The sequence below is a fragment of the Crassostrea angulata genome, chromosome 2 (assembly GCF_025612915.1).
Source record: "Crassostrea angulata isolate pt1a10 chromosome 2, ASM2561291v2, whole genome shotgun sequence".
NCBI classification, from domain to species: domain Eukaryota; kingdom Metazoa; phylum Mollusca; class Bivalvia; order Ostreida; family Ostreidae; genus Magallana; species Magallana angulata.
This window is the reverse complement of record NC_069112.1, coordinates 72,090-127,527: the sequence shown is the minus strand read 5'-3', so window position 1 is coordinate 127,527 and position 55,438 is coordinate 72,090. Positions and strand designations below refer to the sequence as shown.

General features: G+C 37.1%; 3 pseudogenes; all 3 read right to left on the bottom strand.

The window, feature by feature from the left end:
* Positions 1–1,312: 1,312 nt before the first annotated feature.
* LOC128171855 (talin-1-like) lies at positions 1,313–28,153 on the bottom strand (annotated as a pseudogene).
* A 4,293-nt stretch (positions 28,154–32,446) lies between these two features.
* LOC128171258 (talin-1-like) lies at positions 32,447–38,801 on the bottom strand (annotated as a pseudogene).
* A 5,453-nt stretch (positions 38,802–44,254) lies between these two features.
* Positions 44,255–55,438, bottom strand: part of LOC128171259 (uncharacterized) — a 13,743-nt pseudogene continuing 2,559 nt past the window's right edge.

Below are 55,438 nucleotides of genomic sequence, written 5' to 3'. Positions count from 1 at the left end.
AAAACTTTCTTACATTCAAAATATATGTAAATAATCTCAAACCTACATGTAATTTCATTCCTTATCACTACTTATATGTACATTCATATCTTCATTTTATAATTTTGACTCGTTGACTGTAATTTACTTGTTGTTTGTATTATTCTAATCTCCATAATGGAGGAAATAAAAGATGAATGAATGAATGAATCAGGACGGGGTCTGTGTTCATCTACAACAACGCATTAATTATCTGTTAATTAATTAATTACATACAGTATATAATGATAGAGCTACATCTAGGAATTAAAACTTTAACCTGATTACCATGACACTTGCTTTATCATTTGTCTAATTAATTAAATTAAGTCAATTAACATGTCACAAAATAACTGATTACAAATACATGTGTAACTCTATATATTTCATAATTAAATACAGCAACCTGCTATTTCTATTCACAAAATACAATGACATGTAACTGTACATTTAATAAATAAAATAATGTTACTAATGTATATTTAAGATAAACACTGACTCCCAATGACTGGTAGATACAGCTAACCCTGTAACAATGAGTTGTTTATATTGACAAACAATCACACAGATAAACAATCTGACTGTTATTGTAGTCTACAGAAGATCCGTGCACACACTTGTCTATTGTAAGGATTTGCTGTGAAGTCCAGACTTAAACATGCCTCCTCTTTTTATCTTACGATACTCTAACCTCTCTATCTTATCTTTGGGTTGCCTCCCCCTCCTATCATAAGGTACACTCTCCTTTTATAAGGCACACACTCCCCCTTTTATCTTTAAGCTCATTCCTCTTCTCTCTTACTGTACACCTACCTAGGGTTGCCTACCCCTTCTATCTTTGGTTCACTACCCCTTCTACCTTAAGGTACACTCCCCCTTCTGTCTTCAGGTACACTCCCCCTTCCATCTTAAGGTACACCCCCTCCCTTCAATCTTAAGGTGCACTTCCCCCTTCTATCTTAAGGTACACCTACCTTAGGGTTGCCTCACCCTTCCTTACAGGAGTACATGAACTGAAGTGCCGACTCGGCCACGGTCTTAGTCAGGTCCAGGATGTGGGTCTGTTGTTTGGAATTCTGGATCAGCAAGGCGGCACCTACAGCACCGTCCGAGAGTGGGCCGAAGTAGCTGGCCATCATTGTCACCCGTAGATACAGGTGGTGTCAAAATTTATTACCTACCTATGTGTACATTGTGCTAACAAAAGGCATGTAAAAATGGCCATTATCATTTTGGATTATCATTCAAATTTCACAGAGAAGAAAATGAGCCATGTCATCTCACATAATAAGTATTAAATATCACAACCGATGCTCTGTATACTGACCCTGTGACCCAGATTCTCCGGCTCTGCTTTAGCTGAGTCCTTGACCTTGGAACAAAGGTCATGGATTTCTCTTGCACTCCCAATCATCTGTTCTTGGAATCCCTATAATACCATTCACCAATAATAATTAATGATTATCTACGAATATTGAAAATTGAGCACATTTTGATTACTTTAAAATCTTAATAAAGGGGGGGGGGGAGAGAGGTGAACTATCAAATAAATATGTTAAACTGTTGAAACAAGGGAGGGGGTGATATCTTAAAAATCTAGACATGAAAGGGAAGATTTGAAAACTTAAATATCTAGATATTGGGAATGAGGGGCTGATAATTTACAAATCTGGACACATGGAGATAAATTGGTGGATGGGGAAAAGGTGGTTTTGGGTGGAATAAGTACTGACCCTGAGGGATTTCTCGGTCCGTTGCTGTAGACTCTGACTGATGGCAGCCAGTGAGGCCTGGTCCAGGTCGCGGATGGAACGGTTCAGTTTGTCGATCGACTCGTCACACTCACGCTGACCCGGCGCACAGTCCCTGAAATATACAGATGTATATCGTCAAACAGGTCCCGATGTATTACAGGATATATGTTCAGCTCAAGATTTTTACATTCCTTGAAAGTATACAGTCAAATACTATAATATGTGTCAAGAAATAACAGATGTAAAGTGGAATGGACCTCAAACAAATTAAAATCAAGCTTCACAGAAATACAGTAAAATACTATAATATACATGTCCAAAAATTTAAAATCACTTTTAGGAATGAACCAGGCTATTGAAGAGCTAACACTTTTGTAAATCTAGAAATGCTGACCAACGTTAGGAGCTGGCATTATAATAAAGACTTGCACTATTCACTTACTTGATGAAGGAAAGACTTACTACTGGTGGACAAACTTACTTGATGGAGGACACGAGTCATTTGATGGCCTCGGACACACTCTTGGAGTGGTTGGAGTACAGTTGGTAAGTGGGCGGGTCCTTCGGGTTGACAGCCAGCTGTTTGGCGGCCGTCACCATGTGACACGCTCCATCGATCATCGCCTTACCTGCCGACACAATGGGCTCTTGGGCCTTCCTTGCCTACATATATATACAGATAAGTCATCTGTGTGTCTTGTCCCAGAAAATTAGGAATAACTGCATAAAACTTTCTTGAATTATGAAACCCCACCATGAACATATTCAAGTATATTTCTAATATGGGGTTTTACAGGACAACATAATCCTGTTAGTTGTGTGCTTTAACTTGCTAACTGTCTGCTTTATGTAGCTAACTTAGTAGCTATCTGCTATATATTGCTAGCTGTCTTACTTCCTGTATTTATCAATAGCTTTTCATTTACTGTAATTACCTCTGGGCTGATCTTGGCTGGCATGCTGGCAAACTCGGGAGAGGAGGCAAATGTGGTGAGTTCATCCACTGCATCTGTCAGTGGTTTGGCGGCCTCCGCTCATCGCTGGCGGTTCTCCTCCGTGAAATCCTGGTCCAGCGCCTGAATAATGATGTCAGTATTATCATTTAAATCTTTGGGAAGCTTAAGGTACAAAACCCGTAAGAAATTTCATACAATCTAAACAGATTTTCACAATGAAGCTCCTCTTTGACAACAAGAAATGTGTTACCATGGCTACCAGTCATACAGACGAACTCTCTACAGAGAATCTTACACAACAGTATAATGATTCTAGTACTTGTTATATGGACAGGAAGTTTACAGAATTCTGGGAAGTATACAATTACGTCGTAATATCTTACATCATGCAGAGACCGCCTCTGAAAAGCTTGTGATACAAAAGAGAAAAAATACATAAATATGCATGTACCTAATATAATGAATATTTAAATCTCTGTGTATGAAAGAAAAATACAACTCATGAATATGGATGAACCAAAGTATCTCTAAAGCATAAACATAAAAGTGAGTAAGATTTTTCTAAGATCATAGAAAATTGTGTTCTTGTATGTTGAATATTTTTAATACAATGGTAATTTGAAATATAAATATGTTTAATTAAAGAGAATGAAGTTGATCATAAAAAATCTGACAACATGAATAATTATGGAGATATTTAAAGTCGTATACGAGTTGGAATGACCCAGACATTGTTACACACTGTACCTTCTTTCTTTCAAACAATAGAAGCTGTTTAAACAAAAAATGTTGCAAATACAATATTAGCCATGTAATAAATTAATGCTACAACAAATCTTTCTTACCTTTCTTAAAAATATGCTCAATCAATAAAGCATGAAATAGAAGACTTAAAAGATTGACAAAATGTAACTAATCATTAAGCACTAAAAAACAACGACCTTGAGCCAAAATTGTTCATGACCTTAACCCAGATTTTGTTTTGTCTTTAAACATAGAAGGCTGACAACACAACAATATGGCGGTAAATAGCTCTGTGTACGCAATTTAACCAAAAAAATATTTGGAAAAAGATAATAAACATTCCACACACAGATCTACACGGTAACTAAGGGACACAATGCACAGGGTTACGTGACCCCAAGGTCATGACCCCAGGGGTGAAAGGCCACCTACCATTGACCTACAGCTTTCCGCCATGTAATACTAAACAAAGGACAAAAAGGAAATCAATTTACTTTGATTACTGAAATAAATCAAAATAACCAACAAATGAGGACAGAACATCGTGCTATGCTTTGATTTCACCAATTCTAAAAGGGGGCTTTCCAATTGTATATTAATAAATCAATGCACAAACAAATCATATAGTTTCTTTGATGTTAAAAAAGCAAATGATTTATTTACAGCAATAAATTCTGGAGAGGAGGAGAAGGGGTAAATTATGCTGTATGGATTCTGAGTGAGTTGGTCTTGATAGAAGTACACTGCTTTAAATCCTGTTATATATCATGGAGCATCATTGATCTTCTAGAAGCCAGGCTACGTTAGCCACAGAATACAGAGTTATGGCTCTAAGGCAGTTAGTCTGTAATCCAACAGCTCCTATAGCAGGATATATAAGGAGATACTTCCTTGAGATATATGTAACTCAGACAGGTTCTGCTACAAGCAGTTAGTTTGTCTAAAAACTTAATTCTTTTTGCAAAAAATGATGTCTTATAACCCGATTTGTTAAGAATAAAATGAAATTATCTTTGAAAATTACCTCCCATTTCACTGAAAATTTAAATCTTAAACATTCACGTAAAAAAGTTTGCTTATATTATTTCCTGAACTTTGTGGTTATTGGGAATTATGAAATAAATTCTAATACAACATAAGCTCATTCAAAGAGGGGCAATGATGATGTTATCACCAGTCAGCTCAATAAGCTCATTCAAAGAGGGGCAATAATGATGTTATCACCAGTCAGCTCAATAAGCTCATTCAAAGAGGGGCAATAATGATGTTATCACCAGTTGGCTCAATAAGCTCATTCAGGGGGCAATATAGAGGTTTGAGAATTGATGCCATGTATTGCATTCTGACTGGTCCAACATTGGATCTGTATAAACTCCTACAGGGCTTGATTGATCAGGCTCTATACAGGTCCATTAGTAAGTCATTAGTCCTCCACTAATTAACCACTGATTAACGACCTACCTGTTGCTGGGAGCTGACCGGGTTAACCAGGTTCTGACACGCCATCTGTATGGCCTGGTTAGCCCGGGCAAACTGGGACTGGTCCACCAGCCCGGCCTTCAGGGCTCTGATGCTCCATCAGCAATGCCCACAAGGTAGGCCGCCTGTAATTTAAAGGAAAAACAAATGTTATTATTCATTCATCATACATATTAGGAAGATCTGGCACTCCATCAGCTGCGCTCCCTCTCTTCAGAGAGTTTAAAGACGGTCCTTCTCTACAGACAGTTCCTCGGTACCTCTATATGTATTTTACATTCTTTCGTTACAAAATAACCATGCCATTTTGGAAAAAAAATCTACAACTCATACAAATCAATCCCTGTGTACAGAGACTGTTCTTCTACATGAAGACTTTTGAGACGGTCCTTTACCTGTGAGGCGGCCTCAGTGAGTCCACAAACAGATGTTGAGAAGTTCCCCACAGAGTCACAGAAGTTCTCCAGGTCGGCCTTCTTGGCGTGGTTCGTGATCCCAGTCATAGAGTCTCCCAACAGCTGCAGGACAGAAAGAGGGGCCAGGTAGTTAATCCAGTAATTAACTAATTAACTGATCCAGATATTAACTTACCATTCAAAATATTATTAAATCTGAAGTGGTATGACAGGTATAATGTCAGTATAATTTATGAGTGATACAGTTGGCTTAATGATTCATCAAACACATCATCAATACATATACTGGTGAACTTATAGGAGATCAATATCATCAATACATATACTGGTGAACTTATAGGAGATCAATATCATCAATACATATACTGGTGAACTTATAGAAGATCAATATCATCAATACACATACTGGTGAACTTATACGAGATCAATATCATCAATACATATACTGGTGAACTTATAGAAAATCAATATCATCAATACATATACTAGTGAACTTATAGGCGATCAATACATATACTGTTCAACTTATAGGCGATCAATATCATCAGAATAAAGCAAATATTACATGCATCCAAATATGTAATTCACATTTAAAGCCTCAAATTGTCTGAGTTTTTTCATATTGAAAACAATACCAAGGAGAGAGGAGTTGTAAACATTTACATGTAGTACGCACAGACAGGCGAAGGAACCAAGCTCAGGGCCAGAGAATCTCAACTTGCTCATTCTCTGATTGACAGTCAGGCTTATTAGGGGACCATCATATAGTATTTGAGAAGACACTGTTGTAATGAGTTTTCAGGCTTAAACATGCAACAAACAACAAAACAACACACAACATAATGTTGACAGACAACAGACAGGGGGGGGGGGGGGGGGGTTAATGTTTACACACATACATGCGTTCTCTATATTGGGTTCTGGGATTGTACATTGGGGAAGAAATCTGTTCTTTATAAATGCTTATCTTAGCAAAATTACCGAAACTGAATTTTAAAAAATACATATGATCATATTAGTATCTGATTATCACAAAGGCAACCCATACTATAAAATGAAATTTGTCATGAATTTACAAAGCCTTGAAACCTCAGATCCTATGAAATGAAGTTTCTAAAGATATTTTAAAATTAAACCAACAACATATTTCATTTAATTTTTCCAGAGGAAGAACAAACAATCTAGAGCTTGTAAGATGATAGCTGCACTGTTAATTCTCTCTGTATATCATATGTATGCTGTCCAGCTATGTACTTAGTACAGATAAACAAGAGAAATATACAATAAGCTTAATACAAAGTTTTTCCAGGTACATGTACAGTAACTAGCTTGGTCATTTTCTACTTATCTAATTAATGAATAAATACAAGATTATTTTTCTATTTTCACATATGTGTATGCATAAAGCACTAGCTATATTTTGTTTTATCAAAACATGACATAGAAGTCATTTCCACAATTTTTTTTTTTTGGGGGGGGGGGGGGGTTATAATCAATTATCAAAACAACAAAGGCTGACACAAAAAAATGACAACAAACATGCAACTGATGATGAATTTGACAGAGACAAAGTGGAAAAAAAAAACCACAACCCCAGAAATAGTTCATAGAAAAACAGGTCTAAATCAAGATAACATTGAAAAAGCACCAGTTCCCCCCCCCCCCCCCCCCCTTCACATGGCTGATCCCTGACCCTGAAAAACCCTGAATTTTGTGGGAACACAGAACAAGCTCAACATTGTCAATATAACGACCTTACACTAATTACTGCCCCATCAACTGTGACATGTACATTGTCAATATAACGACCTTACACTAATTACTGGCCCATCAACTGTGACATGTACATTCAAAATGACTGTTTTTTCATTCACTCGAAGTTTCATTAAGTTCATTTGAGAAGGTTGGGTGTTTCATTTGAAATACAAGTGAAGTTCAGAGTTTAGGATAGTGTGTGATTATGTGTTCTGTGAGCAAATATAAAACGATGTGATCAACCCAAGATTTTTTGTGAGGGTGGGGGGTGTGAGTGAGCGTGGAGGTGGGGTGTTGAGCATGTCTGTTATAAGCTTTCTGGGTACAACAAAAATAGAAGAGATACAAGAAGACGGTGAGATTTACCCAGACTTGGCCCTGTGATAAAATCCTCACAAAATCAGCCAATCAGTCGATAGCATTCAAAACAGTATTATACAATCAGCCAATCAGTTTACAGCATTCAAAACAGTTAATTTACAATCAGCCAATCAGTCAATAGCAATCAAAAAAGTTTAGAAATGATTAGCCAATCAGATATTGGCATTCATAAATAATTCATAATATAGATGGCTGTAAATGTTAAAAGATTTACATTAAAAAATAACAAAATTAAATATTAATCTAGTAGGATTTGGGAAAATTCTAGTTATACATTATTCAGCCATTAACAAAGATATGAATTTTTATTGCAAAGGTTTGTAAGTAACATGAAGACGAATGAAAACAAACCTTTACTTCATTCTATATACAAGACAAAGAGATTTTCACAAAGAGTCATTCTCTACACTAAAAAGTCAAAAACTGATAAAGCATCACTTTCTACTCCGACAGTCAGCCATCATGCGACTTAGTTCTTGGATACATACTGAGAGTTCACTCTCCGCGCCACAGGCATTGTGATACAGGCGAGGAATGAGTTACCTACCTTAGATTTCTATATGACGGAGTCCAGACATTCGAAATACGACAGGTCGGTCACTGGCTCATTGGCACTCTCCAGCATAGATTTCATCATCTACAACAACACAGCATTACAGCATTAAAAAAATAAGGCGTACTGAGCATAGAGAAGCATTGTACAGCATAGATTCTTACACGGCTCAAATCTTTATAATAAAATACATATCTTTAACATTTTCATTTTCAGTTTGGAGGGAAAGGGCTTAAGAGGAAAGGAGTATAAATCTGAGGAATCCACTACAAATATTTATTTTGCTATGAGAATGAAGGAGTAATTCATCTGTAAAATCAGAAGGATGAAGAGATGGTTTTTAAGGATAAGTTATGTGATTTCTGAATCTTACTTACAACAGTGTCATAAAGCCATACTCTACAACTTCTTTCTCACTCTTATCGTAATAATAGTCTGAGGGCGTTATCACACTCCTTCTGTCCTTGGTTATATAAACTACATACACATTGGAGGGTGTTACTGACCTGTATCTGTCTGAGGGCGTTATCACACTCCTTCTGCCCTTGGTTATATATAAACTACATACACATTGGAGGGTGTTACTGACCTGTATCTGTCTGAGGGCGTTATCACACTCCTTGTGCCCTTGGTTATATAAACTACATACACATTGGAGGGTGTTACTGACCTGTATCTGTCTGAGGGCGTTATCACACTCCTTCTGCCCTTGGTTATATAAACTACATACACATTGGAGGGTGTTACTGACCTGTATCTGTCTGAGGACGTTATCACACTCCTTCTGCCCTTGGTTATATACAAACTACATACACATTGGAGGGTGTTACTGACCTGTATCTGTCTGAGGGTGTTATCACACTCCTTCTGCCCTTGGTTATATACAAACTACATACACATTGGAGGGTGTTACTGACCTGTATCTGTCTGAGGGCGTTATCACACTCCTTCTGCCCTTGGTTATGTAAACTACATACACATTGGAGGGTGTTACTGACCTGTATCTGTCTGAGGGCGTTATCACACTCCTACTGCCCTTGGTTATATAAACTACATACACATTGGAGGGTGTTACTGACCTGTATCTGTCTGAGGGCGTTATCACACTCCTTCTGTCCTTGGTTATATCAACTACATACACATTGGAGGGTGTTACTGACCTGTATCTGTCTGAGGGCGTTATCACACTCCTTCTGTCCTTGGTTATATAAACTACATACACATTGGAGGGTGTTACTGACCTGTATCTGTCTGAGGGCGTTATCACACTCCTTCTGCCCTTGGTTATATATAAACTACATACACATTGGAGGGTGTTACTGACCTGTATCTGTCTGAGGGCGTTATCACACTCCTTCTGCCCTTGGTTATGTAAACTACATACACATTGGAGGGTGTTACTGACCTGTATCTGTCTGAGGGCGTTATCACACTCCTACTGTCCTTGGTTATATAAACTACATACACATTGGAGGGTGTTACTGACCTGTATTTGTCTGAGGGCGTTATCACACTCCTTCTGTCCTTGGTTATATATAAACTACATACACATTGGAGGGTGTTACTGACCTGTATTTGTCTGAGGGCGTTATCACACTCCTTCTGTCCTTGGTTATATAAACTACATACACATTGGAGGGTGTTACTGACCTGTATCTGTCTGAGGGCGTTATCACACTCCTTCTGTCCTTGGTTATATAAACTACATACACATTGGAGGGTGTTACTGACCTGTATCTGTCTGAGGGCGTTATCACACTCCTTCTGCCCTTGGTTATATATATACTACATACACATTGGAGGGTGTTACTGACCTGTATCTGTCTGAGGGCATTATCACACTCCTTCTGTCCTTGGTTATATATACTACATACACATTGGAGGGTTTTACTGACCTGTATCTGTCTGAGGGCATTATCACACTCCTTCTGTCCTTGGTTATATATACTACATACACATTGGAGGGTGTTACTGACCTGTATCTGTCTGAGGGCGTTATCACACTCCTTCTGTCCTTGGTTATATAAACTACATACACATTGGAGGGTGTTACTGACCTGTATCTGTCTGAGGGCGTTATCACACTCCTTCTGTCCTTGGTTATATAAACTACATACACATTGGAGGGTGTTACTGACCTGTATCTGTCTGAGGGCGTTATCACACTCCTTCTGCCCTTGGTTATATAAACTACATACACATTGGAGGGTGTTACTGACCTGTATCTGTCTGAGGGCGTTATCACACTCCTTCTGTCCTTGGTTATATAAACTACATACACATTGGAGGGTGTTACTGACCTGTATCTGTCTGAGGGCGTTATCACACTCCTTGTGCCCTTGGTTATATAAACTACATACACATTGGAGGGTGTTACTGACCTGTATCTGTCTGAGGGCGTTATCACACTCCTTCTGCCCTTGGTTATATAAACTACATACACATTGGAGGGTGTTACTGACCTGTATCTGTCTGAGGGCGTTATCACACTCCTTCTGTCCTTGGTTATATGAACTACATACACATTGGAGGGTGTTACTGACCTGTATCTGTCTGAGGGCGTTATCACACTCCTTCTGCCCTTGGTTATATATATACTACATACACATTGGAGGGTGTTACTGACCTGTATCTGTCTGAGGGCGTTATCACACTCCTTCTGTCCTTGGTTATATAAACTACATACACATTGGAGGGTGTTACTGACCTGTATCTGTCTGAGGGCGTTATCACACTCCTTCTGCCCTTGGTTATATATATATACTACATACACATTGGAGGGTGTTACTGACCTGTATCTGTCTGAGGGCGTTATCACACTCCTTCTGTCCTTGGTTATATATAAACTACATACACATTGGAGGGTGTTACTGACCTGTATCTGTCTGAGGGCGTTAATACACTCTTTCTGTCCTTGGTTATATAAACTACATACATATTGGAGGGTGTTACTGACCTGTATCTGTCTGAGGGCGTTATCACACTCCTTCTGCCCTGGAGCCGACACAGTACAGACGTTGATCAGCTGATTAATGCTCTCTGTCACCGCTCTATCAGACAAAATGTAGTAAAAGTTTAAAATATCAAACAATGAAATTGAAACAAAACCCCTAAAATCCTTACTCAATTTAATTATTTCATGCTTTACAAAACTACACATAATTAATGACTCCGGGGCTATAAACTTAACAAAAGTTAAAGATAAAACTCAAACACATTAAGGATTAGACTATGAAGAGTAACTCAATGTAATGTAAGATTCTTGGTGTTGGGAGCGTTTGGATCGGCTGACACAGACTTGGCGGCCAGCAGCAGTTTACTGGAAACCATGGAGACGTTCTTCAGTCCGCCCACAATCTGGTTCTGTGTGTCTCAATCCTTGGACAGACCTGGAAACCGACCAATCAAAATCAATCACAGGTACCTACATTCTACAGTAATGTCACACCTTAAGCCTCGCGTCTGTTTTGATCAAACCTTAAATTTTTAGTATCTGATTTTGTTGGAATCTCGCTCTCACTGACCTGCCATGGTGAGTCCAGATTTGATGAACTCTGAGTAAGACGAGCTGTACTCGCGAGATGACTCAGCAAGTTGTTTGGGTGTGCCACGAGATGCGGTGACGATGTCACTGGCGGCCTGGTTGAGATTGACAGCGGCGTTGTTGTTCTTGATCTGGATCTCCTGGAACGTGCGGTCTGTGCTCGGGTACTACAATGTACAGGAACGAAAAATTAAATCAATTCCTAATAATGATGCATAGATGAAGTAAATTTGTTAAGATTACTTTTTATGAGATAAGGATTTCTATGCACATGTAAAGTAATTTAATTCTGAAAGAATGAGAACTATTTCTGTGAAAAAGGTGATTTTTTATGAGCCAAGTTAAAATTTGAGATGAAGCTTGTGTATTGCTGACATAAGGTTGCCTAATATTCGTCTATTTCTAAGATAGATGTAACTATCTCGGTGGATGCCATTTGACTCCTAATCCACTTATTCTGAGATCAAATCTGCTTCCGACTTAAATTTTGTCTATTTCTGCGATAGACTTTGTCTGCTGAACAGACAGATCTGCGTACCTTGGTGGACGCCAGCTCCTGGCTCGAGTCTGTGATCTGTCTGATGGCGTTATCCACGTCTCTCTGTCTGGGAAGGGCGTTCACACAGCTGTTGAGCGCACTCGACACAGCCTTGGCCACCTGGTTAAGTCTAGCCTGGTTCTCAGGGTTTTCTGGGTCGTTCATGGCTCGCTCCGTCTCCTCCAGTAGATGCGTCGACTTGTCCATGACGTCACGGGCGCTGTCGATCACTTGCCGTCTGACCTCGATGTCTTCTGAGGTTGAGGCGACACTGCGCGTGGCTTCTGTCAGCCAGCGGAGGGCGTTTGCGGTGTCCCTGGCTGCTACACCCACGTAATTCTCATTGCCCTGAAAAATCACCATATAGTGGAAATATATTATATAGATAAATATATAGATAAATAAAATCCAATTCCCTGAGAAATGACCACAGGGAAGAATGTGCGAAGAAAAGTCACAACAGAATGAAATCATGTCATATATATATATTATACTGTTCACTCCGTTTTTTCTCATATCAAGAAAATTACAAAAATGGGGGTAAATACAGTATATATATATTATACTGTTCACTCCATTTTTTCTTATATCACAAAAATTACAAAAGTGGGAGTAAATACGTTACTTTTTCATTTGCATCAGTCATCTTGTTTCAATTTTTGCGTATCATATTTTTTGTGATGTCTTATTTTTTTACAACGATCATCTATTACCAGAATATATGAAATGCTCTATATATTTTACAAAATTTCTGTCTCCATTATACAATTATCTGTGTTTACCTGTGAGGCAGCCGTCAGTAGCTGAGCCATCGCCGATCCCACGTTCTTAGAGGTGGAGCCAAGTTTCATGGCCGACGCCTCCACCTGAAATACGTAACAAAATCATGTATCAACTCCATTCCACCATATTACAATAGAAAGCCATGATACAATATCAAATCTCCCATTTACATAATAATCAAAAAATATCTGACAGTTTACACCCTTTACTTACTGTTTTAGTAATGATCTTATTCACTAAACACATGCTACTATCATTAAATATTCATGACCTTTAACCCTGGCCTGAACATAATACGAATGATCCACTTCACTTTACATATAATCCAATTAACAAATGCACTATGTATACACATGCTACTATCATTGAGTATTCATGACCTTTAACCCTTGACCTGACTATATCATCACCATGACATTTTCCTCTTGGCCTTACCGTTTCACCGGGTAGTGGCACAAGGTTACCGCTGTCAGTGGCTCTGCGGTACTCCTCCAGCTCGCGGTCGAGTTCGGTCAGCTGATCAAGCGCGGCGTCCACCTCCAGTGAGATACACATCTCCTCTGCCTTCCCTGAGGCGGTTCTCAGCTCCGCGAGCGCGGTGGTCATCATCTTCACTGCCTGGTTCATGTTCATGCTTGCGGCTTGATCTCCAACCGTTGGGGCTGCGGCGTTTGCGGCGGATACCAGCTGACTGGTAGGCTGTCAGAAGAAATGTGGCCAGTGAACCGAGATGTGAAACTAGTGTCTATTACAATAGCTATGCACATCATATTATTTTGATAAAATAAATAAAATATTTTGATAAAAAAAAACAAGCATTCTGAGAGTATTGCATAAGCAATACACGTCCCCTACCGGTTTGTATTATTCTATGAAAGCTTCCAAGCACATAGGCGTCGGAACCGGGGGGGCTAGGGGGGGGGGCTTAGCCCCCCCACTTTTTTTGCAAATTTATACCTTACCATTAGAAACATAGCATAATAGAGGGTTCAGCCCCCCCCCCCCCACTTTTTCTCGCAGGAAAGATTGTTTCTAAATTTACACTGAGGATTGAAAAAGTGGATTCAGAAGCATACTAGCCCCCCCCCCCCCCCCCCCCCCGGATTAGGAATCTCGTGATTTTGGAAAAAGAATTTTGGGTAAGTAATTTTTTTTTATTGGAAGTAAAGGTATACTTCCCCCCCCCCCCCCCCCCCCGATTAGGATTTCCATGGTTTTGGGAATTACTTTTTTCTCAATATTTCAGAGGATTAGTCTAGCCCCCTCCCCCCCCCCCCCCACACACACTTTCAATTTGCTTCCGATACCAGTGAAGCACACAACTATTTCAGAGCTATTAAAAACGAGATGTCATGCTTTAATCAGAGATAAAAGAACAGAGGAAATTAAAACTATATAGTTGACATAGAAATTAAATAGGAAATAGGTAAAATAATACTCTTTATTTCATCTCCTGTAATTTCGCCAAGTCTATTCTGTATTCGCTGGTAAAAATTTGTGAAAACAATGCACTGTTATGCACAATATCATTTCTTACCCTCTTCTGAACCCCGAATCAAACCAAACAGTTAAACAGCCCAACCCGACAACGAACCCGATTGTAATAATAATACAAAAAAACCCTGCCGATTAAATTTACAACACAATACTTGACACTATTTTATAGATTTTATTTGTTTGTTAGAAATGATTAAAGGAATGGTACAGGAAAAGGAATGGTACAAGTAACGCACGATATTATTACTGACTACATACTGACCTCGTTTATTCAGTTACACACCGAACCCGATAACGAACCCGAACATTAAAAAATTGGAATATAAAAAATTAATTTTCTCAAAAATATGTCAATCAGACGCTACAAAAGTGTAAACTTGATCTGTAGTTTGACATTTTGAAGCTGTTCAGCAAGTTTCATATTATTCCTCAAATGCATAAAGAAAACAAGAGGCCCATGGGCCACATCGCTCACCTGAGGAACAATAGCTATGATAAAATCAGCTCAAAGGAGTCATAATACAAACTATCTGGACAATTTACAATAATACATGTAGATCCTGTATAAATAAAATCCATTTTCCCCTGGATATTCTTATGTTTATAATCATTAGTCCCTTTTCTAACAGGATGATTTTATAGTCATATCATATGTTGAGTATTGCAGTTCTCAAAAAGATCCCTAACAATAGTTTATATATGGGATATAAACGTACATCAAACTCTGAACCTTCTCGTGAGGCCAAAGAATTGTCCTGGGGCCAAAAGCTTAACAACGCGGGGGTGTTAAGGAAGCATATGGAATCTGAGTTACATGTAATTCCGTGAAATCATAAATCTTAGTTATTATGTACATATTCAAATATATAAGCAACGAAACGTAAACCAAAAACAAATAAAAAATACTGAAGACAACTTTTGCCAGAAATTAGTTTGTATTACGTAGATTTACACATTGATGACGTCATGACTAAAAGTTGAATGTCGTGTGAATTTGATCGGAAAGCATTGTAAACATATTCAAAATATAACTAATCTAAGAACTCTAATAAAGTATTGTGGTGTGATTTATTGAGAATTGAACATAAGAATACTGGGGGGGGGGATGTTAGTTTTATCAATCATTCGCTTAAAGGTATGTAAATTTGCTTTTATTTCTCGTCCAGGCTTTCCTCTGTCGTTGTTTACGATATAAAAATCCGACTAGAACAACACTACCCCGTGTATATTGAACTTGAAATTTTATACGTATCGTTAGTTTGATCAATGCTTAAATTGAAAGGTGCTGCTAGAATCCCATGTTGTGTGTTGTTTTAATGCAATTTGCCGTTTTCCGTGCAAACTTTATAAAAGTTGGGAAGGTTTTACGAGAACCTGATGAATAACTTTTTAATAAAGAAAAACATAGGATTCTAGCAGCGGTTCTGATTAAATTGAGATGTTTTGCCTTCACTTGGTATGTTTATTTTATTTTAGAAACCACGGGGTAGTGTTGTTCTATCTCATTTTATGTTAAGGAATATACGTAAGCTATTTATAGTTGTCACGTGATAATGCACCAATGTGGCAGTGATGTACTACCCGATTTTATTGCACTGACATCTATTTTAAAGGATAATACTAAGTTTTTGATCTTATTCAAAATAATTATTTAATTTCACGATTTTGAATACAACAGTCAAAATAAGACGGCATATTGCCCATATGCTTCCTTAACACCCCCGCGAATTATAAAGAATTATCTGGCTGATTAGTTTCTGAGAAGATTTTTAAAGATTTACCCTATATATTCCTTTGTTAAACTTTGACCCCCCCCCCCCATTGTGGCCCCACCCTACCCCTGGGGATCATTATTTTCACAACTCTGAATCTACACTACCTGAGAATGCTTTCACACAAGTTTTAGCTTTCCTGGCTGATTAGTTTCTGAGAAGAAGATTTTTAAAGATTTACTCTGTTTATTCCTATGTAAAACTTCGACCCCCCATTGTGGCCCCAACCTACCCCCAGGGGTTATTATTTTCACAACTTTGAATCTACACTACCTGAGGATGCTTCCACACAAGTTTAAGCTTTGCCGGCGGATTAGTTTCTGAGAAGAAGATTTTTAAAGATTTACTGTATATATTCCTATGTAAAACTTCGATCCCCCATTGTGGCCCCACCCTACCCTCGGGGGTCATGATTTTCACAAATTTGAATCTACACTACCTGAGGATGCTTCCACACAAGTCTCAGCTTTCCTGGCCGATTAGTTTCTGAGAAGAAGATTTTTAAAGATTTACTTTTTATATTCATGTTAAACTTCGACCCCCCATTGTGGCCCCACCCTACCCCCGGGGGTCATGATTTTCACAACTTTGAATCTACACTACCTGAGGATGCTTCCACACAAGTTTCAGCTTTCCTGGACGATTAGTTTCTGAGAAGACGATTTTTAAAGATTTACTCTATATATTCATTTGTTAAACTTCGACCCCCCCCCCCCATTGTGGCTCCACCCTCAGGTGAGCTAAAAAGGTTAAGTTTACAATTCAATAAGTTGGTTTCTGGAAGAACAGACTTTGAAAATTTTCGTAATAAATTTTGACAATTTTTTTTACTTGTTTAATCCGTAGCTTTTAAGATCTGTGTACAAACATAGAATTGTGAGCAAATCTCTGTATCTTGCTTATAATTCGAAGCTTAACACTCAAATATGGTTAGTAAATAGAAATTGTAGGGTAACAATTAAACACAAGAAACATATGCACTTCATGTATAACAAATAAAGAACACAATTTATTTTTTCTAAATGAATCATATATATACATGTATATACCTACATATTTCCGTCAGCGATATCAAACTCTATTTAAACTGAATAAACTCGAGAAAATGCCGAGCATCTCAACAAAACCTATTGCATTAATCTACCATTACGCAAAAGATAATGCCGAATTACCGATAGAATGAATTGTACTTCAGTACCCCTACATCAGATATTGCTTAATTTGCGCAGGTAAACTGTTAACTGTTTGATTTACCGAAGTCTCTGTTTTATTTGATACGTAAAAATCACGAAATACAGACGATAGTTCCCAGGTTACAAAGCATAAATAATGAAAACGAAACGAAAATCAGAACAAGCTAACACCAACGTCATGTGTGAAAACTGTCAACGCATTGAAATATTTAGCCTTAATTTACTTCACAAAATCGGCCCCAATATATTTTGCATGTTTCAAAAATTTCCCTTCATACGCGAACGGTTGCATTGCAAGTAAATTCATCATAGTTAAACAAAGCACCTCGTTTTAGAAGTATGGAATACGAGTCTTGATAAAATGGGTATGCAAACCCGGGCCGTGGCAAAATAAAAGCCGGGGCAGATCGGCAATCGTCAATTCCAAATACGCATTATTTTGCAGCAATATTTACAGCGAATACAAATATACTGGTCCATCAAATATCCCGAAATTTAAATGAGATTGGCAGATTAATACCTGCCAATCTTTTGTTTTGCTCAGACCAAGTCTTGCCTACATATTTTACCGTAGGTAATTCTTACCGTATGCCGAGCCCGAAGCTATTAAACTGATTGAAACACGCATTTCCTTTATTATTATTTTCGTAATAACTCAGATTTGAATCAGAATTAGCACTTAATTTTTGCAATTTATATTTTCCTTCCCATAAGGATAATTTTTGCTAAACTACGTTGAATTGAACTAATTAGTTCTTGAGAAGAAGATTTTTAAAAATGCACCCCCCTTTTTCTACAGTTTCAAGGTTTTCTCCGCTTTGAATACAGATCGGACTTTTATTTCTGCAATTTATATTCGCCCTCACATAAGGATGCTTTGTGCCAAATTTGGTTGAAATTGGATAAGCGGTTTTAGAGAAGAAGTTCAAAATGTGAAAAGTTTACAGACGGACAGACGGACAGACGGACAGACAGACGGACAGACGGACGGACAGACGGACGACGGACAAAATGTGATCAGAATAGCTCACTTGAGCTTTCAGCTCAGGTGAGCTAAAAAGTGTGGAAAACTGAAGTGGGACAGACAGACGGACTGACGGACGGACAGACGGACTGACGGACGCAGAGGAAAGCTATAGTCCCCTCCGGTGAAACTGGTAGGGGACTAATAAATATAGCACAGAAACCTTAGTTTTAAGACATTTTCCTTTCTCCCCTAAACACTGCAGCGAGATTTTACAGATATTGTAGTATCAATGTTTGATTTTTTTTCTTGCCAAATGGTCTCCCTTACAATTTGTACTTTATACCTGTATAAATTCCTTGCTAGCATTGATCACTTGTAGCTGGGCTGTAGCGCTGTCCTGGTTTTCTCAGATCCCCGGAATCCTTGGATCAACAGAGGCAGCTGTTCATTCATGATCTGTAGAAGGAGAACAACATGTGATAGTCTCAGCCAATAAAATACAACAATACAAGGAGGACACACTATTATTTTCTTAGCCAATCATATATGATTTTACAAAAACTACAGTCCCAATCAGCCAATCATCGGCAGTATTTGGAAGACACAATACAATATTCTTAGACAATTAGACAATACTATAATACTCTGGAGAAACAGAGGGAATGCAGATACAATGCTTAGTCATAGAACACAACAGGAAGATTTGACCCCGCGACCTTTTGCCAATCAATTATAACCCAGCATTTATCAGTGTTTCAACATTCAGTGTGTCTTGTTTGTCATCTAACAACTTCTGTAATAAGAATTATGGTATGATAAGTGACCCCTGTTTACCTGGCATTGTTGAGACAATTACAGCAGGATTTAAACCAAGAACCTTTAGCTTACTGGCCAATCTACTATACCTCCAATAGCTAAGTGTTTCCACCATTATGTAAATTGAATTGAGACTTCTTTTATTGATAAGAATTATGGAATGATGTCCCCATCACTGCTTACCTGGCATTGTTGAGTCAGTTGATGTTCCGAGGTTTTGTTAGTGTTGGATTTGTTAGCGTTCTTTGAGGCGTTAATCAGCTGTGTGGTGGCTGAGGTGGTGCGACGCGCAGCGTTCTACAAATCATAGATATAATCTTTTAAAGCCCAATTACATATTAAAGTACGATTGTAAAATACTCGTTTTACAATCCAATTACATTTCAAAGCATGGTTGTAACCATAATACACCTAAATGACTCAAGTAAAGTCTCATTACAAAACATGGTTGTAATATCAGGCCATCATGTCGTATATCATTTACTGCAATTAAATTACAGGTTCTAGAGATAATTAAACGACACTTAATGAGTCTCTGACCTCTAGCCTCCTGATGAGTTTCTTTTTGAGGGCGTTGCTGGCGGCGATATTTGTGGCAGCCTGGAGATCCTCTGCAGCGCCTCGTAGTCTCTTCTGCTGCTCCGAGTCGTTCGGACTCGACGCACAGCCCTGTAATATTAGAATATAACACTTTACTGAAATTGATTGAACATGATATAGCTGTCAACTGTGATTTACAACTCTGTATCAAATATAACATTTGACTTTACAAATGTTAAACATGATATAGCTGTTCACTGTGATATACAACTCTGTATCAAATATAACATTTGACTTTACAAATGTTAAACATGATATAGCTGTCAACTGTGATATACAACTCTGTATCAAATATAACATTTGACTTTACAAATGTTAAACATGATATTGCATTCTACAGTTTCAGCTGCTTTATCTTTACCATCATATGTTCTGTGGCCTACAAATGTCTACATAACCAGAAACACAGTATACTAGTACTATTACACTTCCCATCTCATTGTACAATGCACACAACTTTTCCTTACCTTGGCAGCTTCCACCATGTTCGCGGTGGCATCAGCGAGTTGTCTGGCGGCGGCCAGGAGCCGCTCCTGCATGTCCGAGTGAGAGTGGCCCTCAGCTTCTCCCCTGATGGCCCCAACCAATGAAGAGGTCGCCTGAAAACAACAGATATCAAGGTAAAAAATTATATCATAAACAAGTAAATATATTGAAACAGTCAACAGTGTTAAATTTCTGAGCCATGTAGGTGCTAACCCAATCTAGCATTGACTTTTATAGAATTGAACTTATGAGAGAGGTGCGAGATATTTACGAGCTTACCTGAGCTAGCTGCCTGGCCTGTCTCACCATCTCGTGGACGTCGCCCACACTACTGAACAGTCTGTCTGTCACAGTCAGGATCGTGTCCACTGCGTCCTCGTGGGACTCCCCAGCCTGTCAATCAAAAACATACATTTACTACCTCACTGCACAGAAGAGTTCATGATCTCAGTATCATAACAATATCAAATCATTGTACTGTCATTATAACCAAAACTTCAATGTCATACCTTTCTTCATTTAATATTGTGTAACAGGAGAGAGAGATAGAGAGAGAGAGAGAGAGAGAGAGAGAGAGAGAGAGAATAAAAAGCTTAAGAAAAAGAAAACAGTGACAATCCCACTTACCGAGGTGGGTTCTGCCCCCTTCTTGATATGGTGTAGCAGGTCGGTAAGAGCCTGAGTAACCACGGTGGCTGCGGCGCCTAGGTCGGCCAGAAGCTTGTCGTCGCGACAGGACTGCTGGGCCGCCTCCACGATTCCCTCCACAGAGTGAGCCACACCCTTTGCGGCGTCTATCAGCTGTTCCTGACAGGCCGGGCTACTGATGGTCGGAGCCACCACCTACAACATACATAGTGATACAATATAAAACGGTGTTAGTACCAACAAGCAGATATCGATGTTATCCTATGAGGTTATCATTCCAACCAATAGGACTTATTGTAACAAATGGATTAATCCAACCAATAGTACTTATTGTAACAAATGGATTAATTCAACCAATAGGACTTATTGTAACAAATGGATTAATTCAACCAATAGGACCTATTGTAACAAATGGATTAATTCAACCAATAGGACTTATTGTAACAAATGTATTAATTAAACCAATAGTAGCCACCACCTACACCACAATGGAAGACAGTATTGGCACTTAACACACAGGATCAATAAAAATCCAAGGTCCCAACATATAGAATGATTTCCATCCTACTGGATCAATCCTACCCAATAGGATCAATCCTGCCCAATAGGATCAATCTCAGCCTAAAGGACCAATCTCAGCCTATAGGATCAATCTCAGCCTATAGGATCTATCCCACCCAATTTGATCAATCCAAACTCAAGAGATCGACCCCCTTATTTTTGGTAATTCTAACCTAAAAGATCGTTTCCAGAAGATTTTGTCAAGCAAAGGGATTAGTCTCAACCTAATGAATCAGTCCCAAAAAATCAGATCAAAAAATGCGTTAGTCCAACCAATAAGTATCAATCATAAAGAATTCAGATGAAAAAATTATATTATCTACTTTATATTACAATATTTATAGTTTGATTGCAGCACTTATTTTCAGCTTTGATATTCAATCTTTAAAACAAATTTCATAGAAATCAAATCCAAACTAACAGCAAACTAAGGTTATCCAAATTAAATTGTGTTACCAGTCAGCATAGCATCTTACCGAACCAAAGTCGTGGAGCTACAGAGATATACAGAGACAATCTGAAAGCTTTGTACAAGCTATTAGCTCTGTCAGTCAATTTACCTTTAACTTAGTTAGAACAAGCTGCGAGCTGTAACAAAGCCTGATAAATCATACCTTATTCCAAGCCATGATATATAACTCATACCTTGCAACAAGCTTCGAGTTGAAATGTGGCGAGGGTACAGACCGTTGCCCGGTCGATGAGTTTGTTCTGTGATGTACATGGATAAACTACAAACTCCGACTTATCTTACTACACACCTCAAGCTTAAACTGTATACAGGGAAATATTCACCCCCGGGTTTTTTTTACCCATTATTCCCCTCATTGTCAGCAAATCATCTCCTTCTTAACACAACTGTATCTTGGCAAACTGAAGACAGGACAAATTTGCAAGTGTAGAAGGGTAAAAGAAATACAAGACTACAATAACCCTGTGTACAGTAGATAAACAGACGTACCTTGGTACAGGTCACGAGCTGTCGCGAGGGCACAGCTGGTCGCCGAGCTGATGACCTTGTTCTGAAGCCCCTGGTCTTCGGTGGTGCTGGCCACACTCTTGGCCTACAGGACGAGCTAGGCCGTCGCATTGGCCACTGCCTTAGCAAGAGCTATATCAAATCTTATGATACATTTAAAATGATAATGTAGATTCCTTATTTTACGCAAGTCTTAAATTTCAAGATTCAGCTGCATCAAATCTTGAGTATATGAAATTGTACGCCAAAGTTTCATGTGATTTTACGTGATGTTTATACCTTGCGTTTAATTAGGAATCTACAGTTTTTAAAACACAAAAAATACGTCTTTCTGTGTACATTCATTGTTAATTCTATGAGATGTTACCTTAATGATATCAATTTCTAAGAAAGAAATCAGACAATTAGCCAAAGACAATTAATCAGAGCGCCTCACCTGGTACATCCTGTCCATGTCGTCAGCTGTCTCTCCGATGCCTGTTATCACTTCCTGTGATGCCTCACCGACCGTCTTAGCCGCCGCGATCAGGTTAGATTTACCCTGTCAACACACAATGTATATTTATAAACAAGAGATGTGTGTGAGACACTTATGCCCCCCTCCCTTGGAAACATCCACAAAGAAAATGAACGTAAACAGCAAATATTTGGAATTTTTCTAAGTCCAAGGGCCATAACTCTGTCAAAAATTGCTAAATCGTACCCAATATCGAACTTGACCTAGATATTATCATGATAAACATGTATACCAGATGTCATTTCAATATGTTCATCCTCTGTGAAGAAAATGAATGGAAACTGTTGGTGGACCGACCGACCGACAGACAGCAGCAGAGCAATGTTCCGTCCCTTCTTTGAAGGGGGGCATAATAAATGGAATTAAGTAAATATCTGGTTACATTTGTCCTGTAAACACATATATGTTTACATGTTAGTCAGATATTCCAAATATTCAAAAACATAAACAACATAAACAAGGACACCGCTATGCGGAGCATCCCCTCGCGACATAAGTTATTGTGTGGGGGATGCATTATTTGGGAATATATAGTTATATAAACGGAAGACCACATTCTACTAACCCTCCATTACTACAAAAACTACCTTTTCTTTACCTGTACTAGATCTAAATTCAAATAATATCAAGTTGTTGATTTGAGCTGCTGACTTTTACTTTGGTTTCACAGAAGAGAAGCAGAAGTAGTTATTGTCAAGTCGTACATAAAATTTGTAAAAAGTGTGTTATTTTAACGATATATTAAAGAGTAATCAACTAATTGACTTGAAAATCCACAGGATTTGTCCTTTTACCATGCCAAATAAGTGTACGAAGTTTGATAAATATCCGTGCAAGAGTTTTCTTTTCAACTTGTTTCCAAGCTGAACACACAAACACAGCAGCGATGCTATATCCCCTTCGGAAAAAGTTGCGCGAGGGGATAATAACAAACATTCAAACACACATTAAGCTATTAACTCTATTAACTCACCGTAACGTTGTTCTGTCACGCTACTTACGCTCTGGGTGATTGATAATTCTTACTCAAAAATTTCGATTGATAACTCGTATTCAAAGTTGATTATGACATTGATTTAATGACATAATAATTTGTAATAGTATTAATGGTTTGGAAAGGCACATGCATTTTTTATTTGTTATTTTACAGAAGTGTGCAATCTATGATAAATATTTTTAGTTTTAAATGAATTTTGTCATAATGTATGCCCCCCTCCTTTACAATGGTTACCTGTATGTATAGCAGATTGTATGTATAATTCTATGTTACCTGTACGTATATCAGGTTGTATGTATAATTCTAGGTTACCTGTATGTATAGCAGATTGTATGTATAATTCTATGTTACCTGTACATATAGCAGATTGTATGTATAATTCTATGTTACCTGTATGTATAGCAGGTTGTACGTATAATTCTAGGTTACCTGTACGTATAGAAGGTTGTATGTATAATTCTATGGTACCTGTACATATAGCAGATTGTATGTATAATTCTATGTTACCTATACATATAGCAGATTGTATGTATAATTCTATGTTACCTGTACATATAGCAGGTTGTATGTATAATTCTAGGTTACCTGTACGTATAGCAGGTTGTATGTATAATTCTATGTTACCTGTATGTATAGCAGGTTGTTTGTATAATTCTATGTTACCTGTACATATAGCAGGTTGTATGTATAATTCTAGGTTACCTGTATGTATAGCAGGTTGTATGTATAATTCTAGGTTACCTGTACATATAGCAGGTTGTATGTATAATTCTAGGTTACCTGTACATATAGCAGGTTGTATGTATAATTCTATGGTACCTGTACATATAGCAGGTTGTATATATAATTCTATGTTACCTGTACGTATAGCAGGTTGTATGTATAATTCTATGTTACCTGTACATATAGCAGATTGTATATATAATTCTAGGTTACCTGTACATATAGCAGGTTGTATGTATAATTCTAGGTTACCTGTACATATAGCAGGTTGTATATATAATTCTATGTTACCTGTACATATAGCAGATTGTATGTATAATTCTATGTTACCTGTACGTATAGCAGATTGTATGTATAATTCTAAGTTACTTGTACATATAGAAGGTTGTATGTATAATTCTAGGTTACCTGTACATATATCAGATTGTATGTATAATTCTAGGTTACCTGTACATATAGCAGATTGTATGTATAATTCTATGTTACCTGTACATATAGCAGATTGTATGTATAATTCTATGTTACCTGTACGTATAGAAGGTTGTATGTATAATTCTATGGTACCTGTACATATAGCAGATTGTATGTATAATTCTATGTTACCTATACATATAGCAGATTGTATGTATAATTCTATGTTACCTGTATGTATAGCAGATTGTATGTATAATTCTATGTTACCTGTATGTATAGCAGGTTGTATGTATAATTCTATGTTACCTATACATATAGCAGATTGTATGTATAATTCTATGTTACCTGTATGTATAGCAGATTGTATGTATAATTCTATGTTACCTGTACATATATCAGATTGTATGTATAATTCTATGTTACCTGTACATATAGCAGATTGTATGTATAATTCTATGTTACCTGTATGTATAGCAGGTTGTATGTATAATTCTAGGTTACCTGTACGTATAGAAGGTTGTATGTATAATTCTATGGTACCTGTACATATAGCAGATTGTATGTATAATTCTATGTTACCTATACATATAGCAGATTGTATGTATAATTCTATGTTACCTGTACATATAGCAGATTGTATGTATAATTCTAGGTTACCTGTACATATAGCAGATTGTATGTATAATTCTATGTTACCTGTACATATAGCAGGTTGTATGTATAATTCTAGGTTACCTGTACGTATAGCAGGTTGTATGTATAATTCTATGTTACCTGTACGTTTAGAAGGTTGTATGTATAATTCTATGTTACCTGTACGTATAACAGATTGTATGTATAATTCTATGTTACCTGTACTTATAGCAGGTTGTATGTATAATTCTAGGTTACCTGTACATATAGCAGGTTGTATGTATAATTCTATGTTACCTGTACATATAGCAGATTGTATGTATAATTCTATGTTACCTGTACGCATAGCAGGTTGTATGTATAATTCTAGGTTACCTGTACGTATAGCAGGTTGTATAAATAGAGAGGTTTAGCAGACCAACGTGTACGTGTACATGTACGTGTAGGTTACAAGTTAGAACTACGCGTACCAGCTCAATTACTTTTCTTGTTTAGCAGTTGTAACGTGTACTTGTACGTGTAAATGTTTTAATGTAATTATGGATATCCTCTCCTACTAAGCTGAGAATGTGGGTTATAAACGAAAAGTAGGAATTCTGCATGTGTTAATTTTATTAAACATCATTTATTATATATGCACATTTTTATTTATCGCAAATTAATAAAATAATGGAGCCACTGCATGTTTTGGAGGAAGAGATGCGTGAAATAAAACTCCAATAACATATTAAACACTAATGAAAATTTATGTTGGTAGATATCAGTATTCGCACTAAATATTCAGGCTTAAGAAAAGTTAACATTTTTATTAAAATTAATAGACAACAGGGAAACAGAGGCTACAAGTTCGACCTTACGGGTACTTTGCAATTTACACGTATGTTCATTCGGGTACATACGTGTAGAAATTCGTCATTACACAAACTGATGACGTAATGCACATATTTTCCGTTCTACACGTACACGTACGCGTACACGTTGGTTTGCTAAACCTCTCTAATAATTCTAAGTTACCTGTACTTTTAGCAGGTTGAGTTGTCCAGGGTCACGCTGGTCAACGTTTTGGTCAGAGAAAAAGAACTTCCTCCTCAGCAGTAGTGTGTCCACGTCCAACACCCCCTGTTCTCTCGGGGTCCGTGAATGGTCCAACCACTTCACTGAAAAATCGTCCAATCAAAACTCATTTACAAAACATCCAATCAAAACTCAATACATTTATTTTAATATAAATTTCATCAACTACTCCAATGATCAAAACTTTATGAAAATGTCCAATCAAAACGTGTCAATGAACGGAGCCAACGTTCGTCGTCCGTGTTGTGTTTCTTTCTCATCTCGTCGAGTTTCTTCTAGCCCTTGGCGATGGACCTCGGCGGAGAGTCAGCGTCTTCTCTTTCTTGTCGTCCGGCATCTCGCGGACCAGGGAGTATTCCTCATGGTTAGAGATACCTGGAGAATAATACAACAATACAGAAAATATGTTGATAAGTGTTGCTGTATGTTGCTAACACTTACCCATCTTGGTACAAATTGTGTTGCCCAACTGTGTGACTGTTGATCATTCACCTTACTTAAGTGTTTGTGTTGCTACATGTTGCATGTGTTGCTATTTGGTGCTGTATGTGCTAACATCTAATTAACCCCCACCAAATTAAATGATTCCACAGTACCTATATTGATATAGATGGTGACCATCAGTTGCCCCACTGTGTAGCTGTCATTCGTCTTACTTAATTAAGTGTTTGCGTTGCTACATGTTGCATGTGTTGCTATTTGGTGCTGTATGTGCTAACGTCTAATTGACCCCCACCAAATTAAATGATTCCACAGTACCTATCTTGATATAGATGGTGACCATCAGTTGCCCCACTGTGTAGCTGTCATCCAACTGTAACTTCTGTGTTTCTGTGTGTTGAGAGTTACAGTGTGTTGCTATATGCCGTGTGTTGCTGTATGTTGCTTTAAGTTGCTATATGTTGCTTAGACTTACCCGTCTTGGTACGGATTGAGATGATGACAATCAGCTGCCCCACTATGAGTTGCTGTATGTTGCTGTGTGTTACTTTAAGTTGCTATATGTTGCTTAGACTTACCCATCTTGGTACAGATGGTGACCATGTGACAATGTTTTTTACTGTAAATGTCTTTCCTGTTCCAGCTTGGCCTGATATCAAGATATTGTGATCATTTTCCGCAATGTTTACACATTTTTCCTTGTCGCTGTCTATTTTCGCGGGTTCTTACGATTTCTCTGGACTTACCGTATGCATTCGAAACATCTCTGACTTTATATGGAGAGCCGCCGCTAGGCGTCGCGTTGCTCGATGCAAACTTCCGTTGCTTCGATGAGGAATAGTATCGAGGACGTTTCGGGTCACTGGGTGGTTAAAACGGCATGTATACTTATATAAAGTATAGGGAGAAGTCATCTGATCATTTTGTGACATAGTTCTCGCCAGAAACCGGTAGACAAAGGGGATAAATTGTTGAAAATAAATTATGAATTGAGGCCCCCCCCCCTGAAATCCAAGATAGCGAGTGTCGTCCCTTTACATTTTTTAGCTCACCTGAGCTGAAAGCTCAAGTGAGCTTTTCTGATCACTTTTCTGATCACTTTTTGTCCGGCGTCCGTATATCTGTCTGTAAACGTTTCACATTTCGACTTCTTTCCCTGAACCACTTGGCCAATTTCAACCAAACTTGGCACAAAGCATCAATGGGTAAGGGGGAATCAAGATTTTAAAAAATCTTCTCAAATACCATTTGGCCAGAAAAGCTGAAACTTGTGTGGAAGCATCCTCAAATAGTGTAGATTCAAGTGTGTTCAAATCATGGTCCCCGGGGGTAAAGGGGGGCCACAATGGGGAGGGGGTCGAAGTTTTACATTGGAGTATATAGAGTTAATCTTTAAAAATCTTCTTCTCAAAAACCATTTGGCCAGAAAAGCTGATACTTGTGTGGATGCACCCTTAGATAGTGTAGATTTAAGTTTGTTCAAATCATGGTCCCTGGGGGTAGGGTGGGGCCACAATGGTGAGGGGTCAAACTTTTACATGGGAATATAAAGAGAAACTTTATTTTTAAATCTTCTACTCAGAACACGACTGGCCAGAAAAGCTGTAACTTGTGTGAAGTATCATCAGGTAGGGTAGATTCAAGTTTGGTCAAATTATGATCCCTGGGGGTATGGTAGGGGCACAATGGGGACCGGTTAAATCTTTACAAAGAAATATATTGAGAAAAATCTTTTTCTTAAAAAAAAAATTTTTCTTAGAAAGGGTGCAACATTAGTGAAAGCAACGTTAGAAGTGTAGATTCAAATTTATCAAAATCATATTTTTCAGGAGTAGGATGGAGCCACATGGGGGGGGGGGGGGGCAATTTTACAAAAGAAAATAGTTTTAATTCATTAAAATTCAAATGTTATAACATATGGTTTAACTTATATGCAAGCATTTTGACATATTTTTGATTCTTTAAAATTGTTTCTAAGACTTTGGCCTCTGGACAATTTTTGGGCTGACACAAGTTTGGTGTAGGTTTTACATCTTACTTGATTTAGAACTGTATGCTCAATATGTGAAATGACTATACTGTGACAGAAAGGGATCAATGATAAACAGAAAAAATTGAAATTTTGGATATACATATACATATATTTTTTTTTTATTCGGGAATAAATTGTTATAAATTTAAGTGTCTGACAACCGAGCCCCTGTGGTCAAAATCTGTGTTTACAATTACAGTATATGCATATAAATGCGTGGCTGTAGGGTAAAGATACATCAGATTCTGTAAAGTGTGTGGTTGCGGTGTTACGTTATATGTGCTGAAGTGCCTGTCTTTTAAAGTTTGTACATGTATATTTTTCTATAGCGAGGTTTATAACAAAATTTATAAGACAAACATGTGACAACAATGCAATTGACTTATTATATATGCTTATGAAAACAAGATGCCTATGGGCCACATCACTCACCTGAAAATTTGAACTTTATAGGACAACAAACAAGCAAGATATTTGAGTTTTAAAAAACGTCTAGAAGAAAAAAAAGAATAAAAAGAATTATCAACAGAATCAGTACAAGGTCTTCCGTTGAAAACCCCTGTCAAAATCTGTGTGTTTACAGTATATGTATATAAATGCGTGGCTGTAGGGTAAAGATACATCTGTAAAGTGCGTGACTGCGGTGTAATTTTATATGTGTTGAAGTACTTGCTGCAGGAAGGTTGTACATGTATTTTTTCTTGTATAGCGAGGTTTATAACAAAATTTATAACACAACCATATGACAACAATTGACTTATTATATGCTTATGAAAACAAGAGGCCTATGGGCCACATCGCTCACCTGAACAACAATTCCTTGTAACATTTTATTTCGTAGCATATGATATTTCTATTTTAAACTTTCAATCCTTTTTGGGCCTCAGTATTGTTCTGTGGATTTTGGTTAGCTTTAACAAATTAAAGTCTACACTATCTTAGGATGCTTGCTTAGTAATCTCACAAACTGTAGATTATTTATTTCTCATGAAGAAAATTTTAAACTTTTTACCTAAAATATATTTCTATGTTAAACTTTGAACCTCTTTTGGGGCCCCAGTATTAGTAATTATTATGCCTTCTGTCAGTTTGTCACTATATATTCAAAGCTCATCTATTTTCGCATAGTATTAAAGGATTTATATAGCGTAAGCATACTATGCCGAAATAGAGCACGGCAGATGTTTTCAACGAAAATCTTTGAAGCGCCGACAGCGGAATTCGAACTCACGACGCAAAAATCATTCTAGCATGAAGCCCAACGCGTTACCGCTACGCTATATTAGCCGTTATTATAAGTAATGGTATTTATATATATATAACGTAGATATATAAAACTAACATCAAACAATTGAAATTATTCATTTTTCCAAAAACACTTCATAATTGACGGTAATTTTAAAGTTAAAGTTTCTAATAAACTTTTGAACAAATTGATTGAACATTTTACAAAGAAATTCTACATGAGAATCACAAAAACGCTTTTTTAAATGGCGCTTGATAAAGAATGAACAAGAAAAAAATTTCAATGAGATTTCGTCTGCTTAACATTTCGAGTTTTCTCGGTAAGGCCAAACGTCTCTCATTTCTTGAAAATAAAATAAACTTTTGTTAACTTTTTATTGTACAACAACTTGTTGATTAAATAAACAGTCAAATCAATTGATTATTTAAAAAAAAAACTTTTTTGGTGATTATTTTTAGGGACTTTTCAACACTCGAACGTCACAGCTACTAGCAAAGCACATCATTATATTCAACAGTCGGCATAATAATAACAATAGTGTTGTGTTGTGCACTCCGGCTCGTGCACTATGTATCAAACCCTGACTACTATTTAGGCATAGTACATGCACAACGCAACACTATTATATAATTAGTATCAGTATTAGTCCGTTGGGCATGCCTTTATTGATTACATTATTTAAGGAAGCCTGCAAAGTAATCTCACAAATTGAAGCATTATAGTTCTTCAGAAGAAGATTTTTAAAGATATACGTTAAACATTGAACCCCGCCTCAGACCCCAATTTTTTCACTGTATAAACAAGCTTCTGAGTAAATATTGGCGTTTCTGGTGCAGTGGTTTTTGAGAGGACAATTTTTAACATTTTCCTATGTATTTCTATGCCAAACTTTGAACCCCGCATCGGGCCTCAATTTTAACTATCAATCTTCACTATATTAACAACTTTTGAGTAAATATTGACGTTTCTGGTGCAGTGGTTCTTGAGAAGAAAATTCTTAAACATTTTTCCTATGTATTTCTAAATCAAATTTTGAACCCCGCCTGAGGCCCCAGTTTTGGTCCGATTGTCATGATCATGATTTTTACATTTTAGAATCTTTTCTATAGAAATTATTTTTGGTGTAAATTTTGGCATTTCTGTTGTTGTGGTTCTCGAGAAGATTTTTAAACATTATCTTTTCTACGTGGTTCCAGATTAAACTTTGAACCGCGACTGAAGCCCCAGTTTAGGTCTGAGGGTCATGATTTTTATAATTTAGAATCTTCACTATATAAGCAAGCTTTTGTGTGAATTTTGGCATTTCTGGTTCAGTTGTTCTTGAGAAGAAGATTTTAAAGACACACACCCTATACTCACTGTTTCTCAATTATCTCCCTTTGGAAAAGGGCTGCACCCTTCATTTTCATAATTTAAAATTCCCTTACCATAAGAATGCTTTTTATTAAGTTTGGTTAAATTTGGTCCAGTGTTTTTAGAGAAAAAGTCAAAAATGTAAAAAGTTTACAGACAGACGGACGGACGCCAGACAACAGGTGATCAGTAAAGCTCCCTCGAACTTTTTGTTCGGGTGAGCTAAAAAACTACAGTATAATAACAGTGTTTATAATACTGCTCAAGGATGAACCAAGCTGCCATATTAATAAATGGTTTAATTGACCCTGGGTACTTGGAAATCATTATTTCTAATTTATTGTTGAGTAATAAAACATCATTGTGAATACAAAAGGACATTGGTACACTCAACTTGACATGGTTCACCTCAATAAATAATGTTCTAGTTCTTGTACATAAAGTTACAGTATTGTCTGAATACGTTGAACTGTTAACAATGGTGAAGTCTGTCTGATTAATCCGTGTCCTCATTTTGTACCATGTATTACAGTACGGCCTGACTATGAAAAAAGACAAGCAATATAGACATGTCTCTTTAAGTTTATTGACTTTTATCTACAGCTCGCTACATTTCCCGAAACATCATTTGTATACAAGTATTATGTTTTTTATGGTATGCGTAAACACAATAAAATGAACATAATACTATATATAAGTTATAAATGTATTTCATCACGTTCATTGTATGGGTAAACACAAAAAAAAACCAATCACGCTTAAACTTACGTACAATATTTCTCCAAATAAATGACATTAACTTGAGTTGTCCTATCTATCTGGTCAACAGAGATACAGAGTGTGAGAAATGTGCTTAAACACCATTAACAACACATAGGATTAACAACATGCTAAATACAAATTGAGGTCATCAGGACCTACTTTCACATTGATAAATACATGAGTACATGACTTCTGGTATGATTAATGGTACATCATTTCTAAAACACAAGTTTGTTTATTTTTCAAATAGATATGTTCAAAATAGTTTCACCATAAACTACCATGATTCTAATTGGGTCATTGTGACCTACCTTTTGAGGACAACAAGCAATATATGATGCACCAATTGTTATACATGCACAGCTCAAACTTAATGAATTAAACTAACATCAACTATTAATATATTGAAATTAAAACTACATAACATTGTATAAAAAAACATCTAAAACTTATCAAATTCTTATCAAAAGCTTATCAGATCACTTCTTTCCAAATGATCACGATATATTGTAAAAATACATTAATTGATATTCAATCCTACCAATAAAACTGTCAGGGATAAACACCATCAAATTCATTTCTCATTCTCAAGGGGAATAACTGTTTTTTCATCCTGACTGAAAAATACAAATTTTGAGTTATTCCCCTTTGAATATAATGTTTACTACAACATACAAGATTATTTGTGTAAAAATCACAATTAAAAAACCAACACTATGTGACACATTGGCTACAATTGTAATGGACATCCCCGTCCTAGCACCGAAAGATACCAGAAATTTCAGGAGCTTAGATAGGTAAAACATATTATATTCACCTACAGAACACAAAGTCCCTTGATGACCAGTAATTAATTGACTTCTGTAACTCCATTGGAATTATCGGTAATAAAAATAAAACCAAATAAACACTTGTTCATGCAGATAACCATATTCTTGACTTAACAGTACACACAGCACACAATATCCATCCAAATTTGTCCACAAAACAGTTTTAGAATAACGGATAAACTAATAAACTAGGAATCACCAGACATTGTAACAGACTTGTGACTCCACTTACATCCTGACTGTTGGAGGTTGCAGCGGCATTTGCGGAGTTACTGGCCAACATATCGTAGTCTCGTGTCAGCTGATTGGCCAGTCGCCCGAGGTCGCCCGGGTTCACCCCCGCCTTGCCCACCATCTCCTGCGTCGTCATGGCGATCTTCTTGGCCAGACTGACCATGTTGGACTGGTACTCCACGAAGGACATCCCCTCCCTCACCATTACCTGCTCGTCCGTCTGTAACCATAGAAACAAAGGGGGGTCAATATTGTAAACACAGACTCTTTTATTTGATAGACCTTATTATGTTACACCGATATGTATCCAAAATGTTCATAATGGCATAAGTTTGTTAAAATTTCATGATTTTAAAAAATTAAAGTCGATCAAATTCTTCCTCCAGTGCCACTATCAACACAATATTGGGGACTTTAAACAGAGCAAATTTTGGAGGAAAGAAGGTCCTTTAAGTAAAGATTGTACCCACCTTAGTGATTGATTTGGTGAGTTTCTCTATCATACTGTTGACTACGCCGGCCTGTGAGGCGGCCTCCTCCAGAGACTAACAGGTCTTGTACGACGTCCATTGTGTTGTCTGCTGCTGTGTCTATGTTATCATGGGTGTGCTTAGGGGCCTACAACATAAAACAAGATATTGTAGTCTACAGAAGATCCGTGCACACACTTGTCTATTGTAAGGATTTGCTATGAAGTTCAGACTTAAACATGCCTAACCTCTCTATCTTATCTTTGGGTTGCCTCCCCCTCCTATCTTAAGGTACACTCTCCTTTTATAATAAGGTACACACTCCCTCTTTTTTCTTTAAGCTCATTCCTCTTCTCTCTTACTGTACACCTACCTAGGGTTGCCCCCACCTTCTATCTTTAAGTTCACTACTCCTTCTACCTTAAGGTATACTCCATCTTCTGTCTTCAGGTACACCCTTCCCTTCCATCTTAAGGTACACTCCCCCTTCCATCTTAAGGGACACCCCTCCCTTCCATCTTAAGGTACACCACCCTTTCTGTTTTCAGGTACACCCCTCCCTTCCATCTTAAGGTACATTCTCCCTTCTATCTTAAGGTACACTCCCCCTTCCATCTTAAGGTACACCCCTCCCTTCCATCTTAAGGTACACTCCCCCTTCCATCTTAAGGTACATCCCCTCCCTTCAATCTTAAAGTACACTTCCCCCTTCTATCTTAAGGTACATTCTCCCTTCTATCTTAAGGTACACCTACCTTAGGGTTGCCTCCCCCTTCCTTACAGGAGTACATGAACTGAAGTGCCGACTCGGCCACGGTCTTAGTCAGGTCCAGGATGTGGGTCTGTTGTTTGGAACAAAGGTCATGGATTTCTCTTGCACTCCCAATCATCTGTTCTTTGAATCCCTATAATACCATTCAACAATAATAATTAATGATTATCTACGAATATTGAAAATTGAGCACATTTTGATTACTTTAAAATCTTAATAAAGGGGGGGGGGGGAGAGGTGAACTATCAAATAAATCTGTTAAACTGTTGAAACAAGGGAGGGGGTGATACCTTAAAAGTCTAGACATGAAAGGGAAGATATGAAAACTTAAATATATAGATATTGGGAATGAGGGGTTGATAATTTACAAATCTGGACACATGGAGATATATTAGTGGATGGGGAAAAGGTGGTTTTAGGTGGAATAAGTACTGACCCTGAGGGATTTCTCGGTCCGTTGCTGTAGACTCTGACTGATGGCAGCCAGTGAGGCGTGGTCCAGGTCGCGGATGGAGCGGTTCAGTTTGTCGATCGACTCGTCACACTCACGCTGACCCGGCGCACAGTCCCTGAAATATACAGATGTATATAGTCAAACAGGTCCTGATGTTTTACAGGATATATGTTCAGTTCAAGATTTTTACATTCCTTGAAAGTATACAGTCAAATACTATAATATGTGTCAAGAAATAATGGATGTAAAGTGGAATGGACCTCAAACAAATTTAAAATCCAGGTACACAGAAATACAGTAAAATACAATAATTTACCTGTCCGAAAATTTAAAATCACTTTTAGGAATGAACCAGGCTATTGAAGAGCTAACACTTTTGTAAATCTAGAAATGCTGACCAACGTAAGGAGCTGGCATTATAATAAAGACTTGCACTATACACTTACTTGATGAAGGAAAGACTTACTAATGGTGGACAAACTTACTTGATGGAGAACACGAGTCGTTTGATGGCCTCGGGCACACTCTTGGAGTGGTTGGAGTACAGTTGATAAGTGGGCGGGTCCTTCGGGTTGACAGCCAGCTGTTTGGCGGCCGTCACCATGTGACACGCTCCATCGATCATCGCCTTACCTGCCGACACAATGGGCTCTTGGGCCTTCCTTGCCTACATATATATACAGATAAGTCATCTGTGTGTCTTGTCCCAGAAAATTAGGAATAACTGCATAAAACTTTCTTGAATTATGAAACCCCACCATGAACATATTCAAGTACATTTCTAATATGGGGTTTTACAGGACAACAGAATCCTGTTAGTTGGGTGCTTTAACTTGCTAACTGTCTGCTTTATGTAGCTAACTTAGTAGCTATCTGCTATATATCGCCAGCTGTCTTACTACCAGTATTTATCGATAGCTTTTCATTTACTGTAATTACCTCAGGGCTGATCTTGGCTGGCATGCTGGCAAACTCAGGAGAGGAGGCAAATGTGGTGAGTTCATCCACTGCATCTGTCAGTGGTTTGGCGGCCTCCGCACATCGCTGGCGGTTCTCCTCTGTGAAATCCTGGTCCAGCGCCTTAATAATGATCTCAGTAATATAGCAGAATATCATTTAAATCGTTGGGAAGCTTAAGGTACAAAACCCATAAGAAATTTCATACAATTTAACCAAACACAAATTATAACAAATAGAAATGTACACTTAAGATCTTGACATTTGACCTTGACACTCACCTTGATGGCCTTGACCAGGTTGGCTGTGCTGTTGGCAACGTCCTTGGCACTCTGTACAAAGTGTCGCTTAGCGACAGGATTGGAGGTCTTGCTGGAGGCCAGGCGACAGGCGTTACACAGGGCCGACGTGTGCTTAGCAACCACTGTTGCTGCTGACAACACCTACAAGGGGAGAAAACTCTAAATCATCTCTAAACAAAACACATCTTGGTGACAAGGTTAGAAATAATTACAAGTTAATCAAAGCAAAGTCATTACAAGTTCACTCTGTGTATGAAGTAAAATTGTTAGTTAAAATATTAATTCTTAATACAAAACTGATTTTAGACCTTGGCAAAGGTATGAAAAGTAGATAATCTCCTCCATTCATCAAAGTACTTTTTCACTTAGTACACAAGATGTTGCTTGTATATATATGATACATAGCCTGATACCCTACAAACTTCTAACATAGAGATATACACACATATATCTGTTTTTCCCGATACACAGCGGTTCATGTTATTTCTCTGATATTTCCTTGCTGGCATTGACATATCTGTTAACCTTTCAAAGATGCTATGTGGGAGAATCTCCCCCTTACCTACTTGGCTAAGGGGGAGATTTTGCGTAAACGACGTTTTTTCACGTGAAATGCAAATACCCGGTATATATTAAAAATACTGTTAGATACCTTATTCATCATTGTAATTAATGCATTTGCAATCATTTTAAATTTTATTATTTCTATGACTACCAGTGTGCAATTACAACTTGTGTTGCTGTACATGTTCAGAAAACTATTATTTTGTTTGCATGGTACAATACAAGAAGCCAATATAGTGCCACTTTTTATATTAAGTCATCTTATTGTTCAGTATTGAACCATCACTGCATGCTGACATTTATGGTAAACACAGAAAATTTATTTTGCCTATTTTGAATTTGCAGTGAAACCCAGTTAAGAAAATACCAGAAAATAATATTCATTAAAATTATTTTTTGCCTTATATATATAGGATAGATTTTTAATTCACAAAACAACATGTATTTCTCCAGTATCATTTAAAAATGATCTCTGTTGTAATGTCTATAGCATCCCTGTAATTCATAGTACCGGTACAATAAACTTTAAAAACTCTTGTGAAATTCTTTTACACTTTTTCTTCGAGCTTCACTTCATCTATGAAGTACAATCTCAAGAGGAAAATGATTAAGTAGGTTTCTACGCTGTAGCTTGTATAAACTTGTTCCAAACTCACTTTGATTTTTACCGACCGTGCTGGCCAGACAGAATTAGTCACGACTCACTGCACGTGGCTTGGGTGCTTTACCTGTGCACCTGTTAAGTGACACCACTGGCTGTTATTGTTTTCTTTGGTGTTACAGAGTAAAATCAAGATGTTTTAAGTTTTCAGCCGGAAACATGATGTGCCTATTGCAGGATTTGATCCAGTGACCTGTAGCTGACTGGCCATAAACTAGGACCCAGATATGTATTAAGTGTTTCCACCTTCGTGCAAGTTAAGTTGTGATGAAATAACAATGAATCCATACCTGGCACAGTCGAGTCAATTACAGCAGGATTTAAACCAAGAACCCTTAGCTTACTGGCCAATCTACTATACCTCCCATAGCTAAGTGTTTCCACCATTATGTTAATTGAATTGGGACTTCTTTTATTGATAAGAATTAGGGAATGATGTCCCCATCACTGCTTACCTGGCACTGTTGAGTCAGTTGATGTTCCGAGGTTTTGTTAGTGTTGGATTTGTTAGCGTTCTTTGAGGCGTTAATCAGCTGTGTGGTGGCTGAGGCGGTGCGACGCGCGGCGTTCTACAAAACATAGATATAATCTCTTAAAGACCAATTACATGATAAAGTACGATTGTTATATATCCGTTTTGCAATCCAATTAAATATCAAAGTATGGTTGTAACCATAATACACCTAAATGACTCATGTAAAGTCTCATCACAAAACATGATTGTAATATCAAGCCATCATGTCGTATATCATTTACTGCAATTAAATTACAGGTTCTAGAGATAATTAAACGACACTTAATGAGTCTCTGACCTCTAGCCTCCTGATGAGTTTCTTTTTGAGGGCGTTGCTGGCGGCGATATTTGTGGCAGCCCGGAGATCCTCTGAAGCGCCTCTTAGTCTCTTCTGCTGCTCTGAGTCGTTCGGACTCGACGCACAGCCCTGTAATATTAGAATATAACACTTTACTGAAATTGATTGAACATGATATAGCTGTCACTGTGATACACAACTCTGTAACAAATATAACATTTGACTTTACAAATGTTAAACATGATATAGCTGTCCCCTGTAATATACAACTCTGTAACAAATACAGTGGAGCCTCACTTATCCGGACACTTTTGTCCCCAGGCCAAATCGTCCGGATAGGTGAAGCGTCCGGATATCTGAATTGTGATATTTACCTTTAATATTTATGGAAACATAACTCATTAATTAATTATACAATTAAAAATATTTTATTTTGATAGCCATAAGCATTACAAAAAAAGTTTAGATTTTTTTTAAATTAACAAAAGAAAATATTGTTAAAACATTATTTAAGGTATGTTTTTTCCACAGGAAACCAAGCACTACATTCTTCAAGGCAACACATGTACATGTACATGTACATAACAATCACTGTATTAAACCGATATTTTAATTACATTCGCATAAAAAAGCGAAGAGAAGAAAGTCGGTGTTCCACTTTATGCTGACAAATCTTTTTCTTCAAGCTAGCGGTGATCGCAACTCTCGCTCTCTTGGCCAGTGGTGTTGACATGTTTGAAGCTGCTCAACATTTGATGATTGAAAATGGGTGAAAATCTGTATATATTCCCTTATTGATAATTGTCCAAGCTATTTTTTCATTGACAGAACTTACCCAAGCTAATTTTACGTATCCATCTTTCTATAGAGTTAATTGCACCCAAGCGATATTTACAAGTAGCGTGAACACTCATCCACGCCATGTTTGGCATAAATTATTATTACACTGTTAATTGAACACACGATTTAAAATTAATGTCGATACCCTGAACATCCCAAGCGGTCTTAATAGCTATCGTAAACAGAACTCAAATTATCAAATATTTCATTTCAATTACGTTTTAAAATGAATAGGCGTACGAACGATCTAATCACACTACGATTAATAGAATTTTAATTCAATCAATAGATGACTTTTTAAAACACAAATTAAACAATTTTCATGACATTTTAATCAAACAATAACAGTTCATAAGTTAAATGGCGACAATTAAGCATGTCACATCCATGGTTATCGTAATTTCCTCGGGCGAGTACATAGCGTGACACAGGTGACCCCGATTACCGGACGAAGGCATTGTTTAAAACCGACAACCAGTGTCAGATGTTTTTACACCAATTTGCACTTGCGCATAAAAAACTTTTGTGCCCCCGAACACTTAAATGTGACCGTCCGGTTAAATGAGGTAAAATTTAAAGGAAAACTGTATTATGTGGTAAAATTTGACCGTCCGGATCCGGAACGCGGAATTCCGGATAAACGAGACAAATTATTGTGTAAAAATTACGTTCCCAATAAAAATCAACCGGAAAGTGAAGCGTCCGGATATCTGGCGTCCGGATATCTGAGGCCCCACTGTATAACATTTGACTTTACAAATGTTAAACATGATATAGCATTCTAGAATTTCAGCTGCTTTAACTTTATCATCATATGTTTACCGTCATATGCTCTGCGACCTACAAATGTCTACATAACCAGAAACACAGTATACTAGTATACTATTACACTTTCCATCTCATTGTTCAATGCACACAACTTTTCCTTACCTTGGCAGCGTCCACCATGTTCGCGGTAGCATCAGCGAGTTGTCTGGCGGCGGCCAGGAGCCGTTTCTGCATGTCCGAGTCAGAGTGGCCCTCGGCTTCTCCCCTGATGGCCCCAACCAATGAAGAGGTCGCTTGAAAACAACAGATATGAAGGTCAAAAATTATATCATAAACAAGTAAATATATTGAAACAGTCAACAGTCTTAAATTTCTGAGCCATGTAGGTGCTAACCCAATCTAGCATTGACTTTTATAGAATTGAACTTATGAGAGAGGTGTGAGATATTTGTGAGCTTACCTGAGCTAGCTGCCTGGCCTGTCTCACCATCTCATGGGCGTCGCCCACACTACTGAACAGTCTGTCCGTCACAGTCAGGATCATGTCCACTGCATCCTCGTGGGACTCTCCAGCCTGTCAATCAAAAACATACATTTACTACCTCACTGCACAGAAGAGTTCATGATCTCAGTATCATAACAATATCGAATCATTGTACCGTCATTATAACCAAAACTTCAATGTCATACCTTTCTTCATTTAATATTGTGTAACAGGAGAGAGAGAGAGAGAGAGAGAGAGAGAGAGAGAGAGAGAGAGAGAGAGAGAGAGAGAGAGAGAATAAAAAGCTTAAGAAAAAGAAAACAGTGACAATCCCACTTACAGCGGTGGGTCCTGCCCCCTTCTTGATGTGCTGTAGCAGGTCGTTAAGAGCCTGAGTAACCGCGGTGGCTGCGGCGGCTAGGTCGGCCAGAAGCTTGTCGTCGCGGCAGGACTGCTGGGCCGCCTCCACAATTCCCTCAACAGAGTGAGCCACATCCTTTGCGGCGTCTATCAGCTGTTCCTGACAGGCCGAGCCACCACTTACAACATATATAGTGATACAATAACAGTGTTAGTACCAACAAGCAGATATCGATGTTATCCTATGAGGTTATCATTCAAACCAATAGGACTTATTTTAACAAATGGATTAATCCAACCAATAATACTTATTGTAACAAATGGATTAATTCAACCAATAGGACTTATTGTAACAAATGGATTAATTCAACCAATAGGACTTATTGTAACAAATGGATTAATTCAACCAATAGTAGCCACCACCTACACCTCAATGGAAGACAGTATTTGCACTTAACACACAGGATCAAGGTCCCAACAAATAGTGTGGTTTCATCAATATTCGTTGAATACCAATTTTCGTGCATTTTGTTGTTGAGTTGATCCATGAAATAAAATGTTCATTGAAATGCAATTTCTATTAACATTTTGTATTGAAAGGGTCATTGGCCACAAATTTATGTATCCTTGAAACTGTGATTTTCACTTTATCCACGAAAATTGATACCCTTGAATATTAATGAAACCACAGTAGAATGATTTCCATCCTACTGGATCAATCCTACCCAATAGGATCAATCTCAGCCTAAAGGACCAATCTCAGCCTATAGGATCAATATCAGCCTTTAGGATCTATCCCACCCAATTTGATCAATCCCAACTCAAGGGATCGGCCGCATTCTTTTGGGTAATTCTAACCTATAAGATCATTTCCAGAAGAATTTGTCAAGCAAAGGGATTAGTCTGAACCTCATGAATCAGTCCAAAAAATGTCAGATCCAAACAAATGGGTTGGTCCAACCAATAAGTATCAATCATAAAGAATTCAATAGTCCAACCAATAAGTATCAATCATAAAGAATTCAATAGTCCAACCAATACGTATCAATCATACAGAATTCAATAGTCCAACCAATAAGTATCAATCATCAAGAATTCAATAGTCCAACCAATAAGTATCAATCATAGAGAATTCAATAGTCCAACCAATAAGTATCTATCATAAAGAATTCAATAGCCCAACCAATAAGTATCTATCATAAAGAATTCAATAGTCCAACCAATAAGTATCAATCATAAAGAATTCAATAGTCCAACCAATAAGTATCTATCATAAAGAATTCAATAGCCCAACCAATAAGTATCAATCATAAAGAATTCAATAGTCCAGCCAATAAGTATCAATCATAGAGAATTCAATAGTCCAACCAATAAGTATCTATCATAAAGAATTCAATAGCCCAACCAATAAGTATCTATCATAAAGAATTCAGTAGTCCAACCAATAAGTATCAATCATAGAGAATTCAATAGTCCAACCAATAAGTATCTATCATAAAGAATTCAATAGCCCAACCAATAAGTATCTATCATAAAGAATTCAGTAGTCCAACCAATAAGTATCAATCATAAAGAATTCAATAGTCCAACCAATAAATATCAATCATAAAGAATTCAATAGTCCAATCAATAAGTATCAATCATAGAGAATTCAATAGTCCAACCAATAAGTATCAATCATAAAGAATTCAATAGTCCAACCAATAAGTAACAATCATAAAGAGTTCAATAGTCCAACCAATACGTATCAATCATAAAGAATTCAATAGTCCAACCAATAAGTATCAATCATAAAGAATTCAATAGTCCAACCAATAAGTATCAATCATAAAGAATTCAATAGTCCAACCAATATCAATCATAGAGAATTCAATAGTCCAACCAATAAGTATCAATCATAAAGAATTCAATAGTCCAACCAATAAGTATCTATCATAAAGAATTCAATAGCCCAACCAATAAGTATCTATCATAAAGAATTCAGTAGTCCAACCAATAAGTATCTATCATAAAGAATTCAGTAGTCCAACCAATAAGTATCAATCATAGAGAATTCAATAGTCCAACCAATAAGTATCTATCATAAAGAATTCAATAGCCCAACCAATAAGTATCTATCATAAAGAATTCAGTAGTCCAACCAATAAGTATCAATCATAAAGAATTCAATAGTCCAACCAATAAATATCAATCATAAAGAATTCAATAGTCCAATCAATAAGTATCAATCATAGAGAATTCAATAGTCCAACCAATAAGTATCCATCATCAAGAATTCAATAGTCCAACCAATAAGTGTCAATCATAAAGAATTCAATAGTCCAACCAATAAGTATCAATCATAAAGAATTCAATAGTCCAACCAATAAGTATCTATCATAAAGAATTCAATAGCCCAACCAATAAGTATCTATCATAAAGAATTCAGTAGTCCAACCAATAAGTATCTATCATAAAGAATTCAATAGCCCAACCAATAAGTATCTATCATAAAGAATTCAGTAGTCCAACCAATAAGTATCTATCATAAAGAATTCAATAGTCCAACCAATAAGTATCAATCATAAAGAATTCAATAGTCCAACCAATAAATATCAATCATAAAGAATTCAATAGTCCAACCAATATCAATCATAAAGAGTTCAATAGTCCAACCAATAAGTATCAATCAAAAAGAATTCAATAGTCCAACCAATAAGTATCAATCATAGAGAATTCAATAGTCCAACCAATAAATATCAATCATAAAGAATTCAATAGTCCAACCAATAAGTATCAATCATAGAGAATTCAAATGAAAACATTTATATTATCTACTTTATATTACAATATTTATAGTTTGATTGCAGCACTAACTTTCAACTCAGTCTGATATTCAATCTTTAAAACAGATTTCATAGAAATTAAATCCAAACTAACAGCAAACTAAGGTTATTCAAATAAAATTGTGTTACCAGTCAGCATAGCACTCTACCTATCGAGCTAAAGGGTTAACCCGCTAGCCAGAGCTAGTAGGAATGCCATATACCTGACTCTACCACATTGTCCCCCTCCAAGGAAAGAGGCGTCCCGACTCTCCTGGAGTGCCAATGTGGGGCAAAGTTCTGGAAACAACCTCTCTCACCCGCCAGAGAATACCCAGGTCCCAACGTGGGCGCCAAATGTAACAGAGACACTTACTGCCTCTGCTGGGGTTTGAACCCGGGTCCTCTGGCACGCCAGTCCAGCACTCTACCGATCGAGCTAAAGGGTTAACCCACTAGCCAGAGCTAGTAGGAATGCCATATACTTGACTCTACCACATTTGAAACCGAGTGGAATAAGACAGGAAATCCAGTCAATGGGTTATTGTAGGTTTATTTGTGTATGGCAAATATTACAGAATAAAATTCCCCGACCCTCCCATGAGGTGCGAAGGTCATGGAAACTTCTACCAGTTACATGTAGGTCGTGTAAGTGTATGTCAAAACTAAATGTGAAAGAAATATGATTTTGACATGTATGGATATTTATATTTAAGCATTATAAAACTGTAAAATTTATAATTATAATGCACTCACACTCTTTCTCCTAGCTTTTAAATTTATTAAGAAAACACAATTATTTACACCTGATAAACTTAATTTGAAGATTATTACTTTAATTACTGACTGCATTCATACAAATATAAACTCACATAAGCCATTCACTCTCCTCTCACTCTATCTTAAACATTCCAACATTCATTCAAAGTAAGAAAAGAAGTGGAAATAGATAAATAAATAATTAAACAAATTGTAAACCCAATTACACTGTAATACACTAAAAGAACTAACCTTCTAGGTGCAGGAAAATACTTCAAAGATGAATAAAATATAGAACAACTTCAAAATTCTAATATGGCAGTTAAAACTGCATGGCTAGCCTCTTAGCATGAAATTCAGGAGTCAGAATGAACAAATACAAGTACCCCTATAAACCAATCACATGACCAGATCTAAGTGACCACTCAATTAAATGCTATAAATAGAAACTACAGGTGTACTCCAAAGAGGAGTAACCAAAGTAAATAAAAACAAACACAAAATATCAATTTAAATTAATTCAACTAAATAATTTATTTATTCACCACTGATAAATCATTTTCTGTTATGTAATTAAATAAATTGAAGTCTGCAATAGTAAAATTCCTGAAAAGTAACAAATTGATTAGAACATGTCAATAATAATATAGAAATCAATATTCTGAAATTAAAATATTAAAAACCTATAAAATTTCACTCTACTACATATGTGACACATTGGCTACAATGGTAATGGTCATCTCCGTCCAAGCACCGAATGATACCAGAAATTTCAGGAGCTTAGATATGTAAAACATATTATATACTGACAAAATTTACACTAAGATAAAATTGATAAAAAAAACGTATAACAAATTACAGTAGAGTTCACGTACACAAAAAAAACCCCGATTCCATTGATGATGCCTTATTCATAAAGAGTTTAGGTACACAGAGCACAGAGTCTATTGTTACGTGTTATATATGTAGAGTTCACACACACAGATACAGAGTCTATTGATGACATGTTATACATGCAGATTTCACCTATACAGATACAGAGTCTATTGTTGACGCATTATTTTTGTGCAGATTTCACGTACACAGAACGCAGAGACCATCGATGACGCGTTATTTTTGTGCAGAGTTCACCTACACAGCAACAGTGTCCATTGATGACGCATTATTTTGGTTCACCTACACAGATACAGAGTCCATTCATGAAACGTTGTTTATGTAGAGTTCACGCACAGAACACAAAGTCCGTTGATGACCGGTAATTATTTAGCTTCTGTAACTCCATTGGAATTATGGGTAATCCGGGCAGGTTTTCTACTGTCTCCCCCTGAAGGCGTTTAAAAAAGCAGCTTGTCTGCAAGAAACAAAAATAATTGATTTATAATTGTATTAAATGATTAATACCGAATACTTGGACAAGAAGGAAAGAAAAAGTGAGCAAGCTCAAATACCCCATGTTCTCCCATTACTTGACAACGCTACACATCATGAATGGCAGAGTATGCATTAAGGTGGCATTCTACACCACTTTCTGATGACAAAGTGCGCAAAAAAGTAAATCTGGAAGCATGTAATTCTGGTACCGGCTGATTGCAACTGAGGGGAATTGTATGGGGACCGCTCTTTTGAAAAATTTGTTAAATAAAAAGAATAAGTCAACATTTTTATTAAATTCATTATTTACATGAAAGGTGGAATGGGACACCTTCATGTTGTGTCGTATTATTTATCGAAATAAACAATAAATCAAGTGTAATTTTATAAATAGTTTCTTTCCCATCATTGTTACCTTACAGCGCAGTGCAGTGGGTTAGAGCGCTCACTACGGGCATGTAAGTCACGAGTTCGAGTCGGGTTTGAAAATTTATTACTTTTCCAAAATTTTTTGGTTAAATATTGTGAAAGAAAATTCTAAACCAATGAAAGTATTTCAGTAGTAATGTACTTTAATCCACATTTTTATTGACAGATGTTCCAAACCACCTTTATTAACGGGATGGGAGGGTGGCTTTGAATTTCTCTCAGGTTGGGATACATAAATCCTAATTATCTACCCTTGAAAAGGGGCACGTTCCTTAATTTTCAAAACTTTGAATCTTCTTTGCCTAAGGGTGCTTTGTGCCAAGTTTGGTTGAAATTGACCCAGTAGTTCTGGGGGAGATGTTGAAAATGTGAAAAGTTGACGGACAGAGGACAGACAAACAAACAGACAGACAGACGACAGACAAAATGTGATCAGAAAGGTTCACTTGAGCTTTCAGGTCAGTTAGCTAAAAATGATAAAGGGCATTACTAGCAAAACATTATCAGATCAAAACTTTCTGCAATTATGCACATATTTAATCATTTGTCTAAAACAGCAACATACTAAATTCTAATGGTTCAAAATTTGAAGACAAAACATTGTAATTAAAATTTCCTAGAAACATGCAAATCAACATATTGTGCCCTAACTATCTACAAAAACAAGAGGCCAACTGGCCTTAACGGTCACCTGAGTAGCATATATCCCATACACAAACTTGTCAAGGAGTCTCATGTGCATCTAATTAACTAGGTTTCATACTGGAGTAGAAAAATTATAAATTTGTAATGACGACCACATTTCAAAAAGAACTGGGAAACCTATAATTTTGGTGAAAAACTAAAAGATCTGGTCTACAAAATCATGAATTCAGTTTTCCTTTCAGGTGTCTGGGAGTAAAGAAGATAAATTTTTAACGTTATATGCATTAACATCTATACATCCATTTTGGCCCTGCCTGAGAGTCAAAACCCATACCCCAGGGGACATGAAAATTAAAATTTCAGTAGAGGACTTCCTGGTAAACATAATTATTATTCAGGTTTTTATACAGATGTGTGAGAATAGAGAAGAAGATTTTTAAACGTTATATGCATTAACACTATATTGCCATATTGCCATCACCCCCTCATGTCCTGAACCCCTGACCCAGGGGCCATGAATTTCACAATTTAGGTAAAGGAGATTGTGGATATCATAACCATGTATTCAGTTTTTTGCCCACATGTGTGAGTAGAAAAGAAGATTTTTTGATATTTAAAGCATTTTACTATATGGCCATATTGGCCCCACCCTAGAGCCTAATCACCTAACAAAGGGGTCATGAATTTCACAATTTTGGTAGAGGGCCTCATGGACATCATAACCATGCATTTGGTTTTTAACAAATATATATGGGAGTAGAGAAGAAGATTTTCTAAGATTTAATACATTTTTACTATTTGGCCATATTGGCCTCACCCTAGAGCCTGAACCCCTGACTGAGGGGTCATGAATTTCACAATTTTGGTAGAGGGCTTCATGGACATCATAACCATGCATTTAGTTTTTAACAAATATATATTGGAGTAGAGAAGAAGATTTTCTAAGATTTAATACATTTTTACTATATGGCCATATTGGCCCCACCCTAGAGACTGAACCCCTGACCCAGGGGTCATGAATTTCACAATTTTGGTAGAGGGTTTCATGGACATCATTATCATGCATTTAGTTTTTAACAAACATATATGATAGTAGAGAAGAAGATTTTCTAAGATTTAATACATTTTTACTATATGGCCATATTGGCCCCACCCTAGAGCCAGAACCCCTGACCCAGGGGCCATAAATTTCACAATTTTGGTAGAGGGCCTCATGGACATCATAACCATGCAACCAGTTTTTTCCTCACATGCGTGGGAGTATAGAGAAGAAGATTTTTGAAAATTAGGCTTTTTTGGCATATTTGGCCCCACCTGTGGCACCCCAGGGGTGGTAGAGCCATAAATTTAACAATTTAGATTCTTCTTACCATAGAGATGCTTCACACCAAAAATGGTAACGATTGGCCTGGTAGTTTTCAAGAAGAAGTTAAAAATGTAAAATTGTTAACGCACGACGACGGACGAAGACCAATTGCAATAAGTCACCTGAGTGACTCAGGTGACCTAAAAATCATTGCTAAATTCAACATTTGGACAACAAACTAAGTTCCATGGAGGTAAAATTCCCAGAAAGATAAATAAATCAGAACTTCCTAGTAATTAGCACATCTACACGTTGTGTCCTAAATACCTTAGAAGTTTCATATTAAACATGATAAAATTCTGTGCAGCTGTTTTATAAATTATAATATATGTTTTGCTTAAAATCCAGAACTGACTGACATAGGTTGAAATCATTATTCTCTAACAATTCCATTACATGGGGTATAATAATGGCACAATTAGCAAAACAAAGATACATTTACAATTGATAAAGATCCAACATTTACAATGTTTAATTGTTTAGTTATTATTTGTTTTTTAATATTCCACATTCAGAAAATAAAACTTGTATAACATGATGTTTCTCACTCAGCAACAGACAGCCATGTTTGGATGATCACAAAGTGTGAAATAAACAGGAGTCAGTATTACAGTCCATGTGAATTATACACAGCTCAATTTCAGCTGCAGATGTTGAACAAAGTGACAAACAACATGTGTGGTTTTGAGAGCAGACTAGATTTGTACAGAAACATTTACAACCTGTCAATATCCCAGCTATCTCCATTATACGGCTTGTGTTGAGCTGGACATGGCGTCCTCATCAGTACGGGGTCTGTGTTCATCTACAACAAGGCATTAATTAGCTGTTAATTAATTAATTACATACATTATATGTAATGATAGAGCTACATCTACAAATTAAAACTTTAACCTGATTACCATGATACTTGCTTTATTATTTGTCTAATTAATTAAATTAGGTCAATTAACATGTAACAAAACAACTGATTACAAATACATGAGTCAGTGAGTTTTACTTTTGTTTAGTTGATGAGTTGTTGTGACGAGGTGTTGTGTATCGGGTGTCTCCATCAGGACGGGGTGTGTGTTCATCTACAACAAGTCATTAATTAGCTGTTAATTAATACATACAGTATATGTAATGACAGAGCTTCATCTACACATTAAAACTTTAACCTGATTACCATGACACTTGCTTTAATATTTATCTAAATAATTAAGTTAAGTCAATTAACATGTCACAAAAAAACTGATTACAAATACATGAGTCACTCTATATATTTCATAATTAAATACAACAACCTTCTATTTCTATTCACTAATTACAATGACATGTAACTGTACATTTAATTAATAATGTATCTAATTTCTGTTTATTTAAGATAAACACTGAATCCCAATGACTGGTAGATACAGCTAACCCTGTAACAATGAGTTGTTTATATTGACAAACAATCACACAGATAAACATGTCTTACATGTATCTTATTGACTGATAATTAACACGGACTGTGTGTCTTAGTTATCTATATCTAATTAATGTGAATGATAATGACTCAGACTTACCTGTCAGAGCGTCCTGTCTGGTGATATACCTGTAGACACACACCTTGTTGTTGTCCCGTGATCCGACCCAGAGACGGTGAGTGTTGACATCATAACTCAGGCTCCGTGGTCCACCCATCTCTTGTGATTTTGTCAGTAGATGCGACAGGAACTGACCGTCCTTATTTATCATCTGTACTGTGTTGGTTGTATAATCACACACCAGGATGTGTGACAGCGCGTCAGTACAGATTCCCCATGGCCATAGTTGTGATCCTGATGGATGTCCTGTGTAGGAGAAACGATGTCTTCCTCCACGCTCTGTCACCACTACAGCTCTGTATAAGTCAGACACCATGACATCCCCATTGTTGTTCTCTGTTATATAGATAGGATATCTATACAGTCCCCGTCCTGTGTTGTGGTTCTGTATGGTTTGTGTGAGTTGTCCACTCTGGTTGTACCGGGTTACCTTGCCTGTCTCTGTCCTATAGTTACGCATCCCGACCAGTAGATCCCCAGTGGACGGGGACCAGTACACACACTGTGGCCACCATGTAGAGTCTGTTCTCTCTATAAATGTGGTGTTTGTTTTCATATCCTTTGACAGTTTGTTGATGTTATGTCTCCTATCTATATAAATCAGTTCACTCTCACTGTTCACTGTGTGTAATCCAAATAAATCACTACATGAAACCTCCACACGATGTAGAGGGACACCTGTTGTGTCTGTCAACATGAGATTGTTCGAACCATCACTGACCCAGACCCGGTCTGATGTCACACAGGAAATGTGAGAACAACAATCAACACCTGGCACTGTGAGAGATTGATGGAGCTCAGCACCAGACGTCAGTTTCAGCAGACACTGGTTTCCTACGCGTCGGTTTCCTCTCTCTGTGATTTGGATTGCACTCAGTGACTCCATCACATCCTCCTTGTTGAGTGACTCAGTCATGGAGAGCTGGCTGGTGTGGAGTGTAAGATGTATCTGGGGGAGGGCTGTCTTTGTGAATGAGAGGAATTGTAGCGCACTGAATGTGAATGCTGGCTGTACATATCTGTGTTCATATCTCCTTAGTCTGACAATATGTCTGATCATTTCTATCTTTTGTTTTTTACATCTGTGTTTGAAATCAAAGTAACATAACACATAGTTCAATAGATCATATACCACATCGTCAATGAGATTCTTCAGTCTCTGGGCCTTTGTTAACATCTCTGATTGAAGGGGGGAGAATTCTGTGTGACAGGTTTTGACATCAGCTTTGATTCCTGTCAGGAGAACAGGTCTGTAAAAGAGAGCCTCACTTCTGATGGTGTGAATGGTTCCTCTGTGTTGTTGTCGCTTTGTTTTATAGGATGTTTTAACATCAAGTTGTCTGTGAGTTCTATGTTTTCTGCAGTGGTAACACATAGGAACTTGACAACGTTCACAGTACTTTGTATAAACATGGCTAGGATGTCTCACACAGACCTCTTGTGTTGGGATGTAGTTGATTTTATCACGGTGTGACACAACATCATGGTCTATTGTTTTGAGATCTTTTACATGGTTCTCTTTACACTGGGGACACAGATCACATGGACACGATACACAATAGTACGCTGTGTCCCCCGGACACTTAGAACATTGATGTAGTCTAAATGAGAAGCTTGCTGTGATGTATGGGGAGCTTGCTGTGATGTATTGGGAGCTTGCTGTGGTGTATTGGGAGCTTGCTGTGTCCATGATGTGGGCGGTCTGGGTCATAACCTGTCCAATGAAAATAAAGAGTTTTAGGATTATTATTGTTTGTATAAACATTCAATGTCAAATTTTAAAAGAAATATATTTGGGTTTTTTAAAGATTAATATATTTTCTCTACTTGGATAATTGACGGTCTATTATTCTGGTTCTGATTATAGAGACATTCAACCAGTAGAAAAATACAACATAAGATTGCTGAGTGAGAAAGAGGTGCTATCTCTCTCTCTCTCCTCTCTCCCTCTCTCTTTATCCCTACATTTCTTTATCTCTGTTTCTCTCTCTTGGATGTTCAATGTACATAATTGAGAAAGTGTACTATATGATTATCTAGCAGAGAAAGTCAGAGAGAAGAAAAAAAATAAGATGTAAAGTACACATCACAATTAAGTTAATTCAATTACCGGGTATTTACTGTCTCAATTTACCTAACATGTACTCCTGCTCTTTCTATTTCTTTCTCTCAATCTCTGTTTCTCACAATTTCAATACTAAACATGCAGTCTTGGCCTCTCTCTCTTTCTCTCTCTAGATCTTATTCCTCCTCTCTCTCTGATTTTTTTTTCTAACACATGCTTTTTCTCTGTCTCCTCAGATTTCTCTTCTAAACATGTATTTTTGCTCTCTCTTTCTATCTATTTCTCTCTTTCAGACAAACTCCATTAAACATGTACATGTACTAAATATATCTTACTCTCAAAGATGTAATCTCTCTCTCTCTCTCTCTCTCTTTCTCTCTCTCTGACCTATTCTTATAAACATGTGCATCTTACTATTGTAATTTCTCTCTCTTTTTCTCTCTGAGTTACTCTCTGTTAAACATATGCATCTTTCTATTTCTCTTAGACATGTAATCTCTCTCTCTCTCTGTCTGTCTGTCTCTCTCTCTCTCTATCTCTCTCACATTATTACTCCTTCATTCACTATCTCTAATTTTACAGCTAAACAAGTACTTCTTATCTCTCATTCTTTCTCTAAGCCTCTGTCCCTCATGATTTCATAAATAAACATGTAAACACTTTCTATCTTTTATGTAAACATGTGCATCTTACTTATTCTCTCAGACATGTAGTCTCTCTCTCTCTCTCTCTCTCAGATACTTACTCTTTTACATGTAAACATGTGCATCTTACTTATTCTCTCAGACATGTAGTCTTTCTCTTTCTCTCTCTCTCTCTTTCTTGTGACTTACTCTTATACATGTAAACATGTGCATCTTATTCTCTCAGACATGTAGTCTCTCTCTCTCTCTCTCTCTCTCTCTCTCTCTCTCTCAGATACTTACTCTTTTACATGTAAACATGTGCATCTTACTTATCCTCTCAGACATGTAGTCTTTCTCTTTCTCTCTCTCTCTCTTTCTTGTGACTTACTCTTATACATGTAAACATGTGCATCTTATTTTCTCAGACATGTAGTCTCTCTCTCTCTCTCTCTCTCTCTCTCTCTCTCTCGTGACTTACTCTTATATACATGTAAACATGTGCATCTTATTCTCTCAGACATGTAGTCTCTGTTTCTTACTCACAGACTTAGTATGTAAACATGTGCATCTAACTATTTTTCTCAGACATGTATTCTCTCTCTCTCTCTCTCTGTCTCTTCTCCGACTTACTCTGTTAAACATATGCATCATTCTATTTCTCTCAGACATGTAATCAATTTCATTCTTTTATTATTACTTTCTCTCACTATCTCATGATTTTACAGCTAAACATGTACTTCTTATCTCTCATTAAATCTGTTCTCTTGCTTTCTAACTGTTCTCTCTATCCCTCAAACTTTCACTACCAAACCTCTCTCTCTCTCTTCTAACATGTAATCTTGTTTTCTATCATCCCTCTCTTCTCTCTATCTCTCTCTCTCTTTCAGATGAACTCAACTAAACTTTGTCTCTTACTCCCTTACTCTTGATGTTCCATATCTATCATTTAATATTTATTGCTCTGTATAACATGTCTGTTTGCTCTCTCTCTCTCTTTCTCTCTCTCTCTTTGAAACTTACTCTTATCCATGTAAACATGTACATCTTACTTATTCTCTCAGACATGTAATATCTCTCTCTCTCCTCTCTTTTCTCTGACTTACTTACTCTATTAAACATATGTATCTTTTCTTAGACATGTAATCTCTCTCTCTCTCTCTCATTATTACTTTCTTTAATTGCTATTAAAATACAATTCACACCTAATCCTCAAATTTGTGCAAAATGGGAACCCACCAATGTATACATGTTAATTACTGGTTTATGTCCCATGCTTTGCTATTCCCTTAACCCTGGTTGATTTTTGACTGCCCCCCCCCCCCCCTAGATAAATTAGCCCTGATATTACCACAAAGGTATGTTTCTCCTCGTCTAACACATCAATAATCAAATGGGAATGTGGGCAATAGTTATATTGTCAGTTCCTGGGTAAGAAGTTGATGTTGACCTCGGCCTATGCTCTCGAGAAACAGTTCTTATCCCAGTACTAACACAATGACCACTGCCCTCATACCCATTTAAAAGATGTATACTACATGTAAAATGTCTATGAATGACACACGACGACAAACGTGAGATAGCAATGGGTCTCCTGAGTGACTCAGGTGACTTAATAATACAGAGTATAGCTACATGAACATGGTGATATTACATGAATACTATACCACATATATTCTCTCTTTGATCTTTCAGTCAACAGCACAGTCAAACACAGCCTGGGAACCTGTAAAGAGACCATCAACTGTTACATTCTAGTACTTGTTGATAGCCCGCACAATTGCGGGATTTAATATTACATACATTTATATGATACAATGCTTCACAAGATATCTGTGAGCCAATGCTCACTAGTGATACCCCCGCTCTGATGTAAATATGCAAAATAAGCAAAATCTTTGACGAAAATTTGTTTGAAAATTTTGGTTAAAAAATAAGCAAAGTCGTCATTTAACAGGAAGTTGACGTTCGATTGGTACAAAAATATATCCCGTGATATGGCATGCCTTAACAAACACTGTGTAAAAATTTCAAGCATCTGCGATAAATTATTGCTGAGATAAATGTGACAGAAATTTTTGTTACGGACGGACAGACAGACAGACGGATAGACAGACAGACGGACAGACACACAAGGGTAAAACAGTATACCCCCTCTCCTTTGGAGCGGGGGTATAATTATATGTTGATCCATATTTTTTGGTTTATTTATGTAAACATAGTGTCTGATTTTTTTCTTAGTTGCTTTATTAACCTTTTGTCAAACTCGCAAAAATCTACATTTACTATATTAATTACTGCTTACTCTCAAACATGTACCTTCAATCTATGTTTATTCTCTCTCTCTCTCTCTCTCTCTCTCTCTCTCTCTCTCTCTCTCCACACACACATCACCATAACATAGTTATAGAAATGAGGGCCGACACAGGATTTGCCTTCTGTCTGATTGGATTGAAACACTGTTTTTCAAATGTGACACATATCTTCAGTATGTTCTTATTTACAATTCATCTATGAAATACAGAATGTAACTTTTTATAATAAGGTTATAAAACGGTTTGTTCCCGTTTTGCACACATTTGAAAATAAGGTATCGAAAAAATGTGTGCGAAACGGGAATTTGACCAGGTGATATAATTGCTTAATTGCTATAGTCTATATCACA